Source organism: Dipodomys merriami, unplaced genomic scaffold (genome assembly GCF_024711535.1).
Source record: "Dipodomys merriami isolate MVZ:Mamm:240054 unplaced genomic scaffold, mDipMer1.0.p SCAF_344, whole genome shotgun sequence".
NCBI classification, from domain to species: Eukaryota; Metazoa; Chordata; class Mammalia; order Rodentia; family Heteromyidae; genus Dipodomys; species Dipodomys merriami.
The window spans coordinates 317,573-389,661 of NW_027204982.1; the positions used below are offsets into that span (position 1 = coordinate 317,573).

At 35.8% G+C, this 72,089-nt stretch overlaps 1 pseudogene; it reads left to right on the plus strand.

Moving 5' to 3' along the window:
- Nucleotides 1–27,937: 27,937 nt before the first annotated feature.
- Nucleotides 27,938–28,037, plus strand: LOC138803622 (U6 spliceosomal RNA; annotated as a pseudogene).
- Nucleotides 28,038–72,089: the final 44,052 nt, after the last annotated feature.

The following is a 72,089-nucleotide window of genomic DNA, read 5'->3' on the forward strand; positions in this document are numbered from 1 at the left end:
CCCTCAACAAGGCTCAAGGATGGTGTGTTTCCCCTTCCACCTCAGTCCAACAAAGCTATCCAAACCTGAATTCAAATCCCAGCGTTCACAAAAGATTCTTCCTGATGTCAGAAGGCAGTTGTTGCACACATTTTCCTCTCCTGTGAAAGTCCTGAGTCTCAACCAAGAAGAGGAATTGATAGGCAACACTATAACCATAGGAACAGGTTTTCATCCATCTCAGCAAAGTTATACCTGTCACTATATTTAGTAAAATACACAATACCTCCATGAAATAGAGACAAAATAAGGAGAAGAAGTTCACCAAACACAAGATGCTGTACAAACATGTATGTCAATATAGATCGTATGTTTAAATTATGAATTCATGACTATAGTGGACCACCCTGGCAATCAATGTCAGATCCTGAGAATGGCCTAGCTCATTAGTTGCTCACAGTTTAGTGTGTTCACCTTCACTTATTGGCCAATTGGTCCTACTAGGACCTCAGTTAAGATCCCAGCACTACCAACAAGTGGATCGTGGAGTAAGAAGCCAAGTGTGAAACTTATTTTCCTTTTCTCTGAATATCCTGGGTGATCCTGAGAATCCTGGCATGATGGAGAACATTTTTATAAATCTAGGATGTCATCAATGTAATAAATTAAAGGGGTTTCATCTTAGTACAATCAATGGTAAATAAATGAATAAAACAAAAAATATAAGAACAACCACACCAAACATGTATGGACTGAACATATATAGGTAAGTATAAATCCTACCTTTACAATGTATCTAAATGGTATGTTTCCAGAGCTGGCGCTTGAATTCAGGACTAGTGTACAGGCCTGAGTTTCTTATCTTCAAGTACGGTGATCTTCCCCTTCATCCACATTGCTGCAGATTTATCCAGATCCTGAGTTCAAATCCAAAGCCTGGAAGAATAAACAGCTTGAATTGCAAGCCAGGGAGCTAAATTTTTCATTTTACTTTTCTCAATACGGCGCTTGAACTCAAGTCGTCGTAACTCTGCCTCAGCTTTGATCACCCTAGGTTGAGTTGCAGCCACTAGATTTACAGCTCCTTCTGGGATCCTAGAAACCCAGGCCTTGCAGGGAAAGCAATGCACAGAAACAATATGGCCACTTTATGTTTTCTTCCTTTGCATGGTGACCCTCATGGGTCTGAATGACACTGTTGCAAAGGATAATTCACCTTGCATTGCTGAAGGCTGCCAGACTATCAGGGAAGCCATAGGCCCACGTGGCAACATAGGCCCTGATTTCGAATCGCTGTCCTGACACCAACCAATTGCAGGAGATACTAAGAAAATGGTTACCATCCATAGGCTTAACAATGGAATGTTGTCAATGTCACGGTTGAATGAATTGATCATGAATGATGCTGCTATAAAATTAGACAGCATCATTTCAGGAGGCTGATTCATTTTATTTAATATTTATGAAGCATTGAAAGAATATTATTACTTAAAGGAACGCAATAATTTCAGGACACTGATTTCATTAATAGTTTAAGGATGAAAACAATTAATTAATTACATTACATTAATTACCTGGAGGCATAATTAATACGCAGGAATTGGAATGAATGTAGTCTATATAACTGAATAATGTATAGACATCTCTGACACTCTATAAAGATATATATTTATTAGCGTACTGCCATCTGCATGTCAATCTTTTCTTATTTTGGTCATCCCTGGGGCTTGATCTGAGGTCCTGGGAACAGCCTGTCAGCTCAATTTGCCCCAGGATGGCAGGCTAACACTCACCCATTCATGAATTAGGCCTTATAGGCTTGTAGGTCTTGAGTTCAGATGCCAGCACTCCCAAAAATGAATCGTGGAGTAAGAAGATGATGGTGACACATGTTTTCCTTTTCTGTGAAAGTCCTGGGTGTCAGGTATGAAGTGCAATACATATGCAGACCTATATCCTGTGTAATCAATGTAATCAATATTTTATGTTCCATAATAGTCAATAAAATAAATGGTCAATACATAAATACAACAAAAAATAAAATAACTACACTGAATGCAATATGGAGGCAACATATGTATATAAATATAAATCATATATGTAAATTGTACATCAAAAGGATGTTTTCTTGTGGTGGAGATCTATTTTAGGCATATGGAACAGACCTGAATTTCTTGACTTTAAGGAGGCCAGCTTCCCATTCCCACACAGTGCAACAGAGTTACCAAGACATTGAGTTTCAATCCCAGTCCTGGCAGAAAAATGGTACCTTTGCAGTATGTGAGGCCCAATTCTTATGCATTTCATTATGCCTCCATTTTATGAATGTGATTGTTTAACTGCTTAATACAGAATTAACTAAAATCGATCAGTGTCCTATAATATAATTGTGTATAATTTTATCCTAGAATCATTCAAGAACCGCCCATTCAATCATGACATACATCACATTCCATTGGTATTCATATGGATAGGAATGAGTTCCTTAGGATCCCCAACCATTTGGAGGTGGCAGGACCAGGATTCCAACTGTGGGCTCCAGCTCCCACCACTTCAACCAGAGATAGGGTACTCACCGGTCTGTCCAAGAATATCAGCAATACCAATGATTAGACAGGCACCAGTGGCTCTCAGCAGTCCTCCTTGATACTTACAAGGATGTGATGGGAGGATCATGGTCAAAGTCATCCTAGTCAGGAAAGTCCCTGAGATCCCTGTCCAACTTCAGTGCCAACAAAGCCAGAAGCCCAGGTCTCCAGTGTGGAGGGCGAGCCTTGAGCAAAAGCAGCTCACAGACTGTGCCCAGATCCTGAGTTCAAGGTCCGGGGCTGGCAACAAACAGACATACACAATAATCTGTGCAGCCATCTAGCTAAAGCAGGTCACCCTCTTGTCTCCAACTGAATTGGACATTAGTCCCTGGGAAAAGGGCTGGGGGAGCTGCTGTCTTCTTGACTCCGACCATGGTGCTTGCATCACAGAATTCTGGCCACACCCCATTCTTTCATGGTTATTTCTGACAAATGGGATACAAGAATGGTGGTCACACCCACATTCCATACTTCCTAGTAGCACCTGGGATTTCCTCTGTTAGTTTACAACACTACCAGCAGTTGATGAAGGTAGAGGTGGCTGAGTGGTGAGGAAGAGACTCAAGCAACTTTGGATTATAGTAGGAAATTGAGATACCTGCCCCACACCCCGGCTCCCTCCCTCTATTCCCAAGTTGCAGGATTTCAAACCTCAGGTAATGGTGCACTGCCAACCCGCCTAAAGCCCTGACCTGGTCCCTGTCCCTGGTTCTCTGGTCTTGGCCCATATGTTTGCAATGTTGCTGCCATTGCTGCTTGACCCACTTGGAGCAGCTTTTCCCAACAAGCATAGGTAAGTGGCTGCCCCCAAATCACCAGTACCTGGGATCAGACACCCCTGTGGGGGCATCATGACCCCCTGCTTGTTTCCTCACCTGGCTCTGAGGAGCCACCTTTCTGTCTTGGGTATTTCTGAAACAGAGACTCAATGTATGCTCTAGTTGGACTGGATCAAGGTCCTCCTATCTGGGACAGGTTTGCTCCACCAGGCCTGGTCCTCTGTAGTTGGGATGGTAAACATGTAGCGCCATGCTCAGTCATCGATTTAAATGGATTATCCCAAACTTTTAGTCCACAGCAGCCGATTCTTGACCACAGGTGAAGTTCTGGGTAGGGACACAACCATCAGACCTCATTCTCCTCACATGACAGTTTTGAGGAAACAAGGGATTTATACAGAGGAAATCTCTGGAGCATGGCTTGGCATGGAGAGAATGGCATTCAGAGAAAGTTCTCTGCAATTCTGTGAGCAAATGATAGGAAGATACCCACAAAGGGCTCAGGTGGGGCCAGTTATTAATCATGCAACAGCTGGGGATTTTGAAACAAAACATGGCTCTCTTTCAACATTACCCTATCCCTATGAGGAAGGGGATCCTTCACTGTGTTGAATTTTGCATCTGGGGAAACCAAGGCACAGAAAAGTCAGGTGACCTCCTTATGACTTCAACTTCACAGGAAGCTTGGCCTGACTTCACTACCCTGCTCCCTAGGACAATGGGTGCTATTCAATCCACTTCTTGTGGTAGGAAGTCCACTTCTTGTCAGTTGTGGGGCTTGAACCCTAGGCATGGGTGCTGTTCCTGAGCTCCTCAGAAAAAGACTAGTGCCTTTTTCGGTGGGCTAGAGCCCACAGCACCACTTCTGAGTTTCTGGTGGTTCTTTGGAAATAAGAGTCTCAGAGATGTTCCTGCGGGGGCTGGCTATGAACCATGATCCTCATATGTCAGCCTCCAGTGTAGTTAGGATTAGAGTTCTGAGCCACCGGCACCCAACTGAAATTTAATTCTGACTTGTCTCTCTCACTTTCACAAAAACTTGTTGAATGGGTGCTGGAGGAGGGGGCCCAGCATCCCCATGTGTCTGGAATCCAAGGTGACCCTCTCATACTGGAGGTGGGTCAGGAGCTTTCTCGCTCAGCCTTTTGAAACAGCTCCCTGAGGTAAGCCACACTGTGCCCTGGCTAGACCATGAAATTCATTGTCCATCCAGCCTTACTGGACTTATTGTATTTTATTGCTTTCTATATCATTTTCTAGCACCTGGCCAAACTTATGATACATAGTTACGGAATAAAAATGTAATGCCTTCTTAAGAAAGTCATTTAGGGCTCTGGGAATGTGGCTTCATGGTATGGTGATTGCCTAGCATGCTTGAAACTCTGGGTTCAATTCCTCAATAAAATAGAAAAAACAAAACACTAGAAGGAATGGTGTGCCTCAAGTGGTAGAGTGCTAGCCTTGAGAATAAAAAAAAGCTCAGGAATAATTTCCTTCCCCTGAGTTTAAGCCCCTGAACTGGCAAAAAAATTAGTAAATGGAAAATAAAGAACCCATACTTGAAATATATATTTGCTCCTGCCATAATGACACCTGACAATAGCCCCTAATTCATGTACTTTACTTATGTTAGGATACTGTGTTGAAAAATGTTTTGTTCATTAAGTCACAGCAATTAATGCCAGGAATGTGCTTAGATGTCAGCTGAAGATTAATTGTGGAAATCCAAGGATTCCAGGATTTTGTGTCATCACTGCTAATCACAAAGTGAAAAGTAGTCTAAGTGTGATTTTGAAATCTTTTTGATCAGTTTTGGCATCAAAAAGGCAGAGGTTAATTAATAGTTGTGACAGAAAATAAGGAGTAACTCCAGATGGAAGGAAAAAATGACAGTAAATAAGGTATACCAGAAACTGGTCTAGAGAACCATTTTTGGTTATTGAAGAACTACTTATCAACTAGGCTTTTCCTCATTGCCTTTAGCATTCTAAATCTCTTAGGCTAGTTCTTAATCTCTGTGTGATAAATGTATCTCCTTCTATGCTGTTCTTTCATACCTTATCTCCGTTGTTTTCTAAAAATCTCAGTCATTCTATATTTCTCTATGAACATTTCCTAATACTAAATACACCCATACAGATGTCACAGGATGCTAATGTAAGGGTCCCATAGCTCAGGAGTCATTAATGTAACAAAATGGAAAAGGAGGGCATATTTACTGCTACCTCAATTTTTCTGAAAAGCTGCAATGTTAAAATTTCGTTAAATTTCCATTCATTTCGTTAAAATTTCCATTCTTTGTATACACAGTGTCATTCAGTGCACCTAAATGCAAATATGAAATGGGTGCTGGTGGTTTACACCTGTAACCCTAGCTACTCAGGAGGTTGAGACCAGAGGATTCAAAGCCAGCCTTGTCAGGAAAGTCCATGAGACCTTAATCTTCAATTAACCACCAGAAACCCGGAAGTCGTGCTGTAGCTAAAGTGGTAGTGCACTCAACTTGAACTGAAGAGAGGAGGGACAGTGCCCAGGATCAGAATTCAAGCCCCACAACCAACAAAAAAGGTGAAATATAACTTTAAGTTTCCCCAAACGGAACGACAAGATCAATAATCTTCCCAAGCAAAAAAAATAATTCCAAAATGATCCAGTGCACCTACTTTTGGTGAGTTATGTTATGATATCTGTGCTGGACATATTCTTTAAAAACAAATCGTTAGGGATACAGGTGGACCCATTGCAACAATGAGATGTACAAGTCGTTTTGTCAAAAAACATACTTTATAACTTTGGTGCGGGGGAGGATGGTATGGGGGGAAAGGGGGAGTATGGGAAGGGATGGGAAGGGAAAACAATGAAGAGCCAACAATGCTTGATAAGAAATGTACTTGTTATCTTGCCCATGTAAATGTGTCTCCTCTGTAAGGTATTTTCACAATAAAAAATAAAGTAAAATGTCAAATATTAGCTTTACAATAAACATCTAATATTTCTTCTTTGAAGAGCGACTCTATACAGTTGATATCACTTGGCTTTCTTACTATCTTAGTTCGAATCCAACTCTGGCAGGAGAGTCTGTCAAACTTTTATCTATAATTACACAGCAAAAAAGCCACAAGTGGAGTTTTGGTTCAAGCAGTAGAGTACTAGCTTTGGTGGCAGGTGTGCAGGAAAGAAAAATGTTCAGGGACAGGATCCAACCTATGAGTTTAAGCCCCATAACCAACACAAACTAAAAAAAACAAGCAAACAAAAAATCACAGATATTTCATTGGGACTCTCCTTAAAGGAGTACTGGTCTGAGAAGAGGCTCCTTTCGCTGATCATACTAACTGGATGCTTTTTTGGAATCCTTATTGCTCTGGAGAATTCAGGACCAAATTAAAGGAATAACTGACTCCTGAAACAAGAGAATCATCACAGGGGTGACAATACCAGCGATAAGACACTTTAAAACCTCCATGTCTTTGTTTCTTAGCAGCAGAATGGTTTTGGGGGGGTCCAGTCATGGGACTGAACTCTGGGCCTGAGCGCTGTCCTTCAGCTCTTCAACTCAAGGCTAGCGCTCTACAACTTGAGCCACAGCACCACTTCTGGCTTATTTTTTGCTTATGTGGTGCTGAAGAATCAAACCTGGGCCTCATGCATGCAAGGCAAGTGCTCTACCACTGAAGCAAATTCCCAGTCCCTGCAATAGAACATGTTTAAAACAATGTTATTTCCTTTGGTTCTATGCTGGTCTTCAAATGGCACATTATTTCTTTTTGTAATACTCTCAATTAGAAGTTTACAGAAAAGTTATATATGAGTAAAACACACACGAAAAAGTCGGGGACAGAGTTTCCTTCAAGACTTGGGGTTTTCTTGTACAATAAAAAGGAAAGCACAAGTTAACTTGAACTTTGTCAATCCTCTATGTTCCATTCCTCTCCTGGGATCCGTTTCCACATCCAGTAGCAGTTACTTCCAGGAACAATATATGATGCTCCCTGAGGTATAATGAATGTTTTCTTGCTTCACCGAAATAACACAAGGACACCCTGCTCTGAGGTTACACGTGTTTCAGAGACAACTTAGTGAAGAGAAAATATGAAATTTATATTGCTTTTAAATACATTTTCCATGAGTATATTGAGTTCAAACTTTGTAAGTGCTCTATAAAGTAAGGCGAATTTTAAAGGGGAAGAAGTTTCTCCGATCTTTTTTTTTTTTTTTTTTTTTTGTGAGTGTATGTGCTGTGCATTATTTCCCAAGTGTACATGAGTTAACAGTAAGGAAACAATAGCAATAATAGGAGAAAGAGAAGTTTTGTGTTTAAGTATAAGGGTTCAATACACTATAGAAGATTCTACAAATAAGACCACGTTGAAACAATAAAGCCAAGTCCAGTATGTAGATTTGAGAGTGATATATACAAAGCATTACTCCTAAGTGGAACAGGAAGTATGAGGCCACTCCCTTTCTAAATCACGCTTGCTAATCTTGCAACTTTGTAGACAGTAGGATGGAAGCATAATTCTGTTTCCAATGTAAATCAGATATAAGAGCAAGGACTTAATTGGAAAAAAAAAGTCCATACTGAGAGTGCAGGGATTATACTAGCCATGAACTGGTGGATAAGATCACATTTATTTTCTTTCCTTTACTTATGTATTTTTTGTTGGTGGTGGTCTTGGCACTTGAACACTGGGCCTGGGAGCTGTCCTTCTGCTATTCAGCTCAAGGCTAATGCTCTATATTTGAGCCACAGTGCCACTTTCCGTTTTCTTGTAGTTAATTGGAAAAAGAGTCTCCAGGACTTTCCTGCCTGGCCTGGCTTTGAACCCTATCCGAAGATCTCACCACAACCCAGCTTAGGATCACACTTCTAACAGTGTACAAACAGCATATATAATGTGCATGTTCATCTATCTTTATATGAATTCTTAAGTTAAAAATCTAGGCTACAGCTTAGCCTTTACACTCACAAAAATGTTTATAATTTAAAAGTTGATACTACTGGAGAAATAAAACCTAAGAATGTAAAGGAATCTGGGAAGTTCAGTTTGCATCCAGCCTGGGCAGAACAGTCTTTGAGAAACTATAATTAACCAGCCAAAAGCTGGATTGGAAGCATGGCTCAAGTATTGGAATATCAGTCATGAGCAAGATTGCTGAATAAGATCTTAACAATTTTGTATACATACGTACAAGCATACACATACACATATATACAGATACACTTATATGTGCACACAAATACACATATGAAGCATCTCTCAGAATATGTGGAAAAGTTAGAAAACAATAGAAAATATGTCCTGAGTAAGACTAGAATCAAGTGATAATTTTTAATGTTAGAAAGTCCTCAAGTGAACCTTCTTCAAAAAATTTGAAGAATATTACATAGATAGGGACCAGAGATAGTAAGAGAGTCAAGTAATCATTATTAATGTGATTGGATCCATGGAGGAATGAATCAGAGACTCTTGCAGGTACATCTGAAAATGTTCATATCCTGTGTCAAATGCTAGAACATCTTTGAAAAGAGTACATGAATACTCTGAACAGTATAGTGGATAATATTACTAGAGAAATTCAGAATTGCTAGTCTGTATCTAGATTAAATTTACCAAGAAACTATGGAGGGGCAATGTGATACAAGGCTAGAATTCTAGCACTCAGACTAAGACAGGAGGTTAGATAGTGGAAGTGCTCAGTGATACCTTCCCTGGACCAGATAGTATAATTTTGTCCTAATAAAACAAACCAAACAAGAATGGAATAAAAAGTTGGTAGTTTGGGCTAATTTTGTCATTATGTTTTGAGAAGTCAAGTTTCCTATTGAAATGCAACTCATATATAATCCTCAGATGTGTTTTAAATGTTCTCTTCATTACAGAACATTCTTAGATGCAAAATGGCTCATGATTCCCATCCAAAATTTGAAAAAGTAAGTAATCATCATTCTGATAAGTTCCAAGGAAAGGATGAAGGATTACAAAAGCTTAAGCATGGAAAAATAGCAAAGTTAATCTAATGTGGGACTATGTAGATCTTGCAAAATTAGAGTTTAGATTTAAAATAAATATTTTGGTTTTGTTTGTAATTTCATATTCTATAGGATACTACAAAATTCTTTTTAAGTAGAGGGTTTAATTGACAAATTTACAAATATTTCTCACAATCTATTTGCCTAGAATATTCTTTCATGAGAGTTATAATTAGAACTCAGTTAATAGATAATACCAACACTTCATGTATAAAATGATAATGTGAATAATGTAGACAGAGTTGGCAACAAATGGATTATATTAATTTATAAATTTAGAAAAAGGGCGATTTTTTGAGGCTTTGGTATAACATGGGATGAAGAGAATAATTGTGTCACATCTTTCTTCTACCTGTATGTAACACAGGAAGCAATTTTCTTAATTACGTGCCTCTGTATACAGTGAGAAAAATGCTAGGTTTGGGATTTGTTTTATTTTTGTTTTTGTTTTATTGGTTTGTCCTAGGTCTTAAACTCGGGGACTGGACACTGTCTCTGAGCCTGTTTATGCTCAAGGCCTGTGCCCTACCACTTCAAACTCAGCTCACTTGTGTCTGGCTTTTGCTGAGAAGTTTATTGGAGATAAGAATCTAGAGATTCTTGTCAACATCTAGTGCGTTGGGATCCCTGGGTAAGGGTAACAAAATCACCAGGACACTGGGGATGCAGAATGCAAACAGCAATTGCCACTGCATGCTGTGCTTTATTATTAGTGTTATTTAACTACAAGCAAGCAATCATATGCTTTGTACATTTTAGTAGTTTGGTAAAAAGTTCAATAACAACACTATCCAAAGGATTTTGGGACCATTCTCTTCCTAATTTAACAGGTAGCCAAATATGTGTTCTTTGTTGTAATATCATAGTACTATCACTGTCATTAAATTTAAGAGAGGAATTTAATGCAAGAATACAGGCGACAATTAAAACAAGAAATAGTAGGAGAAAATGTAAAATTTCCCACTAAAAATGCATAAGGCAGAGGTACACAAGCAGTTGCATCATAAGATTTGTACAAAGTAAAATTATAAGTGGATGCAGAGTTCGCCATCCCTGAAAACGATCCATTTGATAGCATCAAGGGTTTGAGCGCGGCTGCGACCTTCCAAAGATGAGTCTGAACAGCAGTGGTTGCAGCCCTGAAAGCCCATAGAGCATCTGCAATGTCTCCATCTCCCCAGGCCATCAATCGAGCTCCAGTAAGCGATCCATTAATGGCTTCTGGCATCCTAGTAACATTTGATAAATCACATCTGGTAATATTCCATTCTGAACATGTGCTAATAAACTGTCCAAAAGGTCCTTAAATAATAAAATTATTGAACATTTTTCCAAATGTTCCTCTACACTCTTGCCAAACAAAAGGCTGATATTTTAAATCAATATAAGTAAAAACAGGGCACATAGGTAAGGATAACTCGCCATCAGTGACACTTTCTCAGCTACTATTAATGGCCAAGTAGTTAATCGTTGCAGCTGTGTTTTAGAATTGGAAGTGCGTTTCCCAGGTAAAACCCAATGTTGCCAATTCATTACTAAACATGGAGGAGGCCGCAGACAAACAGGCAAGGAATGAGTATAGTAAGTAAAATTTAAAAAGCTACCATCATCCTTATTGGAAAATGTGAAATTATTCCAAGGAGCAGATAAAACCGCAGGAACAGTATAGACGGTTATATGCATGTCTCCCCAAACAACAGATTCCAATAAAGGAGGGTTAGGAGCAAAGGCCCAATAAGTTACATTAGCATTAGGATGGAAAGAGTTTACAGTAAGCAGGGCACACATGGCCAGGAACAAGTTCTCAGCCGTGACAGGTTTACCATTGAATTGTAACATCTTTTTTCCTTCTCCAGTCAACTTTTTAACCTGCCCCCAAATGGGCAGTGGGGATTTATTTTTCCTCAACTGGTGTCCGATTCCTTGCAGGATACGGGGTTGTCCTCACTGGGCCGCATCTGTATCCATCAGGCAGGAAGCTAGTGTTGTTTGCCAAACTGTGTAGACACAAAACCCTATCCTCGCCCCTTATGTAATAATGTTCCTAATTGCCATTCTGCATCCAATGCAATCTTAATCCATACAGGAGCATTTAAATAAGGTTTTTCTGATATTTGTTCAAAATGGTGCTCAGCACTAGTTAAAATATCTCCTTGTAGTAAGTTTAAAAAATTAAGAACATAAAGAGCTTGATGTAAAATTATTTTAGGATTTTGCATGGAAAACCACAAAATATCCATAACCTCATCCAACCTTTTCCTCCTTTTTAATTTTTTAATTTGTTGTTTTAGTGTGCCATGAACTAGTTCAATAATGGCTTGTCCTTGGGGGTTATATTTTATTCTTGTAATATGTACCACATCATAAAGTTCACAAAATCTTTTAAATCTGATATTTTTATAGGATGGTCCATTATCAGTCTTTATTTTGGCAGGCACTCCCATAATGACAAAAGCTTCCAATAAGTGTTCTATAACATGGTTAACAGTTTCTTCCATAAGGGCAGAAGCCCAAACAAATTTGGAATATGTATCTATTGTAACATGTACAAAGGAAAAATGGCCAAAGGCTTATACATGGATTAGATCCCTTTGCCAGAACTCGTTAGGTTGTAAACCGTGAGGATTTACTCCAGCAGGTACAACTCTCAAATGCATTGGTCTACAGATAGGACACCTTTTTATAATTTGTTTAGCTTGAGAATAAGGTATTTTATAATGCATATATAAATGGCTAGCATTTGTATGTAAATGAGCATGATCCTGTTTAGCAGAAGCAAAACTAACTAATTTATCAACCTGATTATTGCCATATACAAGGTACTCAGGTAACGAAGAGTGAGCTCTAATGTGAGTTACAAACACTTTGGCATTACATTGTTGCAGTAATGCTCTTAATTGTTTAAATAATTGGTTTAGCTGGAGTTTAGAAGAATGTGTAACAGCAGTGACTATATTAGTCACAACTCCTACAGCATAGGCAGAATCAGTAACAATATTAATATATCCCACAAAATCTTGTAACATCTTAATAATAGCAAAAAGTTCATTTTGTTGAACTGATGCTTAAGTAGCTGTTTGTACCCAATATTTATTTGTTGTCCAATAGCACTTTTTGTTTTGGAGCCATCTGTAAAAACGGTAAGAGCAGTGGAAATAGGGGCCTTGGTAATTATATTATTAATGACAAGTTGTTATATATGCAAGCAATCCCACAAACTACCTTTGGGAAAATGATAGGAAAATTGCCCAGTAAAATTTACTAATGCTATTTGTAGCATTTCAAGTTTAACAAATATTTTACTTGGTCTTTTGGCAAAGGAAAGATAATTTCAAATAATCATACCCCGATAGGGTAAATACCCATTGCCTGGCTTGTTAAATAATAATTGCTAACTGTTGTTCATAAGGCATAATATTTTTTGTAAAACTATGCCGTGTATAAATCCATTCTAATGGTAGCACATTTTGTCGTATAATTCCTGTTGGGTATTTCCATGTATCTAAAATATATGAATTTATGAGTTGATTTAGCGCTACTCGATGTAAAAACATTTTTTTTATTCTCTGTTCTACAAATTGTACTTCTCTTTTAGCTTCCTTAGTTAAAGTTCTTTTGCTATGTAAATCAGGCTCCCCTTGTAGCAATGAAAACAAATTATGTAATTGATAAGTATGAATTCCTAAGGCCTGTCGCATGCAAATAATATCTCCTAGTAACTTTTGAAAATTATTTAATATATGTAATTGATCACGTCATAAATATATTTTTTGAGGTGTCACTGTTTATCTACAAACAACATATTCTGATGGAGGCATAGAATTCCATTGTATATATATACGACATTTTCTTGATCCATTCATCTACTGAGGGGCATCTCGGTTGGTTCCAGATCTTAGCTATGGTAAGTAATGCTCCAATAAACATAGTTGTGCTGGTAGCTTTAGCGTGGTCTTGTTTGTAAACATTTGGGTAAATGCCCAAAAGTGGTACTGCTGGGTAATAGGGGAGCTCTATATGGAGTCTTTTGAGGAACCTCCACACTACTTTCCAAAGTGTTTGAACAAGTTTACACTCCCACCAACAATGAAGTAAGGTTCCCTTCTGTCCACGTCCCCTCCAGCATATGTTGTTATTAGAGTTCTTGATTTTAGCCATTCTAACTGGGGTGAGGTGGTATCTCAATGTTGTTTGGATTTGCATTTCTTTTATGGCTAGGGATGTTGAGCATTTCTTCATGTGTCTATTGGTCATCCTTCTTTCTTCTTCAGAGAAGTTTCTCTTTAAGTAATTAGCCCACTTATTTATTGGGCAGTTATTTCTTTGAGGACTTGTTGTTGGCGCATTTAATTTTTTGAGTTCCAAGTTTATTTTAGATATGAGACCCTTGTCCATTGTATGGTTAGTGAAGATCTTCTCCCAATCCGTGGGCTTTCTATTGATCTTGCTAGCTATGTACTTTGCCATGCAGAAGCACTGCAACTTCATGCAATCCCATTTGTCCAACCTTTCTTTGATTTGTTGTGTTTCCAGGTCTCTGTTAAGAAAATTTCAGCCTGCGCCAAGGAGACCTAGGATTTCTCCTATTCCATCCTGTAATGTTTTCAGAGTGTCTGCTGTGACTTCGAGGTCTTTGATCCATTTGCAGCTGATTCTGGTGCAGGGTGATAGATAAGGATCTAGCTTTGGTTTTCTACAAGTAGTTAACCAATTTTGCCAGCACCATTTACTGAAGAGGCTATCTTTCTTCCATTCTATTTTTTTAGCTCCCTTATCAAAGATTAGATGGCTATAAGTCTGTAAGTTCATTTCTGTGTTTTCAATTCTATTCCATTGGATCTGAGGTCGGTTCTTGTGCCAGTACCAAGCTGTTTTGATTACTATGGCTTTATAGTAGAGTTAGAAATTTGGTATTGATATCCCTCCAGGAGTGTTCTTTCCGTTGAGGAGCATTTTTGCTATTCGGGGTCTTTTATTGTTCCATATGAATTTTTGGATTGCCACTTCTATTTCCTTGAAGAATGATGTTGGAATTTTGATAGGTATCGCATTGAATTTGTAGATAGCCTTGGGAAGTATTGCTATTTTCACAATGTTAATCTTTCCAATCCAGGAGTATAGAGGATGACATTGCCCCATTTTTAGTGAAATGAAAAGACTTGGAAAAATAATTATATTAAGTGAAGTAAGCCAAGCCCAAAGAAACATTGGTCCCATGTTTTCCCTTATTTGCAATATCTAATATATGTATGAGACAAGCTGAAAAAGTCAGATAAGGTGATGTTAGGAAAATAAATCCTAAGATATGTGTTTTAAATGTTTTTTCTTTCATGCATTTGTTTCTAACGCAATTATAAGATCATTTATTTGTTGCTTTGTATGTCCCCCCCCCACAGTTTAACCCCTGCTTTCGCTGTATTTGATGTCGGTATAACTTGTGGAGAGGAAGGGGAAAAAAAGTCATTTAAGTAAGGATACAGGTGGACCTGTTGCAACAATGAGAAGTACAAGTTGTCATATCAAAAACGAACTTTACAACTTGGGGGGGGGGATTGGATGGGGGGAAGGAATGATGGGAAGGGATGGGAAGGGTAAACAAAGGAGGAGACTACAATGCTTGAAAAGAAATGTACTCACTATCTTGCCCATGTAATTGTAACCCCTCTGTACCATATTTTCACAATAAAAAAAAAAAAAAAACATGCCGGGCTGGCGCTGGTGGCTCACGCCTGTAATCCTAGCTACTCAGGAGGCTGAGATCTGAGGATCCCGGTTCAAAGCCAGCTCGGGCAGGAAAGACCATAAGACTCCTATCTCCAATTAACCACCAGAAAACCGGAAGTGGTCCTGTAGCTCAAGTGGTAGAGTGCTCGCCTTGAGCTGAAGAGCTGAGGGACAGCGCCCAGGCCCAGAGTTCAAGCCCCACGACCGACAAACAAACAAACAAACAAACAAACAATCAAAAAACAACAACATATCCTAAATATTTTACCACCGTATCTTTTTGTATTTTTTCAGGTGCTATTATTAATCCAAAATCTTTAAATATAGAGGGTAAACACTAACACCAATTCTAATTCTGTCATATTTGGTCCTGCAAATGATTATCATCCATATAATGAAAAATATAAATGTGAGGCCATTTTTGTCTAACAGATTTTAAGGCCTTATCAATATACATCTGACAAATAATTGGAGAATTCATCATTCCTTGGGGCAACACCTTCTATTGGAAGCACTGATGAGGGGCTTGATGGTAAAGAAAAGGCAAATCTTTTACAATCTTTTACATGTACAGGAATGGTCAAAAAGCAATCTTGTAAATCTATTACTATTATTGGCCAATTTTTAGGAAGCATGGCAGGAGACGGTATACCAGGTTGTAAAGCCTCCATATGGTACATGGATGCCTTACCTCCTCGTAAATCAGTCCGCATCTTCATTTCCCTGACTTCTTTTTAATAACAAATATTGGAGAATTCCATGATGAAATAGACGGCTCAATATGTCCTTTGGTTAACTGTTTTTCAACTAATTGATGAAATGCTTCTAATTTTTCTTTAGATAAAGGACATTGTTCATTCCAAAGAAGTTCCTCAAATTTCCATAATATCTTTATGGGCTCCATCTAAAAATGTTAAAATTGAATATGCGCTCCCCATTGTTCCAGTACATCTCTACCAATTATGTTAAATGGAACTTCCATAATATAAGTTTTAAGGACAGCTCTCTGTCCGTCTTCTGAGGTTATAGTAACATATGACACTGTTTGTCCTATAAAATTTACAGGAGTATTGCTAACTCCTTTAATATTACAGGGGATTATTTTATATAATAAATGATTCGGCCATTCATGAGTGTTAATAATTGTAATATATGAGCCAGTATCTATTAGTCCTGTCAATATCTTTTCCTGAATATTAATCTTAATCTTAGGCTGCGTTTTAGTAATATGAGTAGTCCAAAACACATTTTGTTGGTTGGTACTTCCAAATCCCCCAATGTGGGGTGTAAATGACTTTCCAATAGATATATATGGTAATAACAAGATTTGAGCAATTCTTTCTCCATTTTTAAAGGAAATATCTGTAGCAGCTGACATTAAATTTTTTATTTCCCAATAGAGTCAGCATCAATAAATATACGAAATATACTAAATATACTATACATCAATAAATACACTAAAACTCCTTTTGCATTAAGACTGGATCTACCAGTCATTAGGCCAAATATTCCTTCAGGTAAAGGTCCACAAATTCTGGTAGGAATTTTTTGTGGCTTATCATCACCTTTCAAAATAAAATCTTTTAAGGCTGGTATGTCCACTGCGGCGCTGTGGGCTGTGGCAGGGACAAGGAAAAAGATGATTGGCTGCCCTCGCTTATTAATCTTGGGCCCCAGGGCTGGCCCGATGGAGAGTTTTCTTGCATAGGGTAAACATCTTTTATAGGAATTCCATTATTGTCTATTTTTGATCTACAGTCCCTTGCCCAGTGCTTCCCTTTTTTACGTTTAGGGCAAATTCCCGGTCCTCCCTTGTTAACATCAGTAGCCTTTTAAATTTTTTTCTTTATATGTCCCATTTGACCATATCCAAAACACTTTAGATTACAGGATTTTGTTTGCAAAGCATGCTAGGTAGTGGCCATAGCTTCAACAAACTCCTGTATACGCCTGGATTCAGATGTAATGTCTTTGCAGGCCCTTAAATATGTAGTCACATCCCCAGATTCTTTAATAGGCAATAGGGCTCATCTACAGTCCTTCTTAGCATTCTCATAAGCCAACATGTGCAGCAGTTGTTGCCCTGCAGCCTCTCCCACAACAGTACATTCCAAGGTCAATTTCAATCGTGATAAAAATTCAACATAGGGTTTATTAGGTTTTTGAATTACTTTAGTCCAAAGCCATAATGCTCTCCTTCTGATCGAATCCTTTCCCATGCCTCAATACCTATGTCTCTTAACTCCTCATGGATCTCTTCAGGAGAGTTCACTTGCATATGAACATCTGCAGGCGTGGATTATTGCTCTGTGCATTTTGTCTAGCCCTTTTTGTACATAACTCAATAAACCACATTTGCCATTGTAGGTATTTCAGTTTCTTAAACAAGGCTCTACAAAGCATCTTCCAATCCTCTGGAACAAAATTATTGTAATGTCAGGCAAGCCCATTATACAATTTCTTAACATAATGAGACTGAGGACTGCTAGGTTTTTAAAAAGAGGTAGCCGAGTAAGAACAGCACCACACACGTGGTATTCAGGTAAGGGGTAGGTTTATTCAGTAGACCTGCTGGGTCCAGGAAAGGTTAGCACTCCATGTGTCTGGGAAAGGCCTAGGAAAGGGAGAGCTGGGAAAGAGAAAAGAAAGAGAGAGAAGAGAGAGAGCTAGAAAAGAGCTACGAGAGAGCAGAGAGCTAGAAAAGAGCAGCAAAAGAGCAGAGAGAGAGAGAGCAGAGAGCTAGAAAAGAACAGTGAGAAAGCAGAGAGCTAGAAAAGAACATTAAGAGAGCTAGAAAAGAGCAGAGAGCATAGAGAGCTAGAAAAGAGCAGCAAGAGAGTGCCTCTGGGCCTGGGCCAGGCCTTATCTAGGGTAGGGGCAGAGAAAGGTGTGGCCACATCAAATTCAGATGTGACCGCAGGGGATGCAGATGTGACCTCTTCCAGGTGTCCCAGTTGCCTAGGTAACGCAGGTACTGGATGGAGACTTTGCTGTGAGGAGAGTGGAGTCTGCTTGCCATCCTGGATCAGACCTTACATTCTAGCCTTTTAATAATCATAAAATAGGGCATGGATTCTCTCTGGCTACTTCCTGCTGACAAGGAGGCATCAACAATAGGGATAAAAAGCTGGAATTTGGTCCCCTCCCAGAGAAGGCAGTGAGCAGCAGCTGTCCCTTGGTGGCGTGAGTCCTTAGATGAAGTCTGGAGAAGTCTCATGATCATTGAGGGGCTGGAAAAAAATACTAGAGAGCAAATAAATGTCAAGAGGAATGACTTGGGGCTGAAAATGTTGTAGAAATGTCCCTAGCTACTTCTGACATCTGGTGACTAGGTAGCGAAGTCAGGTGACAAAGGAAAGAATATAAATTCCTGTTCCATTAATAGGTAGACAGGTATAGACATTGGATGGGCAGGCTTCTTACTTCCCCTGACCTCCCGGCTCTGGTTAATTTTGAAAGGGAAGGAACAAAGTACCTGATGTGACATCTCCTCTTACTCCTCTCCATGTTCCCTTGTTCCCCAGACTGGCTGAGTCTAGGTGCTCATTGCTGGGATGGCTTGTCCCAGTTGGTATTCAAGGAGGTTTGAACTCAAGGCCTGGCCACAGTCCCTGAGCACTTCTGCTCAATGATACTGCTCTACCACTTTGAGTTACAATTGCTATTTTTTGGCTGCTTAGAGATAGTCTTGAGCCATGCTTCCAGCTGTGCTCTTTGCAGGTTATTTGGGAGATGGAGTCTTAGGGATTTTTCAGCCCGGGCTGCCTTTGAACTGCAATCTTTGCCACAAAAGCCCTTTATTATTTCCAATTAAAGCAACAAGGAGATCAAGTAGAATAAGTAGAGCTTACCTGGTTCTTATCAAGAATTGACCGACAAATATTCTGAAATGACAAAACTCATTAGATGTCATGAGAATTTCAGCACAGATATGCCAAGTATTTTAGAACCATATAGTCAGTAGAATACACAACGCAAAGCAAAAAGGCTTATCAAGAATTGCCAACAAATATTCTGAAATGACAAAACTCATTTGATGTGATGAGAATTTTAGCACAGATATGCCCAGTATTTTAGAACCATGTAGTCAGTAGAATACAGAACACAAAACAAAAAAGGCAAAACTCAAAACCTAAAATTTTGACAACAATGTTTAGACCTATTTGCTAACAAAGCACATCACATGTTTGGGCCTCAGTTACCATGGCCTGTGAAAAGAGCCAATTGTTAGCAAGGCACCTTAGAATAGCCGGATGGAGTAGTAAGTTTGGTGGAAGGTTAAGGGTCAGATGGGGCCAAACCCTTAAGCCACCATGTGGCCACGATGGCGAACTCAAGATGGCGAATTTCTGAAAAAAAAAAAAAAGGCAAAGACAATTTGAACAAATAGACCAAGACTACAATTGGCTAGCCTTTGAGAGAGAACCTAGAGGGGGTCCCTGGGACCCAGCCAGCGTTGCACTCTTCAGGGCACAAGCCAAAATGTAGAAAAAAGAAAGGGAGAGATAGGGAAAGTTGGCCATGAATGGCAGAGAGAGAGCAAAGAGAGCCCGAAAACAAACAGAATTCTGACCATTTACCATTGCAGTAGCAAAAACTGTCTACATCTGAGAATGGCATAAAAATGAGGTGCTCTGATTTTCCAGGGAGTGCAGGAGACATTTCAAAGGGGTTTCATGGCTCAGACATGATTCGCAGCACCCTATTAAATGAGTAGGAGAGAGTCAGTCTGGTGAGTGAAGGAGAGCTGACCAGGCAGAAGCTGCGTCCCGACTTCCCCCAGAGCCCTCTAGAGAGAGCAACAGAGAACCATAGAGTAGCGTCACTCACCAGAGTAGAGAAGTGGTGTGGACGTGGATGTGAAGGCGAGCAATGGTATCGATGCACTGTGTCTGCAACAGACAGATGGGTTCGCAAAAGGCCATCAGAACTGTGGGTATTCCTCAGAGCAAAAAGGTAAAAAAAAAAAAAAAAACAGAAAAAAGAAAAAAAAGGGAAAAAAATCCTGAGAGAAATCCCAGCTATCCTGACTTTAAGCACTTTATCTGAGTCACGGCACCATTTATGTTAGGTTTTTAAAAAGCGGTAGCCGAGTAAGATCAACACCACTCACGTGGTATTCAGGTAAGGGGTAGGTTTATTGAGTAGACCTGCTGGGACCAGGCAAGGTAGGCATTCCACACGGCTGGGAAAGGCCTAGGAAAGAGAGAGCTGGCAAAGAGAAGGGAAAGAGAGAGAGGAAAGAGAGAGAAGAGAGAGAGCTAGAAAAGAGCAGCAAGAGAACAGAGAGCTAGAAAAGAGCTGTGAGAGAGCAGAGAGCTAGAAAAGAGCAGCAAGAGAGCAGAGAGAGAGCAGAGAGAGCTAGAAAAGAACTGAGAGAGCAGAGAGAGAGAACAGAGAGCTAGAAAAGAACAGTGAGAGAGCATAGAGAGAAAGCAGAGAGCTAGAAAAGAACAGTGGGAGAGCTAGAAAAGAGCAGAGAGCAGAGAGAGCTAGAAAAGAGCAGGGAGAGAGTGCCACTGGGCCTGGGCTAGGCCTTATCTAGGGTAAAAGAACAGTGAGAGAGCAGAGAGAGAGAACAGAGAGCTAGAAAAGAACAGTGGGAGAGCTAGAAAAGAGCAAAGAGCAGAGAGAGCTAGAAAAGAGCAGCAAGAGAGTGCCTCTGGGCCTGGGCTAGGCCTTATGTAGGGTATGGGCAGAGAAAGGTGTGGCCACACCAAATTCAGATGTGACCTCAGGGGATGCAGATGTGACCTCTTCCAGGTATAGCAGTTGCCTAGGTAACGCAGGTACTGGGTGGAGACTTTGCTGGGAGGAGGGTGGAGTCTGCTCGCCATCCTGGAGCGGACCTTACAAGGACCATACAACATCACTGCCTTCTTAAGTTTACCAATATCATCAACAGCAGCACCTTCATATCTGGCTGGTTGAGATACACCATTCCTAGGGGGTGGTTGAATTACAGGATAAGAGAAATATAGGCATTTCATCATCAAACTCACTGTCTGAGCCTTCTGTTTTGTGAGGGAATGATGCTGTAAAAATTGCATCGGCCAGTGAAGGAGCCGAAGGCTGCTTTACTTTCACTTTCTCAGGTTCTCCTTTCACTCTGCTAATTTCCCACTACATATGTTGTAATTTTGATTAAATCAATTCCATTTGCTCAGACATTTTATTTACACTTTCAGTTTGTTCCTTTCAGCCTTTTTTTTACTTCTTGTTTTTTCTCTGTTAATGGCAATGCATCCTTATCAATTCCGTCCTTAACCTCAGAGTCCAATTGTAAATCTACAATAGAAAGGGTGGCCTCTTTCTTTAAGTCTGCTATTAATCTTTCCTCATTCTAAGCTTTAAAAAGGGTACGTAAAATAGCCCAAATGACCCAAAATCTAATAGGAATCTTTTCCCCTTCTCGAATAGCTCTTTCTATGTTATTCTTTACTCGTTTCCAATTATCAACATCTAATATTCCTTCATCGGCGAACCAAGGATTACATTCCCTAACTACATTAATACATATTTCTATGTCAGAAGAAGAAATATTTAGACCATAAGCAGCAAGGAAATGTTTAAGCATATGTAAGTACGGAGTAGATTTAACTTGTCCCATCACCCTGTCATTAAAAGTACTTACCTGAATATCCCTTCCTGAATTCAACAATGAAGGGTCGCTGTTTGGGTGCCAATTGTATTGTCTAGTGCCTTGGGGTTCCTGCGTAAGGGTAACGAAATCACCAGGACACAGGGGATGCATAGTGCAAACAGCAATTGCCAGTGCATGCTATGCTTTATTGTTAGTGGGTATTTAAAGACAAGCAAGCATGATCTTTGCCAAGATTTGGTAAGAAGACATTGACACAAAAATTTCAACAGAAATATTTTTACTTGACCTATGAGACAATGCCTTGGTATATTATTATTTTGGGGGGGTCCAGTCATGGGTCCTTAACTCTGGGCCTGGGTGCTGTCCCTCAGCAATTCAGGTCAATGCTAGAGCTCTACCACTTGAGCAACATCACCACTCCCGGCTTTTTTCTTTTTGCTTATGTGGTGCTGAGGAATCGAACTCAGGGCCTCATGCATGCAAGGCAAGCGCTCTACCACTGAGCACCTTCCCAGCCCTGTCTTGGTATATTATTATCTAAACTATTTTAGAGCAAGCTCAAACCACTTCTCCAATCTCAGGAAAATGCTTGACCAGCTGTTCAACTATGATTAAGCAAGCAGAAGAGCTCCTTCATCAGCTCCCAGGAGTCTGTGACATGTGTTTTGAGATAGGGAGAGAGAACATTTTCCCTCTCTAGCCCGGCATACCAAGAGTTTTCCTAATACTCAAACACAGTCCTCAGATAATCCTGAGGCCGGAGCCTGCATCATTCTACCCCTTCAACATAGACCCTGAGTCTTCACAGGCTTTGAACTGTAATCTTTCAATCTTAGAATCCTGATTATCTATGATAGTTAAAAAGTATAAATATAAATAATATTTGCAAGAATACCAGTGGAGGAAAAATGATGCAACCCAGTTTATTGTGGTGTTCTTTCCAGAACACGGAGGGCATCACATTAGCAGAGGTGCAGTGTATTTTCACAATGGAGATAAGCTATTCTTGATGTGAATTAAGGGAATTTTGAGGTGCACCCTACAAGTTGGAAACTGGTGGGCTAGGATGACTTTATGGCATAAATCTTGTGATTGATGGTCATGAAATAATAGCTTAATCTGATAAACAACTGCTTACTCTTGAAGAATTAATTATAACATGCTTCATAGTTTTATCCCAAATCAGAATGTGGCTCTTTTTCTGTTCACTTCTCAGTCCGTAACACCCAATTGGAAAATGCATCTATTGCAGAATTACATAACATGCAAACAGGTATATTTTGAATCTCTCAGGTATGGAATGTTCAGAATTTGAAAATGAGTAGTTATTAGTCATAGGAATTTTGAAGACCACATACATTCTGTCCTCTTAACAACTTATTTACTTTTAAAAGTTATGGGTTTCCATAGAATTAAACTGTTTTCTCTTTTAATATAAGAAAGTACTAAATTTATTCTATTTTCAAAATACTGGCAAGTATATTGTGAAAAAAATGTCTAGTTGGATATCATTCCAGTTGATGACCCTCTGAAAAAGAAGAGGTAATTAATTCAAATTAGATGCCAAATAATACTGATTTTTTAAAAGTTACTACATGCAGAATAATATTTACTATACCAAAGCAGTGAAATTTTATTTCATCAGCTTATTTTTTAAATTTAATTTTAATGTGAAATTTTAATGTTCACTGGGGTTACAGCAATTGTAAGGTACTGAATGCATAACTTTTCAAACTTGTTATCCCCTCTCTCATTTTTCTCACAGTTTTTCCTTCACCCCTATGCCCCTCAAAAGTTTTAATGTACATTTCCAACTTATTGTCTTGTGAGAATTGCTATTGCATTGGTTTGCTCTTTGTTATTTGCCTCACCATTTTTTTGTTCCTGTTCCCTTACCTAATTAATGTAAATGTATACACAATACACATGGTACCAAAATCAAACACAGCAGGGGATAAACCATAGGGGAAAATCTCAAAAGAAATAGAAATCACATAGTACATAAAAACCAACAACCGCAAATAAATATTTCTGTTTCCATATCTTGGAGTTCATTTTGCTCAGCATCAGCTTATATGGTCATATATATGCATAACAAAGGCACTGGAAAATAGTTCCATGGACACTATATCATGAAAACAACACGTTAACTGTTTTTGATGGTGAAGGCAGGATTAAGATAGGTGAATTCACGATTCTGATAAAAGAATTTCAAAAGAGTTTTAAAATTTATGACAGGTAAATTTTAATTGTTCAAACGTTTTAACAACTTAGACTATTAAGACAATTTAAAATTGTCTGGGAAAATAAGCTTTCATGCAAAGAAATCCGTGGAGACTTAGCTGAGAGCTAGCAATATGGGTGAATATGACTCATTTTCACACTAAACAAACAAGCCTCACAAACCTTGCTGTGAATCCTGTAGGTTCCCTTGAGAATTGTCCTTACCCAGGAAATATATTCTCACTGTGTGAAACAAGGTTGTAGTGGAATTTAAATTCAAAGTTCTTTTTAAAAAAAGACATCAAAATTTGTGAATTGACATTTAATTACCAAACAGTAATTCTCTGAAAAAGAAGGAAAGATGTAATTCAAAATCACTTGACTTTATTAAAAGTATGAGAAAAGAGTAGTGAAGAAAGATGAGAGAAACCATAGAGGACTGTATTCTCTCCAGTGGTGTAATGCGTTCTTGTTCTTGTTTCTTCCATTCTATCTCCACAAACTATAAAGTGTACCTCAGGACTGGAGTAACCAGTTCAGACAAAGAATACTCAAAGAATGGGGGCTGGGAAAGTGGCTCAGTGGTAGAGCGCTTGCCTTGCATGCCTGAGGCCCTGGGTTCGATTCCTCAGCATCACATAAGCAAAAAGAAAATGGCCGGAAGTGGAGCTATGGCTCAAGTGGTAGAGCGCTAGCTTTGAGCTGAAGAGCTGAGGGACAGCGCCCAGCCCAGAGTTCAGGCCCCATGACCGGACACCCCCCCAAAAAAGAATACTCACAGAAGAAAATATTTGCAGTAGATGTAGGTGATATATAACCTTTGACAATCTATTTAAATGTGTTCAAAATTCTCCCTTACACCAAACTGCCCTCTTTCAACAGTTTGTTTGCTTCTCCCATGACAGCGCTTCATTAACTGCTTAAAATTTTGTGAGCTCATATACATACTCTCTAAAGATTGCTGTTGGTTGTGATTTTTGTTTGTTTTTGTTTGTAGTTGTGTTTTTAACTGAATTTCAAAAGGTTGTGCAAGTGTGTTACAATTAAATATGTCCAACTAATTGTCCAATGCTTCTGGATCAGAGTCACTTTTTATCATTCTCAACCAACCCTTTCTCCAAGATTTATTTCAGATTCACCACTTCCTTTATTACATTTGTACATTGAGTATTCTAGCTGTACTTGCCCCTTGTTCCATTTTTCATTCATTTTATGTCTTTACTATTATTCCTTTCTGGTTTCAACTTCCTGATAGTCATTCTGCTAAACTGTCTGTTAATACTTTGAAAGATTTATATACATTCCATGGAGTTTCAATCCCACATATACTTGAACTGATGTCAGCTTATATTTCCATAATTCATTCATCTGCAATAACAATTTGCAAGACTGGAGATGTGAAGCACCTAGACATGATTTTATTCTCATCTTTTTGGAAGATTAATCTTTAGTCACCAAGAAAGTTTAAAAATCACTTAGAATTTATACCTAACTACCAGTTTTTATAAATGGCTTTGTACAATGGTGTGTGATTATTTTATTTTACATGGGATGATATTTTCTACTACCTATAAGTTTTAGAAAAAGAAGAAAATTAAATTTACTACTGTAGAGGAATATGATAGAAATAGAAGACAGATTTTATCTTTGTCACATCTCTGATCAGTACCCATATTCAAGACTTAAAATCATATTTCTTACTTTGTTTGACAGATAGGGAAATTATATGATAAGGCAACAATGATAAGGCAACTACTAGTGACTTTTTAAAATGTACCTTCTTATGTGATGAAATTTACTTTATTAGCTAATATTTGGGTTTGAATTATGGGAGGCTGATCTATTTAACACATTTCTGGAAGGCACCTACTGACCAACGCAAATGGTGGGAGATACTATTTCTACCCATTAATGACTGGTTGAACTTATTTGGCATTAGGGCTGGGTAAATAAATCAACTATTGTAACTTGATTCCTACACTTGAAAAACTTTTAATGTCACTATCATCTACCTGTCAAGTGTTATTTTGGTGAATATGATTTTTAAAAGTTTATTTGAAAAGGAATATACTTTCAAGAGATTAAATGTAGGTTATCATTGGTTTGAGAATGACAACATTTTTAGAGTACAAAACCAAGATTTACTGAAGTACCAGTGTTTTGAATTTCTAAGGGTCTTCTCAATTAATGTTTTTCGAAATTATATTTGACCTCTAAGTCAAGTTTTCCTAGCCTTGGTAGAACAATTATGGATCTATCATTCCAGGGATTTTTTGGCCTACTTATGCTGGACTGAAATCTTTTATTCATCATTAGGAGTGGGGTATTAAAAATAATCTTGTGACATTTGTGATTTTGTTCACTCATATGGGCTGGGCATCTGTAAATTGAAAGTTTGAACTACAGTACTTTCTCTCATATTTTGTGATCTCATCTTTCATTTTAAGTTGTCTTACATTTCACAATTGCTTACTGCTAATTCCTGCGAGGTATTTTAGTACTGAAATATTATAGGAAATGAGAAATTGAGATGGGTCTTCAATTACTTTCTCTTAGCATGTTGCATGGGCCAAGGTGAGAAGTCTTGCCCATATTATCTAGTGATGCAGGCAACTGGGATCTGATATCCTTGGACCCGTGGGTACTGCAGAAGAATAATAGTTTTTAGGCATCATATCAGCAAAATTTGGGTGTAATCAGTAAGAATGTTTCAGAAATACGTAGAAAAACACTTTGGGACTAGTGAGTTAACACAATAAATACAGCAGCAGTGTAAAATATCTTCTAGATTAGAGGAAAACAATACTTACTGTTTTTTTTTATTATGTGAATTCAGAAGACCAAGAACAGTTAGAAGGTATCACAAGTTCATACCGAAGACATTGCATTGATACTTTTTATATACTAATATATATTCTAAACCTAATTATTTATGTTCCAATCTATTTATGGGAGTAAATTTCAATTTATTTGTTAAATTATCAATTAATTCTAGTAAGGTTCACTGCGTGAAATTTAAGATCAGCACATATAAATATAAAATATATAAGTATATATAATATAAGAAATTGTTATGCATTGTTCTGTTGTGGTTAGGGTATCAAAGGCAACTGTGCTTTAAAGTATTATTCCATTATCTCTACCTCAGTTTTTGGTAGAATTAAACATAGAACCTTACTATTTGTAAATTTACAGCCTAGAGGCAAGAGGAAACACTTTGATTAAAACATTACCAAATTAAGTCCTAATATCCGGGAGAAACATATGGACTTCTCCAGGAGCTATGGAAATATTTGTTGATAGAAAGTCAGTAGTGTAAGTTCCTGCCTGGTTGGATGGTAGACTGGCCAGGATATTAGGTAAACATGCATATGAACAATTTTTTCACCTTCTTGGCTTTAGCTACTTTTGAAATGATAGGTATAATAAACAATTATATTTTGATAAAATACCTTCTATTCTGAACAATTCGGTCTGAAGTGTTCATCTCTCTATGAACCCTTGTAACTAAAATTAGTTTTGTTCCAGTAAGACAATCTATGCTGTCAGTGTAAGATGTTCTGGTTGGTCTGTTCCTACATGGAAGAAGGGTAAAGGTTCAGGAAGACATTTGTACCACTGCGACCTCATTTAGGAAATTTTAAGCTGCAGAAATTTAGAAGTAGCTTTTAAGTAAGGCTTACTTTTAATCCATTAGCTCCACAAAGTTAACTCAGTTGATAAGTAAGTACTTGAAAAGCCATCACCTTTGGATTTCGCTATAAAGGCTTCAAAATATGATCAAATTTAAAATGAAAACGACAAAATAGTCATTGACAAAAAATTGCAAATGTGAGTAATCGACCAAACAATGTAAGTTTTTCCCACTATACACAGAAATTTAGAGAAATAAGATCAATAGCATTTTAGGGACAATAAGGGTTCCTTGTTACAAATAGGCAACCAAGGATATATGCCTGTATAAAGATTGCATCATTAACTACTTAAATTTAGAGGATACTACATGCTTCAGCAGCAGGTCTACCCAAATGACAACAATACAGAGATTAACATGGCACTTGCAGAAGGATGATACAATAATTCGTGAAATATTCCATATTTTTCATTCTACAAATGCAAGAAATGACAAACAGTTATTAAAAAGTTGATTACAAAAACACAAGTGTAACAATACATGTAATTCATAGAATTAAAGGTTAGTTTGACATCAGTGTATTAAATCTTCACCTTAGAAAGGCCCTTACATAGCATAGCCTTTACAAAACTTGAATTTTTTATATGGAATGTAATCTGAAAGGACGCATTTATTAATGAATCTATATATTATAAAACAATGTAGACTTCAAAGTATTATATCTAGAAGATAATGAAATAGATTATGGACTCTATACAAACCTAGATATACTTTTTTTTTCAGACAAGCACCAGGAATAACTTTAGTTTCTATACTATACAACAGATAAGTTAAAATTTTAAAAAAATGACAAGCTCTGCAGAAATCATTATAGATGCATACAATCAACTCTTGAATACATTTTGACATCAAAGTGAGGCAATTCACGTGGAACAATACCATGGAATCCATGAATTTTTAAATTAAGATATTGCTGTTGCTTTTTATTATCAAAATATTTTGTAGGGACACAAAGGATGGAATGGCACCTTTGAAATTTAAGAAACTTAACCAAACCATTACTACATAAGAGAATAATTTGTACAGCTTTCCACAACTTCAAAGAGGTAGTGATACATACTTATCCTTTTGGCAATATCAAATGCAGTTTCTTCCAAGTTGTTCTTCAGACCCGGTTTGATACAATGGTTCAACAGAAGGAGATAGAACATATCTTTGCTATTCCTATTCCCAGCAGCAAGATGCAAGGGCGTCAAGATGCCATTAGTTTGGGGATTGGTATCTGGATCATGATGAATTAAGAAAGAATCCATTCTGGTATTATTCCATATATAAGTACTATGCAGGGGTGCCAAGTCATTCACAGTTATTGCATGAATATCTGCCTTGAGCTACCAACTCATGGACAATATCTATATGTCCACTCTAGGCTTCCCGATGAAGAGGGGTATACTTATCCTCATTCCTGGTATTCATGTGAGTGGCCTTTTGGGAAAGTAGTCTCTGCACTGCAGTAAGCCGATTAATTTCGGCATCCCAAAGAAGAAATTTGCTTGCATTCTTCTCCATTATTTTATTGCAATTGATACCATTCCTCACGTTTTCATCTTGTTCCTTGTCTTCATCAGAATTGCCTAACCAGAGAATTTGAGTACTAGTGTGAATGAGGTGTCCATGTATATCCCCAATAGTTCACGTTGGTTGAACTGGTCAGAAAAATCCGGTGAATTTTCTGCATGTTTTTCCACCATGATTTATTTTCTCTTTTTCCATTTTTACTATTTTAAATTATTCTAACTGGAGAGTAGGAAATTGATAGAGAGCAGAGGAAAGACTTTCCTCTGTATTCAAATGAAAAGAATGAAAATGAGGACCAGTGGTGTCTTCATGTGCAGCTTATTCTAGAAATGCGAAAAGAGGAAACAATGCCTTCTACGTAAATGATTTGGGAAATACAATGATATAGTGTAAGAGAACTTACTATTCAATATATGAGCTTTAAGAGCTTTCTAATACATTCATTATTTATTGGTACTCAGCATTAGAAAAAATGTATAATGCAGTAGTAAAATAAAAGTCCTTTGCATGACTACTTAAATTACTTTTTTTTGTTTGGTTTTGTTTTGTTTTTATTGTGAAAATACTGTACAGAGGGGTTACAATTACAGGGGCAAGATAGTGAGTACATTTCTTATCAAGCATTTTAGCCTCCTCCTTTGTTTACCTTTCCCATCCCTTCCAGCCTCCCCCAGTCTCCCCACCCACTCCCTCCCCCCAACAAAGTTGTAAAGTTCGTTTTCAACGTGACAACGTGTACTTCTCATTGTGGCAACGATCCACTTGTATCCTTATTAAAGCGACTTATTTTTCCCCTTCCCTTCCACAAATTATACCGACATCAAATACAGTGAAAGCAAGGGGTACACTATGGGGGAGGGACATACAAAGCAACAAATAATCTTATAAATACGTTAGAAACAAATGCATGAAAGAAAAAAATATTTAAATACATATCTTTGGGTTCATTTTCCTAACTTCACTTTATCTGATCTTTTTTGCTTGACTCATACATATACTAGCTATTGCAAATAAGGGAAACCATGGGACCTATGTTTCTTTGGGCTTGGCTTACTTCACTTAATATAATTTTTTCCAAGTCTTTCCATTTCCTAAAAAATGGGGCAATGTCATTCTTTCTGATGGAGGCATAGAATTCCATTGTGTATATATTCCACATTTGCTTGATCCATTCAACTACCGAGGGGCATCTGTGTTGCTTCCATCTGGGCTGGAAAGGTGGCTCAGTGTTAGAGTGCTTTTCTTGCAGCTTACTACAGTGCGGAGACTAATTTCCAAAAAGGCCACTCATATGAATGCTAGGGCTGATGATGAGTATACCCCTCTTCCTCAGGAAGCCTAGAGTGGACAATTTGACATTGTCCATGAGTTGGTAGCTCAAGGCAGATATTCACGCAATTACTGTGAATGTCTGGACACCCCTGCACAGTGCTTATATGTGAAACGTATTGCAACAGTACACACACACACACACACACACACACACACACACACACACACACACACACACACACACACACACACACATCAGATTTCTTCTTAAGTATTTTTTGTGTATGGTCTTAAGAAGAAATTTACATTACTAACTTGAATTTCTGACAGAACAATATAATCACTATACATCTTGCTTCTATACTCTCAATATTAAATTGCTATCCAAGTATGTGCAATAGATAAGTATAGGAAAAAGTAGGAGCCACAGTGTTGGCTCATGTCTTTATTCCGAGATAATCAGAAAGACTAAATTTGATGATTTTGGTTTGAAACCAGACCAATAAAAAAACGTCCATTAGATTCTGGTTTGAAAGTAACCAGCATAAGCTAGAAATGGAGCTGTGGTACAAGCAATATAATGCTAGCCTTGAAAAAACTAAAAAAAAAAAAAAAAAAAAAAAAACAAATTCTGGGACAGAGCTAGGCCCTGAGTTCAAGCTCTAGTATTAGTATTTAACTAATGAAAGAATGAATTAGTTAAATAATTACCTAAAATAAATTAAGTGGTCACATGTTGAGGGGCAGATAAAATGTAACTACCATGGTGACTGCATTATGTATTATTTTGTAATAAGGCAAATTATCATTCGTCCTAATCATTAATATTTTTTTGTAAAATAAACCCTGAATTTGGCATGCATGTGTATGTGTGTGTACTTGTGCACACATGTGTGTTTATATATGTGTGTGTGTGTGTGTGTGTGTTGTTGCAATGTTGCTTGCCAATATGAACAGGGTCATGCTGAAATGAACTGTGTTGCAATGTTTTTTATTTATCAGTGTTCTGTCCTGTCATTTCAGTGGAACCACCCTTCTGTACATTTTATTTGTTTATAACATCACCATAATCAAAGCATTTACAACATAAGTTAGATAAAAGAGATCATTTTCAGTTCTTAATATACGTTAGGTAAAAAGATGAATAAATAATTAGGTAGTAAGTTATTGCTGTAAGATGACTGTCAGTACAAAATATGTATTTGACTTCTTAAATTGGTTATATTTTTAAGAAATATTCATGGAGTGATTTTGACCGACTTGACCAAATAGGTATTACTCTCTGATTATTTCTGTGAAACTCAAGGTGGATAAACTCTTTCCGGATTTCTGTTGAAAATAACTTTCTTTGTAAGATCGTATCTATTCACACTAAGTTAATAAGCCCCGTATTTTTTTTTGTTTTTTTGTTTTTGTTTTTTTGTCGGTCATGGGGCTTGAACAAAACCCCGTATTTTTAAGGTTTGAATATCACATCATATTGACTGAAAATCAGGATTGTAGCTATGCTTCTTAGATATATATTAAAAAAAACTAAAACCTGTGTCATCTCCAGGTTGTGGATGCATTTGAAGTTGTTTTGCACATACAAAGGTTTCTTCATTAATGGTTCTTTTGTGGGAGTAACTATCACAACTTTAACAAATAAGGCTTTTCAAATATCTTTTCCAATATAAATAACATCCCAGAGCGAGTCTTGCAATTTCTGAAAACCATTTAAATATTTTAGTAATATTTTAGTTCATTGACTATACAGCTAAAGACATTTCTGAAAAAATATTGTTAAGATCTGAAAATGTAAGTGGGTATATAGGTTTTTTTATGGATCATTTTATGAAAAGCCAGTTTTTATGAAAGTAAAAGAAATAGAATAAATAATGTAAGTGAATTGGGTAACCTAATTATTAGTATAATTTTGTTTTTTATTAGCACTGTCTCCTTTGAATGTAGATGATGCAGTTAAATTATTTTTTGTCACTGTGCTTCAGTAATTTTTAGAATCTTTGTAGTTATAAGAATGAATTTGTAGTACAAATAAAAGCCTTTTAATATGATTAGGATTAAACTTGTGTTTTGTGTTCTACCCCCATGAAAATGACTTATTTTCAAGTGTTAATAGTTTATAATTGAATCTTCACTATTATAAGAAATTTTGAAAAAAAATGGTACTATTTATGTCTTTATTTTGGGGGGAGTGGTCCGGTAGTGGGGCTGGAACTCTGGGCACTGTCCCTAAGCTCTTCAGCTCAAGTCTAGCGCTCTACCACTTGAGCCACAGCGTCACTTCCAGCTTTTTTCTTTTTTCTTGTGTGGTGCTAAGGAATCGAACCCAGGGCTTCATGAATGCAAGGCAAGTGCTCTACCACTAAGCCACCTACCCCGCCCTTCATGTGTTTTTAAACCAATAGTATTCACAAGTTGCTGAGTCTTTAATTCATACTTAGGTCTTGGTGTCTATGATTTTTTATCCTCTCATTCCTAACATTAATGATAGTTCAGAGTGCATTTTTCAGTATAGGAAAGGTAAAATATGTATCTGGGGTCAAAGGTGATTTTTATATCAGTGTTGCTTTAATAGCATTTTAAAGTAGTACCTTTCTCTCAAAATGTTGGGTATAAAAAGCAATCAAAATACTTAGAAAGGTAAACAACTTAGTTGACCTACAATGTGGAAATGATTGGTCCATCAGACCTGCAGTCTGTTTCCATCAGGAATTGGGGAGGTCATTCTTTCAGTAAGACAGTGTTAAACAGAGATAGGGTCCCCAGGCAGTGCAGTGTTGAGTGAAGGGATAAAATATGATTTCTACTATTTTGAGCTAGAAATCAAGAATGTTATACTTTAGCAGTTCCTTTCACCAGGGAGGTATGCATTGATTATGAACTTTGAGTTTTCATATTACAGTTCCCTATTTTCTAACAAAGATAAAGTGAAATATTGTGAAAGTGAAAACAATAATTCTGGGAAATTTTCCTAAAATTTGTAGACTAAGTGCTAGTATTTTCGTCATAAAATAGAATGAGATTAATTGATACAGTGGGAGATGATCCTCAGGCTAACACTTACCATGTGTGCAATGTTATACTAGTAATTCCAACTCTGAAGACTTCAATGTTATCATCCAAGAATTAAAAATGTAAGTAGTTCAACTTTATGGAATTATTGTGAGGATTAAATTATATACCATAGGTAAAGTACTTGGAAAAACATTCAATTAGCATTTGGCACATTCTACCTGTTATTTTATCATGTGATGAATTCTAACATTTTTACTATGATTTTATATGTGCAATGTGAGGTATTGATATTCATTGCATTGATCACTTTTCTGTCACTATGAGGAAAATACCTGCAAAGAAAGTTTCTGAGGAGGAAATTATTATATTGACTCATGGTTTAAGAGAACACAGTTTAAGATCAAATGTCTCCATTATTATTAATCATATTTTTATTATCTTAACTAGGTGTACACGGAAATTTCCATTCAAAAAATGAGTTTTTTTAATATAATGGATCTTTATATAACTTTTCCCTACCCTTCCAAACCTCACCCCACTTTAATTTTTTCTAGTTTCATATTATTTGCATTGAATATTATGTCTTCACTTTTTTCCTCCATAACTCTCTTTATTCCTTCCCTTTGACTTCCCCTCACATCTTCCAAGTGATAGTTTCCTGGTATTAATTTAGTTGGATTAAAAGTTCAATTTTATAAGAAATTACACCTTTAAATACTGCTCTGAAAAATGAAAGCTTTGGTTAATACTGCTGTTTAACTTGCATAAAATTCTGGCTTCCAAATATGCGACAGAGCATGGGTCCTTTGTGTGTCAGGCTCTGACTTCGTTTACTTAACATATTTTTAGATCTATCCCTTTCTTTGCAAATAATGTAACAGTCCTCATAATAGATAGGTGCAACCCAATTGTATATATATGACATATTTCCTCCAAACATCCCCCTGCCAAAAGGCATCTTCGCTGTTTCCATGACTTGGCTGTGGTGAATATTGCAGTAATGAACAAGGTTGTGAAAGTGATTTTACTGTAACCTTTTGGAAGAATTCATCACTATATTTCTGGGAGCAATCCTCTAGTCAGTTTTCTAGAATAAGCTCATCCTTCCTTTCATCTCCATCACAACGTATTGCAAGTCCTCAAAACACACTATCCTCTACATGTCTCAATAAGCTAAAACCACACTGTGTCCATATTCTTTCAATATATTTTTAATACTTACATAAATTTAGTTAGAACCTTCTATGTACTTTCCTAATGTATGAATGAGAGACACAACAACAAAATAAAACTAAGAAATATACATTTTAATTAGGTATTATAATATTTAAAATCTTTTTCAGCTCTAACTCATAGCCTCACTTACTATTATTTTAATCTTTATTTGATTATTTCATCAATCCCCTAAATTATAACAGTTGAGTTAAATACACACAAAAAGTGTGGTTTGATTTTGACATTCATGTGTGAGGATGCACAATATGGGCAAATAGATGGATTGGAATTAATAGCAATTATCCATTTTGTTAAAGTAGAGATGGTTTTTTCTAAACTGATACATATTTCATTCAACAAAAAGAAACGTGTAACAATTCCCTTTGTTTTTCTTCTCATTAACTTTTGTTTCCATTTTATTTTATAATGAAGGATGATTTCATATATGTACTGTAGATAGAAAAATATGTTAAACTATTTCTATCTGTATGCATTGATATATACATACATACATATATTACACAGGTTACAATGATAATTTATAACTTCTATAAGTATACAATTTACTAAATTATTAAAAACATCGATGGCTCATGCCTGGAATCCAGGTTTCTCAGGAGGCTGAGATCTGATGAACATGGTTTAAAGCCATCCTGGGCAGGAAAGTCCATGAGCCTCTTATCTCCAAACAACCAATGGAAAATAAGAATTCGAACTGTGGCTCAAAGGAATAGAGTGATAGCCTTGAGAGAAAAAGCTCAGGGACATCACCCAGGCACTTAGTTCAAGAACTACAATCTACCCAAAAAAATCTATTTAATTTACACCTGTGTAAGTAGAGTATTTCCATCACCCAAATGCACATCCATGCTCATCTGCAAAATAACTCTGTTTTGTCTGAAGTACCACTAAACATTATCACTAAAGTAGCATTGGAACGTGCGTTCATTCTATCTCTCTAATGGATTTTTCTCCACTAAAATACTCAAGTGTTACAATTATTCCAATTATTTAAAATCATAGCTTTTTTCTTTAATACCCCTAATATTACAGTTTGAATTCAGTGTCTTGTGCCCCCTAAATGGATGTTCTTACCACTTTGTCATGTGCCCATCCCTAAATTATCCTGATAATCTTTCAGATAGAAACTGGCTTCCTACTTGTGTATGATCTTGGACTCAGTCCACTTTATCTTATTCTTCCGGGAATTTAGAATAACAAGTGAATGGTATTATGCACAGTTTTTTCTGTATAATCTGGGCTTTAGCCACTGTTCTCACATCAGTGCACTCCCATGTAGTCAGGATTTTCATAAGCTTGTCATAGCTGATTTTTTTAAAAAAAATCTTTGCATTTCCTGCAGGTTTATGAGTGCTGAATTAATTTGTGTTTTCTTGTCTTGTTTTGTTTCATTTGAATGTATGTGTTTAGTTATTCCTCAATTTTCCTTTTGTTTCCTTCCCCGATGTTCTTACCTAAAGTGCTGAGAAACCAATTCTTCTTTCTCAAGATAGTCAGGGTGAACATTATTTATTCCAAAGCAATTTCAGTAACATTTAAGCATCTTCATATCTATGAATGGTATACAAATGCTAAGCGCTGAGAAGGGTGTTTTTACTTTCACATTAGTCTTTGTCATACACAGATCATGAAATATATGAAGATAATATAAATACAGATGCATGCCAGGAGGTGAAAAACCTATTATTAATTGTTTGACAGAGGCTTCCCTTCTAGTGAAAGAAATATATTGCTTGATGCAGGATTTCACAAAATCATATTGCTAGGAAGAACCTAAGCAATCATCTAATACTATAGACTTGAGAATGATGAATTGACTTTCTGAATAATTTATTTTTGGGTCAAATAAAAGCAGGCTTCCAAAAAGAGTGTAGATTTTAGAGAAACATGATGAATTTTATGTAAATAGGTTCTTATCTGATTTCGTTAATTTGTGAACTAATACAGGGAATTAAAGTACAGTAAGGTAAAAAAATAAAGAACTTCACATTGAAATACTCATTTGTGTGTGTGTGTTCATGCACATGCGAGTATGCAAACACACATGTGCATGTGCTCATGCATGCATTCATCATTCTTGAGGCTTGATAGTGCCTGGGAACTATTCCTCAGCTTCTTTGACCAAGGATAGTGGTCTACCACTTCAGCCACTTCCGTTTTTTTTTAAAGATAATCTCTTGTATTTTCATTATTGGACTGGCTTTGAACAGTGGTCATGAGATTTCAGACTCCCGAGTAGCTAGTTAAGCTTATTCAGCCTCTGAGTACCTAGTTAAAATTCTGCCTGTCTTCTATGCTTCACTGCTCTTTCATTCATTTCCTGAGGTAATCACAAGCCTAAGTCATATATACGTCTAATTGCTTTAAAAATACTGTTATTGCTTGGCACTAGGGGGTCCTATCGGTACTCTTAACTATTTAGGATCCTTGAGAACAGAACACAGGCCAAAATTTTAGTGGAATTCCTTCTCAATCTATAGCTGGGTGCATTGGATCATTTCCACCATCCTTCACTATCTAGTTACTATGCTTGGAAGGACTGTGGATCCAGGCCAGTCAAGGTAGCAGGCTGGACAAGTTGGTGTTCATCTCGGATGCCATTGATAATGGGAAGGCTAAAAGGACAGATCAGGTGCATGTTCTTGTGGAAAGGAAAGCCCTATCCTAAAATTAACCACTAATATGACGACGGCCTCGCAAGAAAAATATACCCCAAGTTGAAAGACCCTGAATTTCCCTCAACCAAAGTAAGTATATACATGAACATTCAAAAACTTAGTAAAATCTGTTCTTTGCTCTAATATCAGCTTCATCTGATTATCATATGATGTGAAAGAATAGTTTCTTCATTAATCTTATAATAATTTAAAAAGACCTAAAAAATTCTTTCTCACTTATTAAGTGCAAATGAATGGTAAATTGCCTCATTTCTTACATATTTGACTACCACTATAAATTCATCTTATGATTATTATTAACAGTAATATATTCTGATTTATTACTTTACTTTGTAACAGTTTTGAAACTTTTTGCTTTTCTGCTGAAGTTGACATATTTAAATACTATCATCAAAGTATATTCCTTGGGTATTTAGGGCAGTTTTTTTACAATGTTTTTAACCAATGGCTTCTAAGAATTCTTAATTGGTATATCATTTGGTTTATTTTTAATTTCAATTTAATTTTATTTTAATGGTAATGTACGCAGGGGTTACAGTTAAATAAATAAGGTAAAGTAATGAGTACATTTCATAGGGAAGGAACATTGTTATCTCTTCCATCGATTTTTTTTTACACTCAAAAGAAGAACTACTGATGCTTTTGCTGTTGCTCTTGATCCATGGGTACTTTTGCTTTCTTTGTTAATGCATTTTTATTATAAAATAGATATACTGAGGGTTTACACTTAATTAAGTCAACTAAAGAGTACACTTCATTTTATTTATTAAATTTCAAATTTTGTGCTTAAATGATTTCTTTTGTTTCTTTAGGGTAATTCATTTTTTCAGATTTGTAGGATTACTTAATTTATTATTGCATGATTTTTACACATGTAAATTATTCAGACATATGTATTTTGCTTTTATAATATTTAACATGTGACTATTTAAAAATTGTTTTCTTAATTTTTAAATGGCTAATGATTTTAAATAAATTTATTTTCTTATAGTTATTAATGTATTTGTCCAGGTAACAAATACTGTATTTTCAAGAAGCACATACTTTATTAAGAAAGGCTTCATTACTTGGTCACTTTTTGGAAATATTTTTACTTGGATTAAAAGAAAAGTTTGAGCTCGGCATTGTGATTTGTGGTATCCATTTTCTAGCTATGGTGGGAAGTGTAAATAGGGTTTGTAATTCGAGAGATACTGAGAAACTCTGTGACCTTATTATAAAACTATTCAGAATGAAATGATTAGCGATAAAGCCATCGCTAGTGTTATATAGCGCACCTCGCTATCATGTTCTAAATCTTGAGTTAAAACACCAGTAACATCAATCTTTTGTCAAAATAAAAGGACATATGTTTCAAAATGTTTATTATTTAAATTTATTTGCAAAGATTCTCATGTCTTCTATTAATTTTCAATTTATTTAATCCAAGTATATTGTGATTATTTTATTTCTAATAAACTTTGAAATAGTACGAGCAATATTAAGATTACATATATTAACATACTTTTACTATTTGTGATAATTTCCTCGGTTTAATAAGATAATATAAATATTCCAAATGTGTGTATGTGGTGTGTATGTGTGTGTTTATGTGGTTTGTGTGTGTGTGTGCTTTGTGTGTACTTTGTAATGTTTGGGAGATCACACCATTGCTTCACACATGCTAGGCCAATGTTTTATCACTGGGATATACTACCTAGTTATAATCCAAATAAAGTTTTAAATCATGACTTTGAAACTGTCATTCCTAGTATTTGTTTTCAAAATTACATATGATAAAATGTGATCCATATTCTATCCACGCTAGCAATTTTTATTGTTATTTAGAATATTCCCACTGCCTTTCCACTTCAAAACTCTTGTGATTGTTATTAATAAAGGTTTTAATTTGCTTCTTTTCTCTCTTCTTTCTTTCTACCTTTAGAGTTTAGCTTTTCTTTCTCTTATTTCTTTGGGAATTAATTACATCCTATTCTTTGGGAATTAATTACATCCTATTACATTTCCTTACATTGTAACAGGTATATACAATGCTTTATTTTCTATTTTATTTTTCCCATTTTTCACTCACTTTTGGTCCAAACTATTACATGGATTAAAAAGACACTTGACTCAGGACACTTTACTTTTCTCCTTCTCTTCTCTGAAGTCTTTCTGTTTTTTGAAACACATATAGCTCCTATGTGGTCTATCATTTTTTCCCCTCTCACTCTCCTCTCTTGTACAGCTCAAGCTGTTATCATTCAGATTTTTTATGCTACAGCACTATCTAAATATTAACTCAGTCCTAAATTAATTTTAGTTGTTTCCAGTATTCTCTAAAGACATTTCTCTATGTATAATATCTGGGGTCTTGTGTTTTTCCAAGGTACAAAATATGAGTGACATCAAACATCTAGATATTTCTGTAGAATATTGGTCCACGTGCTCAATAAACTCATATGTAAATTCAAGGAATACAGGTCAGTCAGAAAAATCTTGTAAAATGGTGTCGCTTCAGCCTTCATACTAGCTTTGAATCTTATTACCATGTTTTGTAGTGAAGATAAAATAGTTCTACTATAAGAGCAGATACATAGAAGAATGTAACAGATTGGTCAAAAATAAATTCTTAGTTTTATGATCAATAGATTTGAAAACTATCCTATGACTTCATGAAATAAAAATAAAATCTTAAATGGGTGTATTGACACTATTGTCTCTCGAGATTTAAAGAATGATCTTAGACTACTACCTCAATCCTTTTTTTTTTTTTTTTGTCATTCATGGGGCTTGAACTCTGGGCTTAGGCGCTGTCTGTGTGCTCTTCTGCTCAATGTGAGTGCCCTACCGCTTGAGTCACAGAATCAGATCTGGTTTTCTAGGGGTTTCTTGGATATGATTCTCGTGGAAGTTCCTACCCGAGATGGCTTTAAACTGTGATCCTCAGATCTCAAACTCCTCAGTAGCTAGGGTTACAGATATGAGCTTCAGGCCCCCTTCCTGCCTCCAGACTTATACAAAAATTTAAAATAAAAATGTTTATCAAACTAAATGTGAGATGTGAAAACCTATAAGACATAAATGTAAAATTTCATGACATTGCATCAGTAAGGGTTTCTAAAAATTTGACATGGACAGCATCAGTGGCTAAAGAAAAGCAAGAATAAACTGGATTATATCAAGTGATATCTTTTCATAATTCAAAGGATACTATAACCGAAGTGAAAACATATCCAACAGATACAGGGAACATATTTTTTAATGCTACAATGTTAATGCTACAATATTTCTGAATCTTAAGTATTTTTATATCTTCTAATTCTATATAAATTTTCACCTGAATAGGATATTTCTTTGAAGAACATATGTAAATTAATAGTCAATAGGAGGAGCCTATGAAATAAGTTCCTCTTTAGTTTCTAAGAAAAAAGACAAAGAAAACTCACACGTATGACCCTAATATAAAAAGATGACACAAAATATAGTAATGCATTTGTGGAGAAAATGATAAACTCTACATAGGAGAATGATTTGTATAATACTGCCATCATTTTGGCAAGCAAGTTTTCAAGTCTTCAAAAGGTCAAAGAGAATTGTATATGATCCAGCCATTACATTTCTATGTATGTATTAAAGAGAAGTAAAAAACTTGTTTGGACAGGGAATGTAATTCCTTGACAGTGTACTTGAATAATATGTGTGAGACCCTGGAAATAATCCCCAAAAACAAATTTGAAAAGACACACTATAGAGGATATATGCTGGACAAATTCCTGTAAGTGAATTTTATATCTATTTTAATGTCTGTTCTAAAATTTACAGCATTTCTATTTGAAGAAATGCAAGTTTGTGAAAATTAGGCTTGGAAAACCTATTATTGTACAATTTACTTCCAAAGCACTAAAATGTATACAATAAAATGAGATTATATATTGCATGTGAATTTCATGTCAGCAAAAAAGAAAACTATAGTTAAAAACACTTCACACAAATTGTAGAATACCTAAAAAGATGTTTTCATTGTTGGCTAAAAATTCTTTGTAAACTACAGCGTTTAAAACAAAAATGTGATTTCTGTGTATTTTGAGTTTTTTTGGTCCGTTTTTGTTTTGAGTTTATACAGAGATAACTCAATCAAAAAGTGTATGTGATAACTGTAAAATCTATTAATTATGCATCACTTATAAGTAATTGATAACCTTTTCTAGAAGAAACTTTTAGCAAATGACAGATGACCAAAATCTATGCATCTGCATTCTATGAAAGTCATATGTTATTTCCTCAATCCAATTTTATTCTCTACTTTGCTAGGAAAAAAATTATTCTAAGGTAAGAGCCTATAGCAGTGAAAAGAAACAAAATACATAATCATCTTGATTTATTTGTGAAAATAACAAATTAAATAAAAGAATTCCACTTAAGCAACTCCAATATTAGTACCTATAAAGATGTTCCTGAATACCAATATCCATTGAATTTTTGGAATTTTAATTTCTACCAACATATAAAAACTAGAACAAGAAAACAAATATAGTCTTAGAGCAAACCAGCCTTGGATTAATTTTTTAATTGTTTTGACATTACAAAAGAATTGATACCCTGAGAAGGGATGTGAAGGGTAAACAAAGGAGGAGGTGGCAATGCTTGATAAGAAATGTACTCATTACCTTGCCCATGTAATTGTAACCCCTCTGTTCAGTATGTTCACAATAAAAAATAATTTTTTTTTAAAAGTGAGGAAAAGGTAAAAAAAGAAAAGAATAAAAAAGAATTGATACCATTAAGAAAATGAATTTTTCCTATGGAAATCAATTTAAAATGTTTATTGCTTATTATAACTCAAATACCAAACAATAGTATTTTTATACAATCATTACAAATATCATTTTATTACTATAGTAAAATAGAATAAAAGAACAGTCCCAATATATTATCATTATTCTTAATTCCTAATCATTACCTATATATCTTAAACTAAATAGTCATGTCTTTAATATAATATATTTTATAGTTTTAACTTAACATTTTCCAGAGGGATATATTCATGTTTCTAATAAATGTTCACAGCAGTTAAAAGGTGCCTTTTTGAAATTAATGAAATATATATTGTTGTTGTTGTTTGCAAGGCCTGGGCATTATCCCTAAGCCTTTTTATGCTCAAACTAGCATTCTACAACTTGAGGCACAGTGGTAACTCCTGTTTTTAGTAGTTAAATGGAGATAAGAATCTAACAAGTACTTTTTTTTGCAGGGGGGAGGGGTTCCAATAGTGGGGCCTGAACTATGGCCTGGCCGCTGTCCCTCAGCTCTTCAGCTCAAGGCTAGAGATCGACCACTTGAGCCACAGCGCCACTTCCAGCTTTTATCTTTTTGCTTATGTCTGTGCTGAGGAATTGAACCCACGGCCTCATGCATGCAAGGCAAGCGCTCTACCACTAAGCCACCTTCCCATCCCCCTAAAATGTACTTTCCTGTCTGGGCTAGTTTCGGACACAATTCTAAGATCTCATTACCCAGAATAGCTAAAATTATAGGCGTGAGTCACTGGTACATGGTTTCATGTATTTTTTAAATTTTGATTATGTTTTAATATTTTAGTTTCACTATAATTTACATTGTTCTACACATAAATTCAGATATATGTATATATTTCTGATGACAAATAATCTCTAAAATGTATGTCTTTTTCATATAATATATATATATATATATATATATATATATTGCTGAAGACAGACTTCCTCTAAAACTTTTATGCTACTATTTTTTGACCTTTTTCATTTCAAAGATATACAATCTACTGTTCCAAAAGTTTCCTAGAATAAAATAACTAATATTTCAATAGAATGTAGAATCTATTACTTTCAAGGGAATTTTAGATATTGCAGTAACATTTACAGTATATTACTTGAAATAATTCTGTTCACACTCTTAAATATTTGTGTGTAGTGGTGGGGAGAGCGGAAGTTAATTCATACTGGTTAGGAATTTGCAATACTTCCAAAATCTATTTCATAATTTGTTATAAGCACATAGTCAATCTACCTGTTATGGTTTAGATTTTTTTGCTTCTTTCTTTGTGCAAATTTTTAATATGGATGCATACACAGTGGTAAAATTAAAAATATTAATCCAGATTTTGTGGATATTCATATTTCTCTTGGGAAAACTAATGAGCTCCCAGAAAATGTCACTAAGGAGCCTTTCAATTCTAATATCACAGTTTGTCTTAAAATGCTTTAAATTCTACACACACTCTAATATGGACACAGGGTCATATTATGGAACTTTTCTCCTCAGAGAGTTAGCACTACCCTATTGCTTAACATGGACAATATACCTTCATAGATAGACTGGGCATGTGCAAAGAAGTGGTAGTTGAAAATTTTTCTTAGCAGTTTTTACAGATGAAATGGAAATAGAGCAACTATAAACTCAAAAGGAATGTGCAAAGAAGACAAGGGCACAAAGTAGAATGTGTCAAGAAATGCTGAAGTATATTTTCAAATAATGTGCTTAGGTGTGAGGGTGTGTTCAAAGTACAGATTCAGACAACGTACTTGGATATCTTGGGGAGGGAGAAACTGCTTTAACGTATTCTGGGATAAATGTACAAGTACAAGCCCCTAACTCTAAATCTAATCAGCCACAACATCTTCAACTAGGGATATTTTCCAACTGCAAAGTGAGAAAAAAGGGCTCATCACAGTTATTATTCAGGTTGAAACAATGGCAATCACATAACTTTTCTTATAAATCTTCAATTGTTTTGGAGCATTAAAGTAGGAAAAAGCAAAGTAATTATTTTGCATGTACCTAAATTAAATGGGATGTATTCTATTGGTCTCTCTTTAACTTGAAAGTTATAGATTATGTCTTTTTATACTCTATCTTGGGACAATGATCTGCTGTCAGTTATTTTCTTCTCGTCCCCTTCTTTTGCCCTTCCACTTACATAATTATTATTTAAAGAGACATACTTAAGCTTGCATTTCTAATTTCTTCAAAATTATCTGAAATACTTTATACTTCTGGAAGCTTCCTGTATCTTTCTCAAGGGAAATATTTTTGACACTACCATTTTTATCCTCTATGATATTGGATATCTTCCTGCTTAATTCAGTGCAAGATATACATGAGACTCATCGAGATTTCTCAAAACTCGTACCACCATAAAATCCTATCTTACTTAGAAATCATGCTTTTAGAATGTCTGGTGAAGTGGCATCTCTCATTTTTGAATGATCCTCAGTGATACTTACATGCAGTCATGTTTTAAACCAATATGCCACTCAATAGGTGAACCAATTGATAAAATGTGGTTTATGTATGCACGGTGGAATTTTATACTTCAAATTCATACGGAACTGGAAAAACTTGGAAAAATCCTACGAAGTAAAATAAATGAGACACAAAGAAACAGATTCCGTGGTTTTCTCATTTGTAATAAGTAGGAAATGTCTAGGATAGTCCTAGCAGTTGAGCAGAATTGCTCAATAACTATGTATGTATGACCATATAAGAAGATGATGAGCAAAATGGACTCCTGGATATGGGAACAGAGTTTTCTGTTTGTGGTTGTTGTTTTTAATGTACTATGTGATTTCTTTTTTCTCTTGTGTTTTCCCATTGGTTTATCACTGTTATATTTGATTTCAGTATCCTGTGTATTGTATATACATTTATCTTAATTTGGCAAGGGAAGAGGAACAACGAAATGGCAAGACAATGAACAAAGGGCAAACCAATGCAATAGCAATACTCACAAGACAACGTGTTGGAAATTTACATTACAACTTATGAGGGGTATTGGGCTGAAGGAAAACTGTGAGAAAAATGAGGGAGGGGGTAAAAAGTTACACATGTAATGTATTCACTACCTTATAATTACTGCAACCCCTTCTATATATCACCTTGACAATAAAATTAAATTAAAAATGAGCTGTATAAAATATAATTTCACTGTATTGGTATAGTAAATAGTATTCTATGTATATTACCTTTTTAAGAAATGAACATTTTGTTTGGCTGGGAAGATGGCTCAGTGGTAGAGCGCTTGCCTTGCATGCCTGAAGCCCTGGGTTCGATTCCTCAGCACCACATAAGCAAAAAGAAAAAAGCCGGAAGTGGTGCTGTGGCTCAAGTGGTAGAGCGCTAGCCTTCAGCTGAAGAGCTGAGGGACAGCGCCCAGTCCCAGAGTTCAGGACCCACGACCGGATCCCCCCCCCAAAAAAGAAATGAACATTTTGGCTGCTAATTTGAATTAATTACCCCTTTATCAGAGGGTCTTCAACTGAATATTATCAAACTATACAATATTTTGAGATTATACTTGCCATTATTTTGAAAAAAACATTGTTTTATTATTGTCTTATACTGAAACAAAATTAGTTCAATTCTGTTGAGACTCCTGACTTTTAAAACGGAATAATTGTTAAGAGGACAGATTATATATGTTCTTCAGCATTCCTATGACTACAAACTACTCATTTTCAAATTCTGAACATGCCATACTAGAGTCATTCAAAATAGTACCTGTTTGCATTTTATTTAATTCTGCAATAAGTGCAGTTTTCAATGGGTCGTAACATATTTAAATTCAACAGAAAAAATAGCCACAGTCTGGTAGAAGGTAAAACTATGAAGTATCTATATTAATTCCTCTAGAGTAAACATTTGTTCATCAATGTAAGCCATTATTTCTATAACCATCAATCCCAAGTTTTATGCCATAAAGTCATCCTAGCCCAACAATTTCCAACTTGTAATGTGCACCTTAAAATTCCTTAAATTCACAACATGAAAAGCATATAACTATTGTGAAAAAATACTACACTTCTGCTAATGTGATGCTCTTCGTATTGTGGAAAGAACACTATACTGAACTTTGCTACATCATTTTCCACCCAGTGTTATTCTTGAGATCAGAACACTTGCAAATATCATTTATAGTTATATATTTTATCTATTATAGATATTCAGAAGATCTGAAGGTCTGAATATTAAGATCTGAAGACTCTTGTACAAATCCCAGGAAGGATGGTTCCTTAGATTCTTACCTCCAATAAACTGCTCACGAAATGCCTGACACAAGTGGTACTGAGGTTCAAGTGGTAGAGCAGTATCCTTGAGCAAAATAGGCTCACGGACAGTGCCCAGGCTAAGAAGTTAAGCCCTAGGACAAACCAAACAACAAAAACAAAGTAAAAACAAACCCTAACCCTAGAATTTTTCTCATTGTATACAGAGGTATATAATTAAGGAAATTTCTTCCTCTGATATGTATTGGTAGAAAAAAAAAATGTCACACAATTACTCTCTTCATAACATGGTACACCAAAGTCTCAAAAAGTTGTGCCCTTTTGGTAAATTTGTAAATTAATAGCATCAATTTGTTGTCAACTTTATCTAGATTATTCACATTATCATGTTACTTATAAACTGTTGAAATTAACTAAGTTCTAATTATACCTTACTTGAAAGAATATTTTAGGCAAATAGAATGCCAGAATCATTTGTGAAATTGTAAATTAAATCTACGTAAAAACAATTTCATAATATCCTATAGAATATTAAATTACAAACAAAAATATTTATTTTAATTCTAAATTCTTATCTAGCCAGGTCTACAAAGTCCTACATTAAATGAACTTTCCTATTTCTCTAGGCTTAAGGTTTTGTAATCTTCATCAATTCTTTGGAATCTAACAGAATGATGATTGCTTTTTCAAATTCTTGGTTAGGAATCATGAGCTCTTTTGCATCTAGTAATGTTCTGTAATGAAGACGACATTTAAACACAACTGAGGATTATATATGAGTTGCATTTCAATAGGAAACTTGCTTGGTAAGAAATGTATGCATTATCCTGCCCATGTAATTGTAACCCCTCTGTACAGTATGTTCACAAAAAAAATAAAACTAAATTAAAAAAACATATTGACAAAATTAGTTCAAACTTTCAACTGTGTATTCCTTTCTGGTTTATTTTTTATTCCTTTCTTGGTTTGTTTTACTAAGACAAAATTATACTACCTATTCCACTGAAAGTATCACTATGTCATTCCACTCTCTAATCACCTGTCTTAGTATGAGTGCTAGAATTCCTGGCTTGTATCACATTGTCCTACCATAGTTTTTTTATTTATTTAATATAGATACAGACTAGCAATTCTGAACTTCTCCAATTATATTTTCCACTAGACTGATGGCTCAGACTGTTTATGTACTATTTTCAAAGATGTTCTAACACTTGACACAGGATATGAACATTTTCCAATGCATCTGAAGTGGTCTCTGATTCATTCCTCCCTGGATCCGATCCCTTTATTAATGATGACTTGACTTCCTTACTATCTCTGTTCCTATGTAATATTCTCAAGCTTTATGGGGAAATTTCACTTGAGGACTTTCTAATATTCAAAATTATCACTTGATTTTATTTTTACTCAGGACATATTTTCTAACTTTTCTACAGAATCTGAGAGTTGTTCCATATGTGTGTTTGAACATATAAGTGCCTCCGTGTGTATGTGCGTATTTATATGTATATATGTACGCAAAAACCTCAAGCTCTTTTTCAGCATTCTTGCTCATAACTAGTATTCCATCACTTGAGACATTCTTCTAATGCATCTTTTGGCTGGTTAATTATAGTGTCTCAAAGACTGTTTTGCCCAAGCTAGATGCAAACTGAACTTCCCAGACTCCTTTTCATTCTTAAGTTTTATTTCTCCAGGGGTATCAACTTTTGAACTACAACCATTTGTAAAATCTAAGCTGTTTCCCAGATTTTCAACTCGAGTTCATATAAAGATAGATGACCATACACATTACATATGCTGAGTATACATGTTAGAAATGTGATCCTAAGCAGGTTTCAAGTGGTTCACACTGGTAATCCTAGCTAAATAGGAGGCTGAGATCTGAGGACTGGAGTTCAAATCCAGCATGAGTAGGAAAGTTTCTGAGGCATTTATCTCTAATTACCCACCAGAAAACTGGAAGTGTGTGGGGCTCAAAGGTAGAGAAAAAGTTTTCAGCTGAAGAATAGAGGGACAGTGCCCAGGCCCGGAGTTCAGGCCCACTACCATCTAAAAAAAAGAAAAAAAAAAAGAAAAAGAAAAAGAAATGTGATCTTAGCCACCAGTTCATTGCTAGTATAATTCCTGCTATCTCGACATGGCCTTTTTTCCAGTTAAGTCCATGGTCTTATATCTGACTGGCTTGGAACCAGAATTATTCTTCCATTCTACTTTTTACAAATTTGCATGATTACCTATCATGATTTAGAGCTAGTAGAAGAAAGAGACTGGTCTCATCCTTCATATTCCACTTAGTAGTAATGCTTTCTCTATGTCCCTCCCATAGATCTACATACTGGCCTTGGCTTTATTATTTCAAAGTTGTCTTATTTGCAGAGTCTTCTATAGAGTATTGAACCATTAAACTTAAATACAGAACTTCTCTTTCTCCTATTCCTTTTGTTTCTCCTTCTCTTAACTTATGTACACTTGGGTAATAATGCACAAGAAAAACACTGACAAAAAATGTTTCTGAGAACCTTCTTCCCACTTAAAATAAGACTTAATTTACAGAGCACTTAGGAAATTTGAACTTAATGTACTCCAGGTTAATTTTTTTTCATGTTTTTAATTTTGAACATGGTGGACAGAAGGGTTAGAGTTACATAAGTAAGTTAATGACTACATTATCTAACGAACATTGTTACCTCCTCTTTTGTCTTTCCCCTGCCATACCTTTTTTCCCCACCACTGCAACCCTCCCCTCCTATCCCCAAATTGTAAAGTTCGTTTTCAACATAGTGTTTTGTTCATCTCATTGTTACAACAGGTCATACTATATCCTTGTTTCACCATTTTATTTCCCTTCCCCTCACCACATTAGAAAAATGTATGTGCAAGGTCACCGATATCAAACAGGGGAAACGGGTTATATCATGGAGGAAGAAAATAGAAGAGCAACAAAAAACCACATTATATATGTAAGCTACATAAAAAACAATAGTAAGAAAGAAAAAAACAAGTTGTGTCCCTATTTGGGGGCTCATTTCACTTAACGTAGTCTTATATGGCCATATGTACATGGATAATGTTTTATAAGCCATGTAAATTCCATATTTTCTCATTACTAAGTTGTCTCTGAAACATGTGTTACCTCATGCCCAAAGATGTCTTTGTGCTATTTCAATGAAGCCAGAAAACATTCACTTTTCCTGGAGCAGCACTGTAGATTGTTCCTGGAAGTAATTGGAAGGAACTTTTACAGGAAGTAGAAACTGAATCCAGGAGAGAAATTGAACATAGAGAAATTACAAAGTTCAGGTTAATTTGTGTTGTCCTTTTACTGTACAAGAAAATAATCCAAGACTTGAAGGAAACTCTGTCCCTGACTTTTTCGAGTGTGCTCCTTACTCATAAAACTTTCTGTAGACTTCTAGTTGAGAGTATTACAAAAGGAAACAATATGCCATTTGAAGGCCAGCACAGAAAAAATGGAAATAACATTGTTGTACAATGTTCTACTGCAAAGAAACAAAGACACGGAGGTTTTAAAATGTCTTATGCATGGATATTTAACTCCTGAGATGATTCTCTTGTTGTAAAATCCAGATATCCATTCCTTTATTCTGGTCCTGATTTCGCCATATCAATAAGGATTCCAAAAAGCAGGATCAGCAAAAGTAGCCTCTTTTCAAACCAGGGCTTTAAGGATGGTCCCAAAGAAATATGTGGGTTTTTTTTTGTTTGCTTGTTTGTTTCTTTAGTTTGTGCTGCTTCTGGGGCTTGAACTCAGAGCCTGGAACCTGTCCCTGAACAGATGTCTTTCCAGCCCACCTGCCCCCAAAACTTGGACTCTACTGCTTGAGCCAAAAGTCCACTTCCGGATTTTTTGGTGTTTAATTGAAGATAAGAATTTGACAGATTCTCCTGCCTCGGTTGGCTTTAAACTGAGATATTAAGAAAGCTAAGTGACATCAACTGTATGAACTACCCTTTTGAACCAAGAAATTTTAGATGAAGGTTATTATAAAAATAACATTTGAAAATTTTTTTTTTTAATTGTATTTTATTTTATTTGAGAACATACTGTACAGAGGGGCTACAATTACATGGGCAGAATAATGCATACATTTCTTACCAAGCATTGCAGCCTCCTCCTTTGTTTACCCTTCACTTCCCTTCCCTGCCTCCCCCCTCCCCCCACCCAATTTTACCCCCCTCCCCCCAACCAATTATACCCCCCTCCCCCCCCCCACACCGAAATTGTAAAGCTGGTTTTGACATGACATTTTGTACTTCTCATTGTTGCAACAGGTCCACCTGAATCCTTAAACGATTTGTTTGTCCCCATCTCCTCCACATGATATACTGACATCAAATATAGTGAGAGCGGGGGTTACACTGTGGGGGAGGGACATACAAAGTAACAAAGAAATAATCTTATAAATGCATTAAAATACATGCATGAAAGAAACGAAAACATTAAAATACATATTTAAGGGTTCATTTTCCTAACATCACATTATCTGGCCTTTTCCGCTTGACTCATACCTATACTAGATATTGCAAATAAGGGAAACCATGGGACCTATGCTTCTTTGGGCCTGGCTTACTTCACTTAATATAATTTTTTCCAAACCTTTCCATTTCCTAACAAATGGGGAAATGTCATTCTTTCTGATGGAGGCATAAAATTCCATTGTGTATATATACCACATTTTCTTGATCCATTCATCTACTGAGGGGCATCTGGGTTGGTTCCATATCTTAGCTATGGTAAATAATGCTGCAATAAACATAGTTGTGCTGGTAGCTTTAGTGTGGTCTTGTTTGTAAACATTTGGGTAAATGCCCAAAAGTGGGATTGCTGGATCATAGGGGAGATCTATGTGAAGTCTTTTGAGGAACCTCCATACTGCTTTCCAAAGTGGTTGAACAAGTTTACATTCCCACCAACAATGAAGTAAGGTTCCTTTCTGTCCACATCCCCTCCAGCATCTGTTGTTATTAGAGTTCTTGATTTTTGCTGTTCTAACTGGAGTGAGGTGATATCTCAATGTTGTTTTGATTTGCATTTCTTTTATGGCTAGGGATGTTGAACATTTCTTCATGTGTCTATTGGCCATCCTTCTTTCTTCTTCAGAGAAGCTTCTCTTTAAGTCTTTCGCCCACTTATTTATTGGGCAGTTGTTTCTTTGAGGATTTGTTGTTGGGTGGTTTAATTTTTTGAGTTCCAAGTATATTTTAGATATGAGACCCTTGTCCGTTGTATGGCTAGTAAAGATCTTCTCCCAATCGGTGGGCTTTCTATTGATCTTGCCAGCTATGTCATTTGCCCTGCAGAAGCTCTGCAATCTTATGCAATCCCATTTGTCCAACCTTTCTTTGATTTGTTGTGCTTCCGGGTCTCTATTCAGAAAATTTCGGCCTGAGCCAAGGAGACCTAGGGTTTCTCCTATTCCATCCTGTAATGTTTTCAGAGTGTCTGCTTTGAGTTCAAGGTCTTTGATCCATTTGGAGTTGATTCTGGTGCAGGGTGATGTATAAGGATCTAGCTTTAGTTTTCTACATGTAGTTAACCAATTTTGCCAGCACCATTTACTGAAGAGGCTGTCTTTGTTCCATTCTATTGTTTTAGCTTCCTTATCGAAGATTAGATGGCTGTAGGTCTGTAGGTTCATTTCTGGGTTTTCAATTCTATTCCATTGGTCCTGAGGTCTGTTCTTATGCCAATACCAAGCTGTTTTGATTACTATGGCTTTATAGTAGAGTTTGAAATTTGGTATTGATATTCCTCCAGCAGTGTTCTTTCCGTTGAGGAGCGTTTTTGCTATTCGGGGTCTTTTATTGTTCCATATGAATTTTTGGATTGCCTCCTCTATTTCCTTGAAGAATGAGGGTGGAATTTTGATAGGTATCGCGTTGAATTTGTAGATAGCCTTGGGAAGTATTGCCATTTTCACGATGTTAATCTTGCCAATCCAGGAGCATGGGAGGTTTTGCCATTTTTTAAGTTCTGTGTTGATTTCCTTTTTCAAGATTTTAAAGTTTTCATCATAGAGGTCCTTCACTTCTTTGGTTAAGTTAATTCCTAGGTATTTTATTTCTTGAGGGGCTATTACAAATGGAGTTGCTTTCCTAATTTCAGCCACACTTTTCTCATTGTTGGCATATAGAAAAGCCATTGATTTTTGGGGGTTAATTTTATAACCTGCTACTTTGCCAAAGTTTTGAATCAGCTTGAGTAATTTGGGAGTGGAGTCTATGGGATTCTTTAAATACAAGATCATGTCATCTGCAAAGAGGGAAAGTTTTATTTCTTCTTTCCCTATTTGGATCCCCTTTATGTCTGCATCTTGCCTTATTGCTGTAGCTAGGCATTCTAATACTAGATTGAAGAGAAGTGGAGAGAGTGGGCATCCTTGTCTTGTTCCTGAGTTAAGAGGAAATGGCTTTAGTTTTTCACCATTGAGTATAATGCTGGCTGTAGGTTTGTCATATACAGCCTTTATTGTATTGAGGAATGTTCCATGGATTCCTAATTTTTCCAGAACCTTCATCATAAAGGGGTGTTGGATCTTGTCAAATGCTTTTTCTGCATCTATTGAGATAACCATGTGGTTCTTATTCTTGCTCCTGTTGATGTGATGAATAATATTAATTGATTTGCGTATATTGAACCAGCTTTGCATCCCTGAAATGAATCCTGTTTGATCATGGTGTATGATTTTTTGGATGAATTGTTGAAGTCGATTGGCCAAAATTTTGTTGAGAAGTTTTGCATCAATGTTCATCAAAGAAATGGGTCTATAGTTTTCTTTCTTTGATGAGTCCCTGCCTGGTTTTGGGATGAGGGTTATGATGGCTTCATAGAATGTGTTTGGTAGTGAGCTTTCTCTTTCAATTTCATTGAAGAGTTGGAGGAGTATTGGTGTGAGGTCTGCTTTGAAGGCCTTGTAAAATTCCGCTGTAAAACCATCTGGTCCTGGACTTTTCTTAGCTGGGAGGTCTCTTATTGCTGTTTCTATTTCAATGCTTGATATGGGCCTGTTAAGCTGGTTTAACTCATCTTGGTTTAGTTTTGGCATGTCAATATTTGCTAGGAAAAGGTCCATTTCTGTCAAGTTCTCAAACTTATTAGCATAAAGTTTTGAGAAGTATTCCCTTATAATGTTCTGAATCTTGGTTGTTTCCGTGGTGATGTTTCCATTCTCATCTCTGAGTTTATTAATTTGGGTGTGCTCTCTCCTTTTTCTGATAAGGTTTGCTAAGGGTCTGTCAATTTTGTTAAGTTTTTCGAAGAACCAACTCTTTGTTTTGTTGATTCTTTCTATAGTTTTTTTGGATTCTAATTCATTTAATTCTGATTTAATTTTGATTATTTCTTTCCGTCTACTGGATTGGGGTTTATCTTGCTGCTCTTTTTCAAGGAGGTTTAGATGTGTCATTAAATTGTTAGTTTCCGATCTCTCCAATTTGTTGATGTAGGAGCTCAGAGCTATAAACTTGCCTCTGAGTACTGCCTTTGCTGTGTCCCAGAGGAGCTGGTAATTTGTGTGTTCATTTTTGTTGAATAGCATGAACATTTGAATTTCCTTTCTAATCTCTTCCATGACCCACTCATGATTCAGCAGTGTGTTGTTCAGCCTCCATGTGATACCGGACTTTCTTTGGTGGCTTTTGGTGTTGAGTTCTAATTTTATTCCCTTGTGGTCAGAGAGAATGCAAGGTATAACTTCAATGTTTCTGAATTTAGACAAGTTTGCTTTGTGGCCTAAAATGTGGTCTATTTTAGAAAACGTTCCATGTGCTGCTGAGAAGAACGTGTATTCTGATGCTGCTGGGTGAAATGTTCGGTAAATGTCTGTTAAGTCTAGTTGATCTATGCAGCTGTTTAGATCTGCGGTTTCTCTGTTGAGTTTTTGCCGAGTTGATCTATCTAGTGGGGAGAGTGGTGTGTTAAAATCCCCAACGATTAATGTGTTTGGATCTATCTGGGATTTGAGGGAAAGTAGTGTTTCTTTGATAAATTTGGGTGCTCCATTGTTTGGCGAATAGATATTTAGAATTGTAATATCCTCCTGAAGGAGAGATCCTTTAATTAGTATGTAGCGACCTTCTTTATCTCTTCTCACGAATTTTAATTTGAAGTCTATTTTATCTGATATTAGGATTGCAACTCCCGCCTGTTTATGAGGGCCGTTTGCTTGGTAGATTTTGTTCCAGCCTTTAACCTTGAAAATATGTTTGTTTTTACGGGCAAGATGTGACTCCTGCAGGCAGCAGATAGAAGGGTCTTGTTTTTTAATCCAACTAGACAGTCTATGTCGCTTAATTGGAGAGTTCAGTCCATTAACGTTAAGAGATAGGACTGAGAGGTATTTGGGAGTTCCTGCCATGTTATCCACCTTCTTGGGGGCTGTGAAAACTGGGTTCTTCCTAAGGTTCTTGGATTCTCAGTTTGTGTGCAGTTTCTTGGCCTTTGTTGCGTTCTTGTTGGTTTTCTATGTGTAGGACATCTTTAAGAATCTTTTGCAGGGCTGGTTTGGTGGAGATGTATTGTTTCAATTTTTCTTTGCTATGGAAGGTTTTTATTTGGCCTTCAGTTATGAAGGAGAGTTTAGCTGGGTACAGTATTCTTGGTTGATAGTTGTTTGTTTTTAGGGCATGGCATACGTCATTCCAGGCTCTTCTTGCTTTGATTGTCTCTGCTGAGAAATCTGAGGTAATTCTAATTGGTTTCCCTTTATAGGTGATTAATCTTTTCTCCTTGACAGCTTTAAGGATCTTTTCCTTGGTCTGGGTTGATCCTGTGTGGATTATAATGTGACGGTGGGATGTCCTATTCTGGTCTGGTCTATTTGGGGTTCTAAAAGCTTCTTGTATCTGAATAGGCCTATCTTTTTGTATGTTTGGGAAGTTCTCTGCAAGGATCCTGTTAAACAAATTTCCTAGACCATTAACTTCTGTTTCTAGGTGCTCCTCTACACCCATTATCCTTAAATTGGGCCTTCTGATGGTGTCCTCCAGGTGTTGGATAGACCTATCATATTTCTTGGACTTGTCTTGGATGGTTGTATGTTCTTTCTCTATAATATCTAGGCTGTCTTCAATCCCTGAGATTCGATCTTCTGCATGGTCTAACCTGCTGTCAAGACTCTCTACTTTGTTTTTTATCTCTTTTCCTTCTAATTGGTCAGCTTTGATGGCTTCAAGTTCTTTGTTGAAGCTCTGTTTTAGGTCTTGTATGAATTTCTTTACTTCCTTAATTTGGTGTTCAGTGTTTGTTCTCAAATCACTTAGTTGATTGGTTATGGTTTCTTTGGACTCCCATTCCTTCTGTTGGGTTCCATTCAACATTCCCTTTGTGGTCTCCCTGACTTCCTTCAGCTCTTTGTTAATGGATTCCATGAATGTCTTTAGTGCTCTTTGTGTATTCTCTACCTGGTCTCTTAATTCGTGAATTACTCTTTGATTAGTTTCCTCCCTTCTGTGGGATTCCTGCAGTTCTCTTTGAGTGTTCTCTGCCTGCTCACGCCATTCCTCCCTTTCTCTTTGAGTATTCTCAAGTTGTTCATGCAAATCCTGTATCAGTTTTTGAGAAGCTTCCTCACGCTTATGATATTCCTGTATAAACTTCTGGGATGCCTCCTCTCTCTCCCTATCACGCTCATACAGAGTCCTTTGTACATTGTCAAACTTCTCATTTATCATGTTTGCTATTAGTGTTTGTAGAGCTATTTGGGAACTCTCCTCTGGGTTATTCTTTATCTGTTCTAATCCCTGATTATCAAGGTTGGGAATTGAGATACCCGAATTTGCCATTTTTCTTGTGTTTTTCCTGCTTACTCGGCCCATTTGAGATAAAGATTGCACCAGTTTTGTGCTAGAACACTATCTTAAGGCAACCATCAACCAAAGTTTGCATTTGTACAGTCAATAGTCTACAGATACAATCTAGTTCAACAGATACATCTATTCAACATCAAACGACTATATGATAAAGGACTTGGAACCGCAGAAAAGAATTTGGAAAACCAGAAATTATTAGGATTAGTGAGAGATGTGGGTAAAAAATAGGAATGGATTGGTGTGGGGAGGCACAAGGAGAGTTAACTATGTCCTACTCACAGTGCAGGAAATGGGTTGGGTAGGATGCAAGTAGAGAGAGAGAAAAAAAGAAGAGACGGAAAGGGGAATAAAGAGAGACCAGAAAAAGAATAGAAACGTAAAAATTAATGTTATTATAGAGGTTAAAAGACCGTCTATTTAGAGAGGAATGTGAATATGTTCAGAGAAGGGGAGGGACATTGAGGAGATGTGAAACGCTTTAAGGGAGAAGAAAAGATCATAAGTTCAGTAGAGCTAGATAAAAAACAAAAAGATAATTAAGAAAGAAGGAAAAAGAGAAAGAAGACAAGAAAAGAAAGGAAAACTCTCATTCACGTAATTCTGAAATAAAAATTATAAGATGAGAAAAAAAAAGTTACTGGAAAACAATTATTTTTTCAGAAGAGGCAAAAATTAAGGATTGATAAAAGTTTTAGAAGGGAAAAAATTTTATATACATATATATATATAAATATATATATATAAGGTAACAAAAAACAAAAAACAAGCAAAAAAAAAGAAAAGAAGAAGAAGAAAAAAAGAGAAAAAAAAAAAAAGAAAAAAAAAAGAAGAAAAAAAAAAAAAGTCTTTTGATTTTTTTTTTTTTTGGGGGGGGGGGGAGGAGTGGGAAGAATCCTGTATCTCCCTTTTGTCTGCAACCAGTCTCTTGGAGTCTCTGGTCAGCTTGAGGTCCTGTGGCTTGATTGGTTTCTTAAGTCGGTTGGTTGGAAGAGGCAGAAAAATGCTCTGCTTTACCCAAGATTTTGAGATCCCCCTCCCAGGTTAGTTTTCTGGGAGGGTGGTCTGCTTTGAGAGTCACAAAAGAGGGGGATGTGGTGATGAGGCTAGGTTCTGGGTGGAGTTGAGGCCTTTCAGCAAACAGTAGCTTTTCCCTGGGGCTATTTTGTGATAACTCACAGCGCCCAGCCTGGAGCCATTCTCAGGGTTTCTGTTTTTCAATTGATTGTGGTGGCTGCTAGAGGGAGGGGCAGCCTCTGGCTCTGGTTACCCAGTGAGGCTAGGCTGGCGCCTGTGCTGGGTGACTTTTCCCTGGATGGAGCTGAGTCTGGCAGGTCACTTGGGCGTTAAGTTCTTGTGACCTGCTAAATGACTCATTTTATTCCAAGGCCTGAGCTGGAGCTAGCAGCAACTCCGAGCTTTGTCGGTATCCAAGATGGAGATCACCGGTGCTGGGGGGGGAGGGGTGGCCTTCCTTCCTCTGCTCCCTGAGGAGTGAGGATGTCCGGCTTGTACTCACGCCGAGTCTTGGGTCCTGGGTCGTCTCTGGTGCCGAGTCTTGGATCCTGGGTCGTCTCTGGTCTGCAAGCTGCAGGGTGAAGATGTCCGCTCTTTGTTGGTTCTTGCTGGTGTTGAGTAGAATCCGCTCGGCCGCTGCGTCTGGCTCCTTCGTCCCGGACTCTCTGTGTGAGCGCTCAGGTATGGCCCCCGGCTGTGGTCTCTGCCGCTTGCGACCCTGTCGCCGCCGCCGCCGCCGTGGCGGCTGCTGGCGACCACTTGCCTTGGCTTCCCCTCTCTTGTCTAACTCTCTGTCCTGTGATGGCACACTTGGTGTGATTCTCTGGCTTAGGACTGTTCACTGGAACTCTAAAGCTGCTTTCTATGCGAGAGCTTGTTCAGATTCCAGCTTCTCCTCCGCCATCTTCCCGGAACTCTCCATTTGAAAATTTTTAAAAGAAGAGAATACATCCAGCAAAGAAGCCATAATTTAAATAATTCAACAAAAGTCGGAGCACTGAATCATATTGGAAAAATTTTTCTGCTTGGGAAGATTACTATTCACTTCGTAGTTCCTATTGGGGAAACTTAAAGTATATTTGAATTTTTTACTTTTTTTGTTGGTCGTGGGGAATGAACTCTGATCCTGGGCACTGTTCCTCCGCTCTTGAGCTCAAATTGAGTGCTCTACCAGTTTAGATACAGCACCACTTCCTGGTTTTTGATGGTTAATTGAAGATAAGTGTCTCATGTACTTTCCTGACCTGGCTAGCTTTGAACCACAATCCTCTGTTCTCAACCTCTTGAGTAGCTAGGATGACAGGTGTGAGCCACAAGCACCTGGCTCATATTTGTATTTATGTGCACTTAATGACACTGTAGACAAATAATGGAAATTTGAATCAAATGATGACATTTCAGCTTTTCAGAAAATTTGAGGTAGCAATAAATATGTCCTCCTTTTCCATGTTGTTACATTAATGGCTCATGAGCTATTGGACTCTTACTTTAGCATCCTCTGATGTCTGTGATGGTAGACTTAGTATAAATAATTGTTAGTAGATAAATATAGAAAGACTGGAATTTTTCGAAAGCAATGGAGATCAGATAGGAAAGAACAACAAAGAATTTCATACAATTTATCACACAGAGATTAAGAACAAGCATAAGTGATATAGAATGCTAAAGGTAATGAAAAATAAGCTTGGTTCAAAACTAGTTCTTCATTAATCCAATATGGTTCCCTAGAACATTTTCTGTTATAATTTAGTTATTATTATTGTAAGGTCCACTCCTAGATGGCTAGCAGACTCCACCCTTCTCTCAGCAAAGTCTCCACCTAGTACCTGTGTTACCTAGTCAACTAGGACACCTGGAAGAGGTCACATCTGCATCCACTGAGGTCAATCTGAATTTCATGTGGCCACACCTTACTGCGCCCATACCCTAGAGAAGACCTAGCCCAGGCCCAGACGCCCTCTCTCTGCACTTTTCTAGCTCTTTCTCAGCTCTTTCCTCCTCTTCTCTTTCCCAGATCTCTTCTCTTTCCTAGCTCTCTCTTTCCCATCTCTTTCCCAGATGCTCTCTTTTCTAGCTCTTTTCTCTTTCCCAGCTCTCTCTCTTTCCCAGCTCTTTCTCTTTCCCAGATCTCCCAGCAATCTTTCCCAGGCCTTTCCCCACAACGTGGAGGAACCAAGATGGCCTGGTGCCAGCCGGAATGAAGAATAAACCTACTCCTTACCTGAATACCACGTGCATGGTGCTGTTCATACTCGGCTACCTCTTTAAAAACAACAACAACAACAACAACAACAACAACTAGCAATTCTCATTTATTTCTTCCATCTGGATTCATTCCTTCACTTCTATCCCAACTATTAATTAGCTGGTGCCTTTTTGGTGCCATACTGACCAAAAAGATTTCCAATTCTCACTTAGACTACCCTTCTCATTGTGATTAGCATTGACCACTCAAAAGCCTGGAATCTTTGAATTTCCAGGATTAATCTTCACCTGATATCTAAGCACATTCCTGACATTAATTGCCATGACTTACAAACAAAAAGTTTTTTTTCTCAACATAGCCTTCTAATATAGGCAAAGTACATGAATTAAGAACTATTGTTAAGTCATAATTGGAAGGAGCAATTATATATTCAAACATAGGTTCTTAATTTGGCATTTACTAGCTAAAGAATTTTTTGCCAGTCCTGGGGCTTGATCTCAGGGCCAGCGAACTCTTCCTGAGATTTTTCATTCTTTCTTTCTTTCTTATGGCTTAAGGCTTACACTCTACCACTTGAGGCACAGCACCACTTCCTTTTCTGTTTATGTGGTAATGAGGAATTGAACCCAGGACTTCTTGCATTCTAAGCAATCACTGTACCATGAAGCCAAATTTCCAGAGCCCTAAATGATTTTCTTAATATGGCATTACTTTTTCATTCCATTACTATGTATTATAATTTAGGCTAGGTGGTAGAAAAGGAAGTGCAAAACAGTAAGGCTGACATTCCTATCACATCCCTAAAGAAGTACAGTGTTAAGACCTGCAGGGCTCATAGGGATGCTGCATGTTACATTATTATATTAAAAAAAAAAACATAAAAAGTCGTCCCAGACATCCATAATATTCTACTTCAACTTTCAAGTTCAAGAGCCAAAAATCCAAACCTTTTTATTGATTGGGTGTATTTCCTAGGAAGAAAGAAGGAGAAAGTAGAAGGTGATGTTGGAAAAATATGTATGTTGGCTCCCAGTCCACATTTTTTGCACTTTTAAAAAGTGCTACTGATGAACTCCACATCTACTTTAATATGCTGTCTACACAAAATGCAGATAAATGAAAACATTTATTCTGGTGGATAGTCACATATATTAACAAAATCCAGTTCTGGAAAAAAGAAGTTACCAGTATAAAGTATTGTCTATAAAATGGTTTCATGTCCTAGCAGAACAAAATGTAGTATTGAAATGATTAGTCCCGCTTTCTTTTAGATTTTATTCTGTCTCAGTATTAAGATGTTCTCTAATTCCAGTAACATGGAAACATAAAAGACATGATTTGAAGATCTCAGTAGTTTTAGAAACAAAGGTACATAATAATTTCCTTCCTGCAGAGACATGTGATGGCAAGTATGACTGATTGTATTATAGTTCTCTTCTTTTTCCTCTTTATCCCAAGTATTGCATATCTTGGCATATTAGTCTACCCTGCATCAGCTTACTGTAGGTGAGATTTACCTCTACTCTGCAATGTCAAAATGGGTCATGTGACTTTCTTCGGCTTACAAAAATGAACCAGAAGTGGTCAAAGGCTACTTCTAGGGGAAGATTTCTATCCCATTGTCTGTTTCTAAGAGCTAACTTCTTTACCCTTACCTATAAAAATAGCATATTTCCAGAGGGAATCTTTTTCAACTTATATACTGGAAGAATATAGCATGTAAAATTGAAGCAAAACTCAAACACAGCAAGCATTAAGCGAATATTAGAATGTGATATTAATATGTTAGTTTCTTACCATTCTTGTATGACTACAGCACATCAGAATTTAAGAAATACTAAACAAGTACTAAACAAATAAATAACACTTCCTGTTTGATGCTATTTCATTTTTTAAACAAATAAGCATTCTCTATGTGATCATTTGAGGGGTTAACTTTTTCTATAAATGTGTTTAATCACTTTAGAGCACTACATCTAACATCCACAATCATTATCAAGAACTTGTGATTGAGATGAGGAAGAAATATCTAGATTTCTCGCTTCTCTTTTCTTCTTCTCGTTTTTCTAGTGAGAATTCTCATCCTTTCTCTAAATTCTCCTATTAATAAAGGAAGAATGACACATTGTGGATAACAAGCAAAAGGCTTCAAAGCCAGAATTTTATTCTTTCAGAAATATATGAAATAAATCAGAGTGCATCAAGGAAGAAGAAAAGCATGATTTTTCCCCATTCTGGCTTCAAAAATAGAGTCTGAACACGACTCTAAACATCTAATAAACAATTTCCTTGGCTAATTTTTAAAAAATATTGTTTTTTAATAAATAATAATTTTAACAATTAAAAAATTTAAAATATATAGTATTTTTTGTTTGCTTTTAGTAGGCATTTAATAAGACTGCATTAACATTGTGTGAGTTGAGAGGCTAAATTTTATCAGAATCCAAACAAAATGAAAAATACATGATGTTAAGAAAATAACTTTTAGGTAAATTGTCAATCTGACATACACACAGTGACATCTTTATTCTTCTTTTCCTCTCCACACTTTAATAAGCAGTTCATGTAATTCAAATAGCTGTGTTTCTTTCAGAAATAGATTACACATAAATAAGTTAAAAGACAAGAACCAGTATTGGTGTTGCATTCTTTAAAAATATCAGTCAAATAACTATTAACCATAATTCCAAAATAATAATCAAATGCTCTTGAAAAGAGAAGATTGTAAGCAGAATATACAAAAAGCGATAATGTCAAAACTGCTGTCTAATATTTAAGATTTCTAGTACATGACAATTTTTAATCAGGATTAAATGCTTTCAGGAACTAAATTTTTAAGTTATATTTCATTGAAGAAATATGTTGTTCAAAATTAATGAAAGGATAACAGGTTATAGTAGAAAGAATGCTTACACACTCATTGTGGTAGGCAGTAAAATTCCTTTCCAAAAATATCTATAGTCCCGAAATATCTAAGCAATCAAATGTAGATTTACATTTTATATATAAGTTTGTAAAATAATCACCTTTCATTACCCAAGGAACATAAATTTGAATAATTATCAGATGGGCAAAATATACTCAAAAGTCCCAGTTGTAGTTCAAAAGGGATATCATTAGGTACGAATCATCAGAAAGATGTAAAGATGCTACATTAGAAGATTAAGGAAAAGACAAGAACAAACATACTGAAGTTTCTGGAAAGAGGAACAGGAAGTAAAGGCCTTTTACACTAGAATCACCTGAAAAAAATATTTTAGCTCTGTAGGAGGCTTTATTTTACTCTAGTGAGACTTATTTTAGATTTCTGTCCTTTAGAAATGTAAATGATAAATACGGATTATTCAAGACAATTATCTTGTAGTAATATTTTACAGCAAATTTGGTGTAGTAAGCTAACATAACTAGCCTTTTCCTGATGCAACTACAAGGATACCACGTGTCCTAGTTCCTAAGAATAAGAAAAAGTTGTCTCCAGCTTTTTACACATGTATGATGTACATACTACTAAGGGACTTGCATTAATGAAGTCCTGAATTCGTAAATAATATTTAAACAAGAAGCTCCCTATCTTCATTTTCATACTTGGGGATCACTAAGTACCAAAGTTATGTAGAAGGCTAGGGTAAGAATATAGAAATGAAATCTGTCTCCTGTTATTATAAAGATAATTTATGTTATTTTGATTTACAGTTTCTAAGGTAATAAAAAAATAAGGTAAAATGAAACAGTAACTCAATCTTCTCTCCTTCCTAACTTTCCAACAGAAATTAGAGAATCCCGTAAAGATAAGCAATCCCAGGATGGTATAGGATGTAATAGGATCACCAGATGGTGAAAAAGATGTTAACAAAAATGGTTCCCATGGAACAATGGGGAAAAAAATCTACACCTACTGATTGTGATATAGCTAGAAAATAGTTTGCACTATGCTAAGTCTTTGACATTTTAGCTACTATCATCTCTTAGGAAATGACTTTATTAATACTCAAGGGTGTGCAGCTTATAACCCAGCAACAAATAATGCTTCTAAATGTAAACAATCATGATACTAAGAGTTACCAAGGCTACTTGCATTGCTATAGCTGATAAAGAAGAATGATCTTGGGAATAGTCAAACAATCTTGAACTTTTTCATACCTTTCCTCTTCTACAACACAAGAAGTCCTAGTCTAGATATGTAAATTTTCAATAAAGGATTTTTATATGTTTTTTTCGTTCACACTAAAGCAAATACACTTTTCCTCTTTGCAAGCCTGACTTTGAACGAGTCAGACCCTCACCATTACTTTATAGACAAACATTTACTGCTTTGACTCAGGTGTTTTCTTGCCTTTGGGTGTTGCTCTCTATTATTTTGGCAACTACATAGAAAAAAAATCCATGTTATTTATGTTGGATTGTTCAAAGTCAAGCTGTCTTCAGTTTTCTGTTCCCTTCTTCACTGTTAATTGAAGTTTAATTATTGCTCTTTAAATGATAACAAAAACGTGATACTTTAACGTATATTCTCATTAAAACCAGTGAAAACAGGAGTGTCAACGATTGTTTTATAATTGTTTCAAATATTTTCCTTTGCTATTTTCATTATTGCCTTTGTTCCTGTCTTCTAAACAGGAACACAAGGTTTACACAAAAGATCTTCCTAAGGAATAGGATGTTAGGCAGAAAAAAATAGATATAATTTTAAAGGTTTTCATCTCTTAAGAGACTGAAAAGCTCAGAAGACATTTTGTTATTACTTGTACAGTTAAGATGACTTGAATGTTTTGTTTCTTAAACTAAGTGAAATTCATGTAAAATGTTACAGTTGTTCCAAAAAATGATTATGGTTTATATTTTTCTCCTTCCATGAGATGAAACTTCTTACAAGGTTGGAGAGCCTATTTATTTTAGGGTAGAAGGGTTAATGTTAGAAAAGGATATTCCTAAAACAACACTGCCTATAACATATCAGTTAATTATACTTATGGCATATAAGTATATAAACATACAAATATGTATTGAGTGAGAAATGTGTGATTTACACAATTGATTCAATGACATTTAAAACCAGATTTCATTTCTCTATGTTTATATAAACTAGTATATCTAGTGAGGATTTAAAAATTTTTATAATACATATTTTAACATTTATACCAAAATACTAGTTTATTTGTAACTGTTTATTTTTAATTTTTGTCGGTCATGGAGCTTGAAATCTGGACCAGGACGATGTCGGTCAGGTCTTCAGCTCAAGACTAGTGCTCTACCACTTGAGCCGCAGCCAGTTTTCTAGTGGGTCATTGGAGATAAGAGTCTCATGGTCTTTCCTGCCTAGGCTGGCTTTGAACCATGATTCTCACCTCTCAGCCTCCTTAGTAAATAGGGTGACAAGCATGAGCCATTGGCGCCTAGCTACATAATTATTTTTTACACATTTATGAAGTATGGAGAGATAATCCCATTTATTTATATGTTGTTTACTGATCAAGCCACATCAAATCCATTAATTTCTGCATGTAACATTTCTTTATGGGGAGAATGCTCAAAAACATATCTTCTGGCTGTGATGAAATATCTAATCTTAAGTATAATCACTTTGCTTCTTGTTGTATAAAATTAATATATTTACTTTTAGTCATGGAAGTTTGCTAATTAAAGTTATAATAAAACATGAATTGTAAAGTGAAAGAAATTCATAGTTCCTTTACTTGTTTAAAGAAAATAATTATTTATTTTTTCAATTATATTTCTTTGGGAATGTGTAGCATTCATTGATTTAACTGTTCAAATTGATGTTACATTATATCAAGTAAACTTGTATTTGAAAATTGCACACTTAACACAAATATACTTCACTTTCTTCTAAGACATAATTAAAAGTACAGCAAAGCTTGGTGTTGTTCATGTGTATAATCATAGAAACTCAGGAAGTTAACACCTGAATATTTTAGCTCAATATCAGTCCAAACAGACAAAAATGTGAAAATTTATCTCCAAATATCTCGCAGGAGGCAGAAGGTGAGGATGTGGCACAAGGAATAGCGTGTCATCAGCCATGAGCAAAAAATACAAGGGAGACCATTAAAAATTGAGTTCAAGCACTAAAAATGGCTGATACACAAAAGACAACAACAAAAAAGTGGTATGAGCATCAATAATGAAGACAAAATAGTAGAAAAGATCATGCGAAATGTTGTGAAAACATCTGCAAGACAGAAATTTTTAGACAGAATTTTGATTCATGAGAGGTAAAAGTCACAGTATAATTTGGACAATCTCATTGTAGTCATTTGTGTTGAAACCTGGCTATTGGGTAACATGTGAAAGAGCAGACTGGATTACCTGGCATATCAGACTTTGTCTGTAACTATGCATCATCTCACTCTGCAAAAATCTAAAATCGTGCCTGTTAATTTAAAAAGAACCTCATGTTAGAGACTGTTTGGTCCACACAAAATGGGGTCCTTATTTTGAGGCTTCAGACCAGTGCTTTTTGTTTTTATAACCACTGCTGTTTTACCCCTCTTCCATGGTGCAACTATACCTTACTAAGCTGGCACCAAGCCAGCTTTGAACTAGACCCCCCTGCCTTTTTACATTTAGAAGCATTATTTGTTGCTGGGCTATAAGCTGCAAACCCTTGAGTAATACTAAAGTCATTTCCTAAGAGATGACAGTAGCTGTGTAAACAAACCTAAAATGTCAAAGACTTAGCATAGTGGAAACTAATTTCTAGCCATATCACAATCTGTAGGTATAGATTTTGTTTCCCATTGTTCCATGGGACCCATTTTTGTTAACAGATCGTATTCTGCTGTCTTTTCATAAGAAATCATAGAGGTGATTTTTTGCCTCTTATTCAATTATATCTAATATTTTAAAGTAGATTTGTCCTAATATAATATTAATTTAATCAATCATTTCATTAGGGCGATGTTGGTCTGATTTATTTTCCAGTAAATCTTATCGCTTAAAATAAATGAGACTATGGTGTTTCAGTCTCCTATTAATATGACAAAATACATTAAAAATTAACTTAAAAGGAGGAAAGATAAATCTTGACTTCTGATTTTAAACATTTCATTTTATGTTTCTTATCCTCATAGCTTTGGATTGCTGGTGGCACAGTACCCCATGTCAGGAACATGTGATGGATTATTTGTATTCATGGAAGCCAGGAAGTAAAGAAGAGGTGGAATAGGAATGGGGGAAGGGAGAAAGAGGAGCAGGGAAAGAGGGAGAGGGAGAAGGAAAAGAAGAAGGAGAAAGAGAATTAAAAGAAGGAAGAGGAAGAAAGGACTTTGATGTTGACATCCTCTTTGATCACAAGTTGTCAGTGACCAAATCTTTATGACTATGCCCACTTGAAAGGGTTCACCTCTTTATGGCAACATAGTGAAAGCTAATTATTAATCCCAATCCTTTTTGATTTCAGATTTAATTTATTGAGTGGAGGATAGATACTTCTATACAATTGTGATAACTTCTGTTCCTAAATATTTACTTGACTTAATCAGAGAAGCTATTTGGCATAAAGGTGGTTTGGTTATACCATTGCTGGAGAGATGAATGAAATATTTAGAATGCAAATGCTTTTTATTTAACAGATAAGGAAGCTTCAAGAGTTTTCATTTTTGACCTTCAAAAATGACTATTTCATCTAACTCATAATGACTTGAATTTTTCATAATTTTATGGCATTTCCATTCAAGTATGTGTCATCTATAGTGAGATTCTTTCTTTCTAGTTGAAGGAACAATAAATACTATCACGATCATTTATTTCTTAGTTATTCTATAGAATAGCTATTCAAAAATAAGTTCTATTGAAGTCTGTTGGAATAATTGGATAACTGATGGAATATAGTGCTGTACTTATCTCATATTGAGATTGATTCATTTCTAAAATCACTAATGACATAAAATACATGAAATTCAGTGTTTCTCTGAAATGACTTGTTATTCAAACCTCAGAAATACATGACCAATAACTGATATTTTTATATACCCCAAAATTTAAGAATCTACTTTTTTCTGTCAAATATAGCTTATGTTCAAAGGAAGAGAAAATTATGTGACCAAAGTAGATAATTTTAAATGTAATGTAAAATTGCTTCATTCAGTCTGACAGAGACTTTTGCTTTTAGTTTACATGAGAAATTTGATTAATAACTATTTTTCGCTTTTGAATAATATAATATTTCAATTTGTCCAAAGATTCTGTCATCTAAACCTTTGAGTGTATATTTTTTCATAAAAATGAAAACTATTTTTCACACTGCACATTCAAGTTTAATAACTAAATAAATAACTAAATGTTAGTTTGTTAAATTGAACCTCTAAAAAACTAATAATATGAAATTTATTCTTAAACATGTTAAATCTTTGCTAAGTTTAGGTGTCTCAAGCTTGTAATCCTCGCTACTCAGAAAGCTGCGGTTCAAAGCCCACACACATCACAACACACACACATATCACACACAAATCATAACACACACATACACACACACACACACACACACACACACACACACACACACACACACACACACACACACACACAAAGCCAAAAACGTTATTCTGGCTCAAATGATAGAGAAATATCTTTGAGGGAAAAAAGAAACTAAGTTTTAGGTCTTGAGTTAAAATTACAAGAACAACACACACATACACAATATTGTGTCTAAATTCTTATTTTAGTTTGAAGAAATAAACAATATCATGAAAAGTAATATTTGATACATATCTTGCAACGCTTGTGAAATTGTTTTTAGTATAATTTGTCAAAATATAACAGGAAATTAAAATTAATATTAATCTAGTTATATTTATAATTACTCATAATACCTTAGAGTACAACAGTTGGTATATTTCTATAGCCATAAGAAATATTGTCAATGAAAGAAAGAAAGAAAGAAAGAAAGAAAGAAAGAAAGAAAGAAAGAAAGAAAGAAAGAAAGGAAGAAAGAAAAAAAGGAAGGAAGGAAGAAAGGAAGGAAGGAAGGAAGGAAGGAAAGAAAGAAAGAAAGAAAGAAAAAGAGAGAGAATAGGGATCGAGGGAAGGAGGGAGAAAAGAAAGAAATAAAGAAGGAAGGAAGGAATAAAGGAAGGAAGGAATGAAGGAAGAAACAAAGGAAGGAAAGGAGGGTGAAAGGAAGAGACAAAACTAATTTCTAAAATCTGCTATTAGTCCAACATAAACTCCATGTAATTAACCCTTTAGTAAATTCAAGTTTGCAATTTTCACTTCTTTGTATGTACTCCATGTGTGAATGAAAACAACGAATAGAAGATCATGAATAACCAGGTGAATCTGTTTGCATCTGTAGTAATATGCATGCAAATCTTTTTCTTATTTTCTATAGATTGCAAACAATTTACACTTATAAATATTCTAAAAATTATAAATAATCTAAAAATTGAGGTAACCAACGGATGTCAATTTATTATACAATGTGAATATTAGTATTTTAGTGCTATTAAGGTTACAGTCTTCATGTTATATTAATTACAAAAATTTATTATGTGTTTTATCAGAAAAATTAATATCCTCTGATTTTGGTGTCTGTGAAAGTCCTAATAGCAGAAAGTAATTAAAATCAAACGATATCTGTATTTGTTGGCTCAAACGAATATTTCTGAAAGCAATTAACTCATCAGAGATTGTTCAAATACATCAGAAAGGCCTTAGAAAGCCTGTACAATGTTTACATGGTTACCTATGATGTGATGCAAGAGCCATTAAACTATCATACTTCACTTTGTCATCACTATAATTATTCCCATTTTAAGAAGAATCATCCACATAAGTCACATGATATAAGCTTGTCCTTACGTCATTATCTTCTATGAAATAATATCCAAATGATATACTACCCTAAGGTAAAGCAAAAGTTGCAAAGTGTATTGGACGATGTAACTCCTTTCAGATACACATGTTGAAATTCTATTCCCCTGTCTGGTGACATTAGAATCAACCTTTTAGAGATGACCCTGCAATAATGATCCTGATTAAGGAAGCACAATATAATTACTCTACCTTATTAATGTCCAGCAAATAATGTTAATGAACCAGAAAGTGGACCCCCATGAGAAAAGGAATTGCTTGGAACAACCATTTTTATAATCAATGTTCAAGCTTCTAGAGTATGGGTAATATACTTCTTTTGATTTTATGCCACTTACTTTGAATAATTCTCTTATAAAAGCCCAGTGGCTAACAAAAAGCAAAGTAGTTTGAAGTTAAATATCACAAATTTTGATAAAAATATTTATAATATTTTATTATTTGACTTTTATTCTGAGTCTCCAGGTTAAAAATATTTTTAAATTGGAATTGAATTGAGGTTCAACTCTATTCAACTATCGTAATTAAGTTTCAAAAAGTTTTTAATCTTTAAATAGTTGTACAAAGGAGTTGCCATTCACTAAAACAGTATATGGGATACAGTGCATCTTGATCAATATCACCCCTTTCAACATTCTCATCCACCCCTCCCAATCAAGCCCAATCCTGACGTATCTCAATATTATGTTATGGAATTACTTGCCATTTAACAAAGCAGTTTATATGTACAATGCACCTGGAATTGTATTACCACTTCAACATCTCCACCCCCATTTCACACTACCCTTTCCTTTGTATATTTCAATTATGGGAATTATACAATAGATTGTTGTCTGTATTCTATCCTTTTCCCCTTCACTTTCCTACCCCTCTCACATTGCCCCCCACTGTCCTCTCTTGCAGTACACATTTACTGTTATTTATTTTGCTGGGCTTTGACAATCTTTTAATAGAAGTATAGTATTTTCACTCTCCATAGACTCTGACATGTCAGATAATTCATTTGTACCTCCTTGCATCTTGGAAGTGGATTTGCTGGATAATAGGTATCTCTCTATTCAGTTTTGTGAGCAACTTCCATAGTTTTTTCCAAAGTGGTTGAACAAGATTACAGTCTCACCAACAATGTAATACAGTTTCCTTTGGGCCACAGCCATATCAGTTTCTGTGATTGTTCATTATTTCATAATGAAATTGTAACAGGGTTGAGATGAGTCTCAGTGTTGTTTGGATTTGCAATTATTTTATGGAGAGAGATGTGTCTATTTGTTATTCTTACTTCTTCTAGAAGTAATCTTTAAGTATTTAACCACATATTAATTGGGTTCTTTTTATTTGAGGGTTTATTGTTGTTGGGTTTAACTTTTTCATTTCTATATGGGTTAGTTATGAAAACCCTTGTCTGATGATTAGCTAGTAAAATTCTTCTTCCATTCTTTTCTCTTTCTATATATCCTGCTAACTTTTCCTTTGCTATGAAGAAACTCTTCAGTTTGATGCAATTTTATTGATCCAGAGAAAATGATATTACACCATTCAAAAGGAAATGGAAAGACTTAGAATAAACATAATAAGTGAAGAAAGACACACTCAAAGAAATAAGGTTGCCTGATTTCCCTCATTTGTTTTATTAGAATGTGTCTCTAATTCTACAAGTAAACACACTTGGATAGTAAAAGAGAAAACATTACACTTGGACATGATAAATTATATGGGATTTTAAACATTTATACAGCGAGATCAAAGCAGGATGCCCTTTGAAGAGGATCACAAAGGCTCAATAGTTATATGAATATTATCATATAAAATTATGTTCATCAAAATGATCTCCAATAAATGATAATGAAAGATTTTTTTATTGGTTTGCTTTTTCCTTCTTTCTTCTCATGTTTTCTTTTTGCACCTTTGGTCTTATATGTAAGTTTGCAAAGGGCAAGAGGGAGCCGAAATGGTGGGACAAAGGGTGAACAAATGCAGCGGTACTACTCAATAGACACTACATTAAAAATGAACTATACAACTTATGGGGGAAGGAGGTTGAAAGGGAAAAACTGGGAGAACATTAAGGAAGAGGTGACACTTCAAAAAGAAACGTGCTCATTATATGACTTATGTAATTGTAACCCTTCTGTACATCATTTTTAAAAATTAAAAATGGACCTCATAAACAGGCCAGAGAAGCTATACTAATATTAGATAAAATAGGCTTTAAATTAAAAGTGGTATGATGGTAAAAAGAAACAAAGAAAAACATACATATTGGTAAAGAAAACTATCCATTAGGAGGATATAACAATTCTAAATATCAATGCCCTGAATCCTAGAGCTCCCAAATTTATCAGACAAATACTACTTACCCTAAAAACATGTATACATCCAAACACATCGTTGGTTGCTTGAACATATCATTCCTACCTCTGGACAAGCCAGACAGGTAAAAACTTAGCAAAAAAACTTCAGAGCTAAATAACTGTATTGACAAACTACACCTAACAGATATCTACAGAATATTTCATCTAGCAGTGTCACAGTATATATTCCTCTCAGCAGCCCACAGAAAGTTCTCCAAAATAGATCATATCTCAGATCACAACGAAAATCTGTGAAAATTCAAAAATAAAAATGAAATTACTCCTTGTAATTTGTCAGCCCATGATGGGACCATATTACATCTCGACATCAAAAGGCATCACATAAAATTCTGAAACTCACAGAGACTGAATAACACATTGCTAAATCATCAGTGAGTTACTGATGAGATATGGAGGGAAGTTCCAACGTTTATAGAATTCAGTGGAAGTGAAATAGACAAAATGCTACCTCCTCTGGTA